We start from the raw sequence: 72,089 nt of genomic DNA, 5'->3' as shown, positions 1-72,089 counted from the left end.
GAGAGATGATCTAACTGCAGCCCACCTTCCCCTTGCCCTGACAGTCTCTGTCTTCCTTGAAATACGAAGACTTGAGCTGGAGATCTAACACATGCTGCGACTGCTGGGATGGTCTGATCTGTAAAAGCTAGACTAGAGCTACTAAAATGTTAGCACTAAATCTCCCTCTCCCTCTCCCTCTCCCTCTCCCCCTCCCTCTCCCTCCTCCTCCCTCCTTTCTCTCTGGGATCCTGAGAATAGGACATTATATTCATCTATTGCTGCATAATTACATTATCCAAAAAATGTAGCCGTGTAAACCAAGGGTAATTATTTACCATTTCCCATTGGCTCTGTCTTTTGAGTTGAGAATTCAGGTATACACAGAAAGGTCGGCCTGTCTGTGCTGTGCAGTGTACAAGTTCTCAGCTGGAAGGTACCAGAACCACAGCATGCGTGCGTGGTTGCCTGTATTCTTAACAGTTAATGCCGATGGGGGGCTTCGTTGGGCCTCGTGGCTAAAGGACGGCCGTCATACACATCATCCACACACAGCCTTGCCACATTGTTTGGCCTGTCCTCACACCATTTGGTGCTGTTTCAAAGGCAGGCATCTTAAAAGGAAACCTGAACCAAAGGAAAACTATACTGCAGGCATCCCCTGACCCCCAGTCTTAGAATGATTCCCCCATGCAACCTTGGTATGACTTTATTCTGTCGGGTATGTCGCCTATAAAAGTCTGCTATTTCTAGTGGCAGAAGGACTGGGAGGAGAGGAAAAGAAACTGTGGTCAGGATATAAAGTAAATAAATAAATTTAAACATAATGTCTGAAGAACACTCTCTGGGACTGGTTGTGTCTGATTGCAGGTTGTCCACAGCAGCAAAAGGAGCCGTGAGCAGCCTGCACCACCTCCGAATCGGCCGGGATGGAGGGGAGGAGGGGATGAAGGTTAAGGCACACTGGTCCGGGAGGCTTTATATAAATTCATAAATACAATTTAGGAACAGTTTTTTTAAGAAGAGCCAAAATGACTCACAAGATTGAAGAAATAGAATTTGAAAATTAAGTTTTCACTACATCTCTTTCATTTGAACACTTAAAATAATTTTATATAACCCAAATCCATATTGTTGCCAAAAATGTGATTTAAAAGCATGAAGTCGTAGGGCTGGAGTAATAGGCCAGCATCTAAAAGCACTTACTGATCTTCCATAGGACCAGAGTCCAGAATCCAGCATCCATATCAGGCAGTTCGCTACTGCCTGTAAGTCCAGCTCTCTCTCTCTCTCTCTCTCTCTCTCTCTCTCTCTCTCTCTCTCTCTCTCTCTCTCTCACACACACACACACACACACACATAAACACAAATAAAACACACATACAAACACACATAAACACACAAACACACACAAACACATACAGAGACACACACAAAACACACACACACAAACACACACAAAACACACACACAAACACACACACAAAACACACACACAAACACACACACAAAACACACACACAAAACACACACACAAAACACACACACAAACACACACAAACACACACAAACATACACACACAAACATACACACACATACACAGGCTCACAGATTCATATACGTACATATATAAAATAAAATCTTTGAAACATTCGATTTGTACAGTAGATAGGACAAAGAGCTTTGGGCTACTATTGCTCAATATAGCGAATATGCACAAATACATTGTGCATTTTAAAATGCCATTTCAGGAAGACTATGCATCCTATTCTCCCCTCTATTTATTTTGTAAGCATGTGTGTATATGTGTATGCATGTGTATAGCAAGCCTGTGGAAGTCAGGATAATTTGGAATCTGTTCTTTTCTTCCACCGTGTTGGTCCCAGGGATTGAATTCAGGTGACCAGTCTTAGCAGCAAATGCCTTTACCTGCTGAGTTACCGTGCTGCTTCATATTCTTTAATTTATTCTTTGACAATTTCAAACATGTAAACTATCTGGCAGCTTACATGTCAATAAAACTATTTAATATAAAAATTCAATAAACTGTTTTGATTATATTCCTACCCTATTACCTCTTCCCATCACCCTCCCACTCCTGGATCTTTTTGTCTTTTTACTTGTATGGGATTTTTTTTTTTGGTTCTTTTTTTTTTTTCGGAGCTGGGGACCGAACCCAGGGCCTTGTGCTTCCCAGGCAAGCGCTCTACCACTGAACTAAATCCCCAACCCCGATTTTTTTTGTTTTGTTTTTCTGGTTTTTGTTTTTTAAAGTGGACCACTGAGTTTAATTAGGATTACTTGCATACATGTGGATGTTATTTACTAGATCATGGACAACCTACCAGTTGCTACACCATCGAAGAATAATGGTTCTTCCTCCTCTAGCAGCCCTCAAATATCAATAACATGTCAGCTGGGTGTTGGGAGGGGGAACTCAGGAGAGCTCCCCTGTAATCAGTACTGGAATGTTGATGGGCTCCACCTTGAGCAGGGAACCACAACTGCTGTGAGTTCATAAGTTGGGCTAGAAGAAGGCATTTTGCAGTACTCCTCCCTTTAAACTGAGAGGAGAATGTGACAGCATTCTGTTGTAGAAAGCACTGGGGTAGCAGTTGGTGCTGCCTTCCTTGTTGTTATGGAGAAGAAACAATAAGGGATTTTAAAGTGTCTAAGTCACTGGTGACTTAGCACTTGAGAAGTATCTTATAAAAAAATTCTCCACGTATTTGCAGCTAACTGATTCTTCACAAAGGCATCAGAAACATGCACTGAAGCAAGGACAGTCTTGCAATACAAGTTTTGTGAGAACTAGATATTCACATGCAAATCTTAGACAGTACCCCTCTCCCAATTCAACTCAGAGCAAACGAAGATATTAGCGGAGATATTAGCGTAAGACCCGAAGAAGCATAGGCAATACTTTAAGATGCTGGAGAAGCTATTTTACTTAGGAAAATTCACCTCTAGCACAGGCAGAGCTGACGGTTTGTTGCTTGTTAGGAGGGCAGTTAGCATGTGCGAGTGCCACAGTCCAGTACCTAAACTCCAAAACAAGAAAACTCATAAAAGCGAAGTTTAATAAAGCTTGTTTTCTGTCATTTGCAGCAAAGTAGGTGGGACCCGAAACATCTGCAGAGCAAAGCAAACAAGCAGCAAGGGGAACAGGCTGCACAGAATGTAATTTCTTGGCAAATTGATCACTGACAAAAGAGTACCATCCAAAATAGATAAGGAGTTAAAATATGAATCATAAAAACCAAGAGGAAATAGAAGAGAAGACTGGAGATGTGGCTCAGCGGTTATGAGCATAGGTTGCCCTTGCAAAGGACCAGGGTTCAGTTCTCAGCACCCCTGTTGGACAGCTCATGGCTGCCTACCAACAGCTCCGGCTTCAGAGGATACGTCACCCTCTTTTGGACTCTACAGGCACAGAGCTTACACACAGACATAACCTTATGCTCATAATTAAAAGTTTAAAAAAATACTTTAAGAAAGGGTATATTGACAAATGTACAGGTAGATACTTCTCAAAAGGATGTGATCTCAAAACTCAAGTAATCAGATAGTCTAACAAAACATATTCAACATCACTGGGCAAGACCACGGTGAGGTCTTGTGTCACCTCAGCTGGCTGATATCAAGCACACAATGCTAGTGAGTGCTAACGAAATGCATGGGCGAGGAGCCATCATATACTGTTGGCGCAGTGTTCACTAGCATAGCCACAGTGTAGATACTCTTCCATATACTACTAGATTTATCACGTTATCCAGCTCTCTTACTTCTGCATAGACTTCTAAGGCAAATAGTATTAGCATAAAATGACACTTGCACTACCATGGATCTAGCTGTACTATTTACAGTAGCTAAGATCTAAAATCAACAGAGAGTCAATGGATGGACATACAAAGAAAGTACAGGATAAATATTCACAAATGGGATATTATTCAGACATCAAAAGAATGGTACCCGCCCAGAAGCTGAGGGTGTCACTCAGTGGAGAACTGCATGCTTACTTTGGGTTCAACCTGCATGCGAGACTCTGGGTTCAAGCACAGCAGTACATAAAATTTGAGAAGAAAAGAAATGCTGTTTTAACACTTGGAATAAGGTGGGTGAAACTGTAGAAAAGCAAGTGAAACAAGCCAGACATAGAAGACTAATTAATACTGCATTTTCTCTCCATGAGTAGATGCTAAAAATCGTTGATCCTACAATAGAACAATTTTACTTGTTACTAGAAGGGAAGGTTTTGAGGAGAGGGATAGAGAAGTGGCAAGTTCTCTAGCACAGTAGGTGACTGTGATAACACTTGTTTGATCAGTACACATTGTAAACATTTATTGAAACTTTGCAAAGGGCATTGTAAATATGTTGCTATTACTATTACTATTACTATTAGTATAATAGGTAAAAAGTATCCCAAGTCAAAGATAAAAACCTAACTAATCTGATCTGGTCATTGTTGGGAATTGTCTCTAATTCTGTTTCAGCTCCCAAAAGCCATATTTCCAGACCTGAGGGTCCCTGCCCCCAGCTGGCTTTCACTGATAATATAGAATTGTCATACAACCAATGGTTGGGCAAGGAGATGGGGTGGAAATTTTAGATTACACAGGCACCAAGAGAGAAGGGAAGAAGGGGAGAATGGCCATAATTTAGGGAAAGGGATGAGAATTAAGAGCTACAGAAGAAAAATCATCCAGAGTTCCTGTCTCCATCTGTGTCCTGGAGTTAACACTGTGGCACAGCTCTTGGGACCCAAATCCCACCTGGAGAGCTGGTCTCCCAAGAGTGCTGTCACTCCTAAGTCCACAAATGAGGCATGTTTTCTCCAATAACTGGCCAAAGAGGGACCTGCCAGGAGACCAGGGATGAGAATCCGTGGGGCAACTGGGGACAGAATCTTTCTGGTCTCCATCTGTGTGTGCCTCAGAGTTAACCAGGTTAACTCTCTAGACACAAATCCCACCAAGAGGGAGTTGGTCTCCCAGGAGTGCTGACACACCTAAGATCACAAGCTCGTAGGCTCACAGAAGGGACAGGTTCTAGTCAGAGACAGCAAGACCAACTAACACCAGAGAGAACCAGAGAGAACCAGATGGCAAAAGGCAAGCACAACAACCTAGGCAACAGAAACCAAGGCTACTTGGAATCATCAGAACCCAGTTCTCCCACTACAGCAAGTCCTGGATACACCAACACACTTGAAGGATTTGGATTTAAAATCACATCTCATGATGATGACAGAGGACTTTAAGTAGGACATAAATAACTCCCTTAAAAAAAATACAGGACAACACAGGTAAACAAGTAGAAGCCCTTAAAGAGGAAACACAAAAATCCCTTAAAGAATTACAGGAAAACACAACCAAACAGGTGAAGGGATTTAACAAAACCATCCAGGATACAAAAGTGGAAATAGAAACAATAAAGAAATCACAAAGGGAGACAACCCTGGAGATAGAAAACCCAGGGAACAGATTAGGAGTCATAGACGCAGGCATCACAAAGAGAATACAAGAGATAGAAGAAAGAATCTCAGGTCCAGAAGATATCATAGAAAACATGGACACAAGAGTCAAAGAAAATGAGAAAAGTTCCTAACCCAAAACATCTAAGAAATCTAGGATACAAAGAGAAGACTAAACCTAAGGTTAATAGGTATAGAAGAGAATGAAGACTCCCAACTTAAAGGGCCAGGAAATATCTTCAACAAAATTATAGGAGAAAACTTCCCTAACCTAAAGAAAGAGATGCCCATAAACATAAAAGAAGCCTACAGAATTCCAAATAGATCGGACCAAAAAAGAAATTCCTGCTGTCACATAATAATCAAAATACTAAATGCACAAAACAAAGAAAGACTATTAACATCAGTAAGGGAAGAAGGTCAAGTAACATAGCCTTCTCACCAGAGACTGTGAAAGCCAGAAGATCCTAGGCAGATGTCAAACAGACCCTAAAAGAACACAAATGCCAGCCCAGGCTACTATACCCAGAAAAACTCTCAATTAACGTAGATAGAGAAACCAAGATATTCCATGACAAAACCAAATTTACACAATATCTTTCCACAAATTCAGGTCTAGATGGAAAACTCCAACACAAGGAGGGAAACTACACCCTAGAAAAAGCAAGAAAGTAATCTTCTTTCAACTAACACACATTTAGAAAACCACACAAACATAATTATACCTCTAACAACAAAAATAACAGGAAGCAACAACCATTTAGTATCTCTTAACATCGATGGGTTCAATTCCCCAATAAAAAGACATAGACAAACAGATGGTATATGTAAACAGGACCCAGCATTTGCTGCACACAGGAAACACAGCTCAGTGACAAATACTACCAATAAAAGGATAGAAAAAAATTTCCAAGCAAATAGTCTGAAGGAACAAGCTGGAGTAGCCATTCTAATACTGATTAAAATTGACTTTCAACTAACAGTTATCAAAAAAGATAAGGAAGGACACTTCATACTCATCAAAGGAAAAATCTACCATGATGAACTCTCAATTCTGAACATCTATGCTCCAAATGCAAGGGCACCCACATTCTTTACTGAAGCTCAAAGTACACATTGCACCTCACACAATAATAGTGGAAGATTTCAACACCCCACTCTCATCAATGGACAGATCATTGAAACAAAAACTAAACAGACACAGAGAAACTAACAGAAGTTATGAACCAAATGGATTTAACAGATATTTATAGAACATTTCATCCTAAAACAAAAGAACATACCTTCTTCTCAGCACCTCATAGAACCTTCTCCAAAATTGACCATATAATCAGTCACAAAACAGGCATCAACAGGTATAAGAAGATTGAAATAATCCCATTTATTCTATCAGATCACCACAAACTAAGGCTGGTCTTCAACAACAACAACAATGACAGAAAACCCACATACACTTGGAAGCTGAACAACGCTCTACTCAATGATAACTTGGTCAAGGAAGAAATAAAGAAAGAAATTAGAGACTTTTTAGAATTTAATGAAAATGAAAACACAACATACCAAACTTATGGGACACAGTAAAAGCAGTGCTAAGAGGGAAACTCATAGCTCTGAGTGCCTTCAAATAGAAACAGGAGAGAGCACACGATAGCAGCTTGACAGCACACCTAAAATCTCTAGAACAAAAAGAAGCAAACAAGACTGAGAGGAGTAGAAGGCAGGAAATAATCAAACTCAGGGCTGAAATCAACCAATTAGAAACAAAAAGGACTATACGAAGAATCTAGAAAACCAGGAGCTGGTTCTTGGAGAAAATCAAAAAGATAGACAAACCCATAGCCAGACTAACCAGAGGGGACAGAGAGTGTGTCCAAATTAACAAAATCAGAAACGAAAAGGGAGACATAAGAACAGAAACTGGGGAAATCCAAAAAAATCATCAGATCCTACTACAAAAGCCTATATTCAACAAAACTGGAAAATCTGGATGAAATGGACAATTTTCTAGACAGATACCAGGTGCCAAAGTTAAATCAGGATCAGATACACCATCTAAACCAACCCATAACTCCTAAAGAAATAGAAGCAGTTATTAAAGGTCTCCCAACCAAAAAGAGCCCAGGACCAGATAGGTTTAGTGCAGAATTCTATCAGACCTTCATAGAAGACCTCATACCAATGTTATCTAAACTCTTCCACAAAATAGAAACAGACAGAGCACTACCAAATTCCTTCTATGAAGCCACAACTATGTTTTTACCAAAACTACACAAAGACCTAATAAGGAAAGAGAACTTCAGACCAATTTCCCTTCAATAAAATTCTTGCAAACAAAATCCAAGAACACATCAAAACGATCATCTGTCATGATCAAGTAGGCTTCATTTCAGGAATGCAGAGATGGTTCAATATATGGAAATCCATCAACATAATCCCCTATACAAATAAACTAAAGGGAAAAAACCACATGACCATCTCATTAGATGCTGAGAAAGCATTCGACAGAATTCAACACCCCTTCATGTTAAAAGACTTGGAAAGACCAGGAATTCAAGGCCCATACCTAAACATAGTAAAAGTCATATACAGCAAACCAGTAGCCAACATCAAACTAAATGGAGAGCAACGCTAAGCAATCCTATTAAAATCAAGGATGAGACAAGGCTGCCCACTCTCTCCCTACTTATTCAATATAGTTCTTGAAGTTCTAGCCAGAGCAATCAGACAACAAAAGGAGATCAAAGGGATATAAATTGGAAAGGAAGAAGTCAAAATATTATTATTTACAGATGATATCATAGTATACCTAAGTGGCCCCAAAAATTCCACCAGAGACTCCTACAGCTAATAAACAACTTCAACAAAGTGACTGGATATAAAATTAACTCAAACAAATCAGTAGCCTTCCTCTACTCAAAGGAAAAACAAGCTGAGAAAGAAATTAGGGAAATGACACACAGTTCACAATAGTCGCAAACAATTTAAAATACTTTGGTTTGACTCTAACCAAGCAAGTGAATGGTCTCTAGGAAAAGAACATCAATTCTCTGAAGAAAGAAATCAAAGAAGATCTCAGAAGATGAAAAGATCTCCCATGCTCATGGATTAGCAGGATTAATATAGTAAAAATGGCCATTTTGCCATAAGCAATCTACAGATTCAATGCAATCCTCATCAAAATTCCAACTCAATTCTTCATAGAGTTAGAGAGCAATTTGCAAATTCATTTGAAATAACAAAAACCCCAGGATAGCGAAAACTATCCTCACCAATAAAAGAACTTCTGGAGGAATCACCATTCCTGACCTCAAACTGTATTATAGAGCAGTAGTGATGAAAACTGCATGGTATTGGTACAGAGACAGGCAAGTCGATCAATGGAGTAGAATTGGAGACCCGGAAGTGAAACCACACACCTATGGACACTTGATCTTTGACAAAGGAGCTAAAATCATCCAGTGGAAAAAAGACAGCATTTTCAACAAATGGCACTGGTTCAGCTAGAGGTCAGCATGCAGAAAAATGCAAATTGATCAATTCTTATCTCCTGTACAAACTCAAGTCCAAGTGGATCAAGGACCTCCACATAAAACTAGATACACAGAAACTAATAGAAGAGAAAGTGGGGAAGAGCCTCAAATACATGGGCAGAGGAGAAAATTTACTGAACAGAACACCAATAGCTTATGCTCTAAGATCAACAATTGACAAATAGGACCTCATAAAATTGCAAAGCTTCTTCTATAAGGCAAAGGATGCTGTCAATAGGACAAAACAGCAACCAGAAGATTGGGAAAGGATCTTTTCACATCCCACATTCAATAGAGGGCTAATGTCCAATATATGCAAAGAATTCAAGAAGTTAGACTCCAGAGAACCAAATAACCCGATTAAAAATTGGGTACAGAGCTAAACAAAGAATTCTCACCTGAGGAATATCGAAAGGCTGAGAACCAACTAAAAAATGTTCAACATCCTTAGTCATCAGGGAAAACTCAAATCAAAACAACCCTGAGATTCCACTTCACACCAGTCAGAATGGCTAAGATCAAAAACTCAGGTAACAACAGATGCTGGTGAAGATGTGGAGAAAGAGGAACACTCCTCCATTATTGATGGGATTGCAAACTGGTACAACCACTCTGGAAATCAGTCTGAAGGTTACTCAGAAAATAGGACATAGTACTACCTGCAGATCCAGCATATACTCCTGGGCATATACCCAAAAGATGCTCCAACATATCACAAGGACACGTGCTCCACTATGTTCACAGCAGCCTTATTTACAATAGCCAGAAGCTGGAAAGAACACAGATGTCCTTCAACAGAGGAATGGATACAGAGAATGTGGTAATATACACAATGGAGTACTACTCAGCTATCAAAAACAATGACTTCATGAAACAAATGGATGGAACTAGAAAATATCATCCTGAGTGAGGTAACCCAGTCACAAAGAACCCACATAGCATGTACTCACTGATAAATAGATATTAGTCCCAAGGCTCAGATTACCCAAGAAACAATTCATAGGACTCATAAACCTCAAGAAGAAGGATGACCAAAGCATGGATGCTTCAGTCCTACTGAAAAGCGAGAACAAAATTCTCAAAGGAGGAAATATGGAGCCAAAGTGTGGAGCAGAGACTGAAGGAAAGGCCATCCAGAGACTGCCCCACCTGGGCATCTATCCCACAGACAGAAACTAAACCCAGATACTATTGTGGGTGACAAGAAGTGCATGCTGACAGGAGCCCATTGTAGCTGTTGCCTGAGAGGCTCTACCAGAGCCTGACAAATACAGAGGTGGATACTTGCAGCCAATCATTAGACTGAGCATGTGATCCCCAATGGAGGAATTAGAGAAAGGCCTGAAGGAGCTGAGGGGGTTTGCAACCCATAGGAAGAACAACAATCAGCCAACCAGACCCCCCAGAGCTCCCAGGGACTAAACCACCAACCAAAGAGTACACATGGAGGGACCCATGGCTTCAGCTGCATATAGAGCAGCGTATGGCCTTGTTGGGCATCAATGGGAGGAGAGGCCCTTGGTTCTATGAAGGCTTGATGCCCCAGTGTAGATGAATCCCAAGGTGGGTAAGCGGGAGTGGGTTGGTGGGTATGGGAGCACCCTCATAAAGCAGAGGGAGGAGGATGGGATAGGAGATTTCCAGAGGGGAAACCCGGAAAGGGTATATCATTTGAAATGTAAATACATAAAATAGCCAATTTAAAGAAAGAAAAAAATCATCCAACAGTGTAGTTGGAAGGGAAAGCAGCCCTCTGGGAAGGGAGTGTCCCAGAAGCACACCCAGGAGACAAATTGGTTTAACCAATTCACCTAATTCACTGCTACAGGTTATTACACATTGTCTACATGAAGTAAATTAACACATACACACACACACACACACACACACACACACACACTACACACACACACACACATGTGTGTGTAGTGTGTGTGTGTGTAGTGTGTGTGTGTGTGAGAGAGAGAGAGAGAGAGAGAGAGTTTGTGTTGCAGAGAGTACTGCTTATAGCAAAGATTGGATTTATATTATAGAAAATAAGACCCTTAAAACGCAAAGGTGGAAACCCCACTTGGAAATGTGCTATGAACACTTTTCTGTGTTCCAGACTTTTCCTCTTTCCTTGTTTCTTCCTATTAGTTTTCTTCCTAATTCCTGTGAAAGCAAACCAGTTAACTGTTGCCCCTGCATACGTGCACCCAGTAGAAAGATTCTTTCTGTGCATTCAAAAACCCATCCATCCATCCTGCTAAGCCACAGGCCACCTGAGCCTGAACCTTACCCTCACTTCCCTTCCATTTCATCTTATATGGAAAAGGGGGCTTTGATGAGATTTATTCCCCCCCATACACTAATCACTTCCCTTCCTACCTCTGTCTTCTCCATGGAAAGGGCAGACATTGCTGCATTCAGTTGTGGTTTTAAGTAACGCCCTCCCCCTGCTTACAACTAGCAGGCATTGGCTTGCAGCCAGTGCTGTCCACATAAAATTTCCATCTCTGATTTTCAAAACACTCAGGGAAAGCCTCAGCCTCAGACATGAGCATTGCTTAGGAGGAGAGATTCTGGGACAAACAAACAAACAAACAAACAAAAACAATAGAAACAGGGCTTTCACGTACACATTTTTCTCTTACCCCAGAGTTACAATTATATTCTCTCTCTCTCTCTCTCTCTCTCTCTCTCTCTCTCTCTCTCTCTCTCTCTCTCACACACACACACACACACACACACACACACACACACACACACACACACAGAGTCAGTCTGATTGGACTCCCTTTTCTGAGCCCATCCTTCAATTTGTGCTGTGAACATTTTCAAAATAGATAACCCAGGAGAGGCTTTTATGGACATAACTAAAAATAAAGGACCTACTGTGTGAATTAGTCCCTAAAGAGCCGGATTCTGGGAGGATAATGCTTCCCATGTGGTAACTATAATGGAAAGTACAGCTATTTCCCGCCAATTGTTGCCCTCTGTCCATCCTTTCCTGCCTTCTCAGTGGGTGTGCCCCCAACCCCTTCCAGTCCCCACAGACTGGCTGTGGGAAGTGCTGATAGACAACCCCCATTCCTCTCCTTCCATTGATGTGGACAAGGCCAGCATCTCCTTCGCCAGGGACTGGATCCATGGCTCCCTCCAAGTGTACTCTTTGGTTGGGCTTTGGTCCCTGGGAGCTCTGGGGGCCTGGCTGGTTGATATTGTTGTTCTTTCTATGGGGTGGCAAAACCCTTCAGCTCCCCAGTGTAGGGGAATGCCAGGATAGGGAGGGAGGTGGGAGGGAGTGGATGGGTGGGTGGGGGAGCACCCTCATGGAAGCAGGGGCAGTGGGGGAGGGATAGGGGGTTTCTGTAGGGGAAACTGGGACAGGGATAACATTTGAAATGTAAATAATGAAAATATCCAATAAAAGAAATGAAAAAGATAGCTCCCTTACCCGTCTCCCGGTGAATGTGTATTATACTGGATGCCTGACTCAAAATAATCCAACATATTATTTTCCTTAGGACAAAGTTATAAAATGAAAACAGTAGCTTAAAAAGAAAATTCCTGAGCGAAGCAGAACAAAGCCACTTAAGGCTGCAGAAGCTCAGAGTAGCAGGGGTGACCTGACAGGGCTGCAGAAAAAAAATTTATCTGCCAGCGCCACCTGATTCCTGCCACCCAGCCTTGTGAAGTCTGGTGCCTCTCTTGCCAAAGGTGATGTTCTCCAACACTCACTGCTTCGGGTAGTTTGCAAACCATCGAAGATGAGAAGGCTAATGAAAAAACCTTTTAATGTTGTTGTTAAATAATTAGTTTACTGTTTTCTGAGCATGTATACTGTAAACAGGGAAAACGTGTCATTGAGTTTCAACGACACGTGATTGTTATTCTTCTAGTTTTACTGTATGTTATTTCCTTTCCTATAACCAGGGTTTTTCCCACTTTTAAATGTTTGACAGTTTCATATTAGTATTTAATAGTTTTTTTGTTACTTTCCCCTCCCCCTCCTTTCCTTCTTTCCCCCCTTTCACCTGCTTAAAACCACCTTCTTCCCAAACTGTTTCTCTCTTGTTGACTTCTTATGTGTGACCCACTGAGTTTAATTAGAATAGTTGGCAAGGACCTTGGTGGGATATTGCTTATTGTAGCATAGCAACTTAACAGTGGTGACATCACTGAAACATATGACATCTCTTCCCTAGCAACCATTACTGCCAATAACCCCTCAGAAAGAGGATGGGCCCTAGGAGCCCCATCCATGACGCAACACTGATAGCCTGCATGTGATGACCACAGCTCTACTGGGCACATGAAGAAATCAAGTGCACTTCAGTACTGAGTGGGATGCCACTGTGAGCGCCTTTTCTGAGGTGACCAAAGAATGGTTTTGATTAGAGACCAGATCCCACTCTGTTGACTGGACTAGCCTCAAGTTCTTGGGTTCAGATGATCCTCCTGACTCAGTCTCCTGGAAACACGGTGGGTAAGCTGTACAGCTCAGGGAACTTTCTTAAGAAATCATATGCTGGGACTGGAGAGATGGCTCAGCGGTTAAGAGCACACTGACTGCTCTTCCAGAGGTCCTGAGTTCAATTCCCAGCAACCGCATGGTGGCTCACAACCATCTGTAATGGGATCTGATGCCCTCTTCTGGTGTGTCTGAGGAGAGTGACATTGTATTCACATACATAAAGTAAATAAATAAATCTTTTAAAAAAGGGAAAGAAATCATCTGCTCTGAAAGCTTCTCTGGAGATGTTTGCATGTTTCAGCCCCTGAAGAGTGTTGCTTTATCCCAGTCGCTGATTTGAAGAGATCTAGTGTCAGCTGGGAGATGGCCTCAGAGCATGACCATTTTCTGTTAAATCACAGTCTTGCTCATCACGGCTAATGTGCAGCTACACTGAAGTATTGATTTATTGTCTCTGGCTTCTTCTCTTGTTCTATATCTCACTACCACAGTTGAAGGGAAATTTATGTGTTTACACTCACATGGTGACATCATTCCAGTTGTGCCATAAGTCCTGTGAAAAGTGTGTTATCCAATTCCCTCTTGAGACAGCCACCGTTGGTTTGATGCGATTGTATCTGTAAAATCATTCCCATCTAAGTGTAATATAATGAGCATTCTCATCTAGGATTTCTTGAGAAAATTAAGCTTTCATAGCCTACAGCATTCACTGTATGTACTATATTTAATTCTTTTGCTGAACACCAGGAAAGGTTTGGATTCTTGGGAAAAATCATAAATAATTTTGTGTTCTGAGGCTCAAAGGCAAAACTCAGTTCTAACAATTGTAATAAAAGTTAAAATGGAGACTTCACACTAATAAAATCCTATTTGGCTCTTTCTTTGTCCCCTCTGTAGGCTAGGGTGATTTTCCATATTTTTTAATGGACTGATGTTTCCACTGGTTTACTGTTTTGTGGCTATTACTCCATTGTATAGATAGATTACTGTTGATATGTTTATTCTCCTGTTGAGGAGTATATGATGGAATATTTCCAGCTTAGAGATCATTTGAATAATGCTGCGGTGAGAAGATTTATAAAGTCATCTGGCAATAATAATAAATAATAAATAATAATAATAATAAATAATAATAAATGCATGCATTATTTTCTGGCCCCGAAATACAGTTCTCTGTGTCTGAATCTAAGCTTAACCTGTCTGATTGCTTTAAGTATCTTAAGATTGTTGCATAATATAGCCAGTGACAGAAGAGATCACACTCTGGGATGACACCAGACAAATTTGTTCCAACAGCATCTTTAGAAAAAAAGACACAGGAAGAAATATTGAAGGCATCATATTTTATTAACATGTATACACCATAATGGGTTTCATTATGGTATTTCATAAATGTATTATAATGTACTTTGACCATCTTCAATCCCTTATTATCACCACCTGCCTCTCCTTCCTCTGTCCCTCATTGCTTTTCTCCCAAGTCCTCCTTCTGTGATCATGTTTATCTCTATTTTTCCTTACATATTATTGTTACTTATGCATACATGTAAATATAAAAATACAACTTGCGGAGTCCATTTAGCGCTGCTCACTTGGTCTGACTATTTGTCACTAGGTAAACAATTGAGGAAACTCTCCCCTGGAAAGGACTATTTTCTTCCCCTCTTAGTCATTAGATGCCTATCATTCTTCATCTGCACTGACATGTTTCCTGGTGCGGCAATTATGTAGGTCTTGTTTAGACTACCATATTGTTGATATTTTCATAGATACAACTCCCATGTTCTATTTAGAGGACAGTCTCTTAGGAATCATCCTGGTATTCCAAGTCTCTCTTCCAAGATATTTCCTGAGCCTTCAACAGGGATCAGGTTGTAGATATCTCAGCTACAACACACACTACTCCTAGTACACACATAGGATTCAATATCCTATTCCACAGATGTTGGCTCAGCTGTGTCCATTGCTGCTGTACCAACACATAATAGAAACAGCCTCAATATCCTTCAACTGATGAGTGGATAGTGGACATGCGGTGTCTATTCAGCTATAAGGAAAAAGGAAATCATGAACTTTTCAGGCAAGTGGATAGAACTAGAGAATGCTACAGTGAAAGGTAACAGAGAGACCATCAGCGTGTGCTCTCTTTTAATCCTGGTTCCTACTCCAGATCTTCAGGTGTAAGTATACAGTTTTGAGTGAACACAGAAACCAGCAAAGTGAAAAGGGACCAGTGCTGGGATGGGGAGAGGGAAGGAGTTCTAGAGAAGGGAATGTCTGGGCACACAGGTTTGAAGGGGCAAAATCAGAAAAATGGGAAGGTATTAAATGGAAAAGGGAAGAGGGATATGAAGGGAGGAAGGAAGAAGGATGAATAACAATGTTTGAAAAAGTCATAGGAAAACATTTTATATTTATCTAAAATTACATTATATATGTATACATACATGTGTAGATACACATATATAGATATATATAATGTAATAAATATACATGTATGGGTATGAGTATGCTATACTATATTATATATATATATATCACAAAGTATATGTGTATAAATATGCATAAATGTACTTATACCATGCCTCTCTCTCCATATATATATATATATGTGTGTGTGTGTATATATATATCAATATATATATCATATGTATGGTATTTATTTCATACATAAATATCATGATTATATCTATATCTGTATCTGTACCTATATATCCATGAAGTTATACTATTTAGGAGAATAGTGCTTCCCACAAAGAACCATAGTCTTTCCAACAAAATCCACAGTTTCAGGCATGAGAAACTTCTTGTTGAGTTATTGATCAGGAGACCCCAAGAGCTTCCCAAACAATATAGGCTATTGCTGTTACCCTTGGCTGCTTCCCAGAATTGGAAGACACCATATTTCAGATACAGGACATTGGAAGAATTGAGTTGATGCTGACCTGGATGCTGCCTCCCTTAGGACTAGCATTCATTGTATTGGAAATTGCTATGCAATCTGCTGAGGAATAAAGTCTTAGCATCTGTAATACTTATAAAACACAATGACCTTCAGGAGGAAGATAACCCCAAAGGTATCTTAGTGGCACTTCTATCTTAGAGTAACCAAAACTGTCTAAGGACTTAAGGCCCACTCAGTAGGAGGGGATCCATGCCAGGCAATGTAGACCTAGTTAACTCCCCATAGCTAGTGAGACCACAGCACTAGAAGAGAATCTACTATTACCATTTCCTAGACCAGTGCAATTCCTAACTGCATTCTTCATACTCATTCTAATACCCACAGAGAGTGTAGCTCTCATCCATCAACAAAAGAGACAGTATACAGAGAGCCACACTGGTCAGAAGGAAAGAAAGGGAAAAAAGAAAACAGAGGGGAAAAAAAGATGCATCACTGTAGAGATGAAGACTCTCAGATGGCTTCAAAGTTCATCCCTGGCCCTAGGGTCTTCTCTGTAGAAAGTAAAACAAAATTTATGCATGGTGATTTTGAATCTAACCTAGATCTACTCATTTATTCAATTGTTTACTCAATAGGCTCTTAACTCTCCCAATAAATTAAGACAACTTTCAATTATTCTTAGTAAAAATATTACCTCCAGATTTCTTAATAATAATACTATTAATAACATTATTATTTTGATGTCTCAAGAAAGGGTTACTTTGTGTAGCATTCCTGGCTGTCTTGGAGCTCACTCTGTAGACCAGGCTGGCCTTGCCACCTGCCTCTGCTTCCTGAGTGATGGGATCAAAGGCATGTAGCACCACCACCAGTGCCCCAAGATGTCTGCTGGATATCTTAATTCTCAGTCAAAAAGCCTCTAACCCACTCTGCCCCATCCCAAATCACACTGCCAAAGGCCTCTCTCTGAGCCTGGTAGCAATCTCTCTACCTATCCAATTCCCAAGGCAGGTTTCCATGCCAGAAACACACATCCCAACTCTGTGGTGGCCCAGACCAGCCGCCCCACACTCCATTACACTTAAATCTACACATGAAAGAACACACAACACAATAACGTTTGACCCAATTGATGAGATATAATTGCCCACCTAACATACAAAGCCCAGTACCATCCATCCCTTAAGAACATTAATAACAACCTGTAAATACACAGAGCGGAATCTTAACGTCACCTGCCATGTTGTCCACGGGCTACTCTCGCTGTCCCTTCTATCAATTAACACCAATAAGCAACTTAAAAAATTAGGACTTTAGCCCAAAACATATCCATCTGTTAAGCTCTCTACCCAGAGCCACAGATTTTTATTTAACCTTAATAACTTCTATAATGTATGTCTGTATTCATTCTGCCTGGTGTTACAGACATTTATCACAACCCTCTATTTGGAGTCAGTGACTACTTTTCCTTAAGTTCTGAACCATGGGTGAAAATCCCCACCTGATTCGAGTAATCTCTGTACTCTCTCCTTAAAAACAAACTTAAATCGCCTACTAATAATATGTGTCATTAACCTGTCATTAACAAGTAGCTTGTCTAACTAGGACTTCAACCAAAAATTCCCGTGGAGCCCACGTTAGAAGGAATATGAGTATCCTGAAAGACTTTCTAAACAAGTTTCTTTAAAAAGAAGCTTTTAGTCTCTAACTCTATGATCTGCCATTACTTATCACACAGCAGGGGACCTACAGCCTGCAAGCACAGTTTGCTTTTGTGTTTGTTTAAAAGTTCCCGCACTTGAGACATCATGTGACTTAACATGGCGCTGGTCTCCTCTTAGAAAATAAAACTTTCTCTCAACTCTTAGGAGTACTAGTGGATTCTTGCCCATCACATTGTTTCGCCATCTGTTGTTGTAAAAATATAAAAAGTAAAAGGCTGTCTTTTATCCTCCACTAGGTCTGGTCTGCTAGACATCTTACGACTCCATCAGAAAAGCCTCTCACCTGCTTTGCTCCATCCCCTATCACACTGAGGCTGGCAGCAATCTCTCTACCTATCTAGTTCCCAAGGCAGGTTTCCATTCCAGAAACACACATCCCAATTCTGTGGCGGCCCAGACTCTCCAGCCGCTGCACACTTTCTTACACTTAAATCGCTACATGAAAGAACACACAACACAATAACCTTTGACCCAATTGATAAGATATAATTGCCCACCTAAACATACAAAGTCCAGTCCACATCCATCCCTTAAGAACATTAATAACAACCTGTAAATACAGAGTGGAATCTTAACATCACCTTCCTTGTTGTCTACTGGCTCCTCTCTCTCCCCTCTGTCTATCCCTCTTTCCATTCCAGTCTCCTCCTCTTCCTTCAAACTTTTCTCCCGCTTTCTCATCCAATGACAGGCCTCCTTCTATCCTGTACCTGCCCACACCTGTATTTTACAAATTAAATGGGGAGAAGGTTCTGGTGAAGTCATGTGAGTCCTGAGTAGTGACTAGGCAGCTGTCCTTGAGGCAGCAGAATTAGCATCAAAATACAGATAACTCCAGGGCAAACCACAACATGGTTTGAGTAAAAAAAAGCACCCAGTTACCACCACTTCGCTTGGGTGGTCAAGACCAAGAAGTAACATCTAAATAACAATTACTCCATTTGCTGTAGAATATGATGCTAACCTAATATTTTAATGACTGTGAGTAATTCTGTTCCACTAACAAGATGTTCATAGGGCTATTCCTCCCTTGACTAAGGAATTCATTTTTAACCCAAGAACACAGTATAGAGAGGGCACACAGCAACTTCTTTTGAAAAAAAAATAAAAACAAAATAGGTGAACAAGACACCTGGAGAGTATATGACTGTACTCACCAATTGAAAGAAAGTTGTATTTTAGGAGCTGCATAGTATTCCACTTTATATATGTACCATATTTTCATTGCCCATCCATCTGCTGTTAGACATCTAGATTGGTACAATTTTCCTACTGTAATGAATAAAGCAGCAATAAACATGATGGTGCAAATATCTCTATGGTAGGTAATAAAGTTCTTTGAGTGTGAAATGGGTGAGTCAAATGGAAGTTCTATTTTTTTATGGTTTGAAGAATCTCCAGACTGGTTTTCACAATGGCTTGCATTAATTTGCACTTCTACCAGCAGTGAATAGATGTTCTTCTCTCTCTATCATTTGTTGTCAGATTTCTTGATGATAGTCATCTGACTAGGGTTAGATGGTGTCTCAAAGGAGTTGCGGGAAAATGGATAGACTTAGAATGTATAGTATTAAGTGGGGTCACATAAAAACTGCACCTTCAGCTGAATGGGCTTGCAACCCCATAAGAACAACAATACCAACCAACCAGAGCTGCCAGGGACTGAATCACCATCCAAAGAGTACACATGGACAGACCTATATACATACAGCTGCATATGTAGCTGAGGATGGCCTTGTTGGGCACCAATGGGAGGAGAAGTCTTTGGTCCTGCCAAGGCTGGACCCTCCCCCCAATTTCGGGGAATGTCAGAGTGGGGAGGCAGGAAGGGGTGGGGGATTGGGTAGGGAAACACCCTCATAGAAGAAGGGGGAGGGGGATGGGATATGGGGGTTATGGATGGGAAACTGGGAAAGGGGATAACATTTTAAATGTAAATAAAAAATCCAATAAAAAATTTGAATCACAAAATCCTGTACCTTCTTCTTTATATGCAGAGCACAGATCTCTCTCTCTCTCTCTCTCTCTCTCTCTCTCTCTCTCTCTCTCTCTCTCTCTTTTCTTTCTCTCTGTGTGTAAAATATATGTATTGTTACAAAATAGCATGTGTGTATATATAAATATGTATATAAAAATGTTACAGAATAACATGTGGGTGTGCATAAAAGTATATGTATTGTTACAGACTAGCAAGCAGAAAAGAGAAGAAGGAAAGTAAATACTAGGCAATGCAGAAGGTAATAATGTAGGTCATGGACATGTGTCATGAAAGAAGATTTAGTTTGATCTCTGTCATTGGTTTTTCATGGCCTTTGGTGATAATATACTTATAGATAAGTGCATAAAGTATATGTGATGCGAAGCTATAGGCCTAGAGATAAAGCTCCCCAGCTTCACATGGCTATTGTAACTGTGTAGCAGTTCATTCACATGGCTACTCTGTATAGCAGTTCATACACATGGCTACTCTAACTGTGTAGCAGTTTATGGAAATGGACAGACTTTAGATCTGGTTAATTTCCCCACATGACTTTGTTTTTGCAAGTCCTTTATGATAAAGTTTTGATAAGTTTTGATTAAGGAAGAATTATCTAGAGGACTCTCAAATGGCTCAGGAACACTTAAAGAAATGTTTGACATTCTTAGCCATCAGAGAAATACAGATTAAAACTATGTTTAGAGTCTACCTTATAACTGTTAGAATGGCTAAGATCAAAAACACGAGTGACAGCTCATGTGAGGATGTAGAGCAAGGTGAACACTCTACTGCTGGTGGGAGAGCAAACTTGTACAGCCACTGTGGAAACCAATATTGCAGTTCCTCAGGGAGTTGGGAATTAATTACTTCAAGTCATAACTATGCCACTCTTGGATGTATACTCAAAGGATGCTACATCCTATCACAAGAACACTTGCTCAATAATGTTCATTGTGATTTTATTCATAATAGCCAGAAAGTGGAAACGTTCTGTAGATGTTCCTCAACAAAAGAATGAATAAAGAAAATGGTACATTTACACAATGGAGTATTACTCAGGTTTGAGAAAAACGACACCATGAAATTTGTAGGTAAAATAATGGAATTAGAAAGACGAAATCATCCCGAGTAAGGTAGCCCAGGGAAACAAATATGATATTTATTTACTTGTAAGTGGATATTAGCCATTAAGTAAATAATAACCAAGCTATAATCTGTAGACCTAGAGAGGTTGCAAAGAGTAGAGGGGTGTAGGAGGAATATATCTCCCTGGAAAAAGGAACTAGAATAGATTTTATGGGTGGAATGTAGGCAGGTGAGACAGGAGTAGGAGGGATCAGGTTGGGGGTTGGAATGGAGGAAGAAGATACACGGTAAGATGCCTGTAATTGAGGGGCACTTTAGGGGTGGTGTGGAATCCTAGTGTAGTGGAAACTTCCTGGACTATATGTAGATCATCCTAATGAGGTCTCCTCATAATGGGACTATGGAGTCTTCTTAATTGGCCATTTCTTGTCACCATGTAAGGCTTCCAATGGCAAGACTGGATTGCATTTGATTGGGATGTTGGCCAAGGGAGTTCCATGGAAATCTGCAAACAACCCTGACTGATGCTAATACAAAGGGTTCTTCTCCACAAACTGTTGGTGAGGTTCCATTGCCAAGGACAATAACCACAAAATGCACTGAACACGGAGAAGTCAAGCTGGTACCTAGATGTATCTTCCTTTCCACATTCTTGTCTCTTTGGTGCAAGAAACTACACTGCAAATGGCCAAGAGAGAAACATGGAAACCAACCCAGCCATAAAACATTCTGTCATAGCCATAAAACCTACAATCTGTCATGCTTGCAAAACATGCTAGGACAATGGTGACCCAGAACTTGTAGCCAATCAATGTTTGATTTGACCTACGGACTTCCCCATGAGAAGAAACCCATACCCTACATTGCTTGAGTAATCAAGAACCAGAAACCAGATTGTCCAGAGACCTAGGGTATACCCAAACACTCCTGGTTTTAAAAAAAATCAATAAAATTATTCTTAATGATCTTCTGCTGAATGCCTTATCCAGTTATTGTCAAAGAGATTTCCTCTGGCAGCATAAGAGATGCAGAGACCCGCTGGTGGACATTATGGAGAGAGAGAGAGAGAGAGAGAGAGAGAGAGAGAGAGAGAGAGAGAGAGTCTGAGACTAAATTGGAGAACTCCATCAAATCCCTTCCCTCAGAACTTAGGAAATTCTGCAGAAGAGGAAGCAGAAAGAGTATAAGAATCATAGGGGGCAGAGGACACCAGGAGAACCAGGCCCTGAGTCAACTAAGCAAGGCACATATGAGCTCACAGAGCCTAAAGCAGTAAGCACAGGCCCTACATGGGTCTACACCAGGTCCTCTGTGTATATATCATAGCTATTAATTAGTATTTCATGGGACTCCTGAGAGGAAGAACAAGTGGGTCTGTGACTCCTTTGCCTAGTCTTGGGACTCTTTTCCTCCTGTTGGGTTGCAATGTCCAATTTTGATATGACAATTTTTGCTTCATCTTACTATATTTTATTGCGTCAAGAATTGGAAAGCAGTGTCTAGAAGTTTCAAGACTGTGTTGTCTTTAGTTGAATACAAATAAAGAATTCCACGTAGATCATGTGGATAACTTCAGCTGTTTAAGAGATACAAAGCAGCAGTAACATCAATAACAAGACAATGTTGTTACTCAATCAAAAGTTGTCATTCTGTGAGATACAGACTAATCTGTATTTTAGTTATTAATACATAATAAAAATTATCTTTTCACTAAAATAACTTATCTATGATTCTGTGTCAAGGTGATTTCACTTGTGTTCTTCATGAGAACTGTACTGCTTCGCTGGAACAATAGATCCCTATCTGTATGTTAATGACTGCCTGAATGAGGCGATTACATTTCTGAGGCCATACACCCGTGCCTTGGTCAGGGATAGGTATGACCTCATCAAATGCATACAGACGTTGCCCCAAGTGCCATGAGTGTAATGCAATTTATATATTGCAATTGGACTTCTGAACTTTACAAAACTAGAATATTAGTTGAATAGAGTTTGTTTTGAAAATAGTTTTTCATTAAAGACAAAATATTCATATACATTTAGTGATAGAGGATAGATAAGATGTCAAGAAATAGTATTTCAAAACTATCTAAGAACTCTAAATTTAAAGTAAAAAACCTCTTCACTTCTGATGTTTTTTTTTCAGGACTATAAAATAAACTATTGACAGGATTTGAAGCAATAATTTAAAAACCACAACTTGAGAGTACCTGAAGAATTGCACTCAGGTGTAAGACATTGTAAGTTTTCACACAGTAATTCTATTGCAAATTCTAATTCTAGGAATTTTCATTTAGAGCGAAGGAGTTTGAAGAACTTTCCCATTTTAAATTTCAGCAAATTTGTAATATTGTCACTTCTTCTAAAATGTTCCCCTATTACTGTGTCTTATAATGTTATGTTTAACAATCTATAAGGTACTTTGTAAAGATGTATTTATTTAATGTAAATGCATAAAATCTTCAGACACACCAGAAGAGGGCATCAGATCCCACTATAGATGGTTGTGAGCCACAATGTGGCTGCTAGGAATTGAACTCAGGACCTCTGGAAGAGCAGTAGGGGCTCTTAACCACTGAGCCATCTCTCCAGCTCCATCTATAAGCTATTCTAGGGGGAAATTTAAAAATTATTCTGCCACCATGAATTTTTGCTCATTGTCTATAGCTGAAGCCATAGAGAGCATTCTTGTGGATTTTGACATCATTTATGTTTGAAATAGGAAAATGCTGACTTTTATTGGCATTTTAAAATATTTCGCTAGCACATATCTATGTAATACATACCTATATTCAAAATATAACATTATAAAGCCTCTGGTCAGAAAATATTCCTTTTAAATCCCATCTTTGTTCCTTGTTAACTGTGTGTTGCCTATGATTTCAGCCATATTGTGTACTTGGTAATCTAAGCTCAGACTAGATGAACTCGGCCCTGTTGGGGATGTTTTCACCACAGCTCCTGCTTCTGGGCTCAACATCCTCTGGCCACCTCCTGTCACTCAGGCTTCCCCATCCTCTGGTCACCTCATGCTACTCAAGTTTACCTGTTCCTTGGAAATTCCCACTGGTTTATGGCCGACTTTTCAATTACCGTTTTTACTCTAATAAGAACATTCATTCTTCAGTCCTTTTGATCATTGGGTCCATTTCCTGAGTCAGGTCTAAGTGCAATGTCAACTGAGAAAGATCTTTCTTGAGCCATGTCACCCATCAGCCTCCTTGCCAGTTGCCTGTTATTGTTAATTTTCTTTACAAATGCCATACGTACCAATTCTCTCTGTCTTCATGATTACTTGCAGCTTTACATTCCACCAGGATGGTGCAGCTGGGCGGATCTTGTCCATCGCTCTAGCTGAGATGCCTCACACCTTGTCTTTTCATAGTAAGCAAAAGCTCAATGCTTACTGACGGTGATAAGTGGTGTCAAGAATCATGGAAGAGTTGCTGTGAGGCTTAAGCCACCACTTGAAGGACCCTGCTTAATAGAAGAGTTCATGAAAATTCAAGATTAAGTGGAAGAAAAGTTCGAGGAGCTTTTCCACCTTGGTTGAGAGAATATGTGTAAATGTGAGCTCTGACATAAACAGAGAGCGGAAGATGCTCTCCACTTTCCAAGGGACATGACAACTTCAATTAGATAAAGCAAGCATATGATGCTATGAATACTGCAGATGGTGATGTCCTGGGGATACTGAGACAAAGGGAAATCTGTCTATCCAGATATCACTGCCTTAAAAAAAAAACCCAAGACATTGTAAAGCTACGTAGAAGAATTGCTGGTGAACTATACTTACCCTTAGCCTCTTTGGGAGTGAATTTAACAGTTAAGAGTATAAAATTATTGAAATGAAAATGTGCCTTAAATTTAGACTTTCAAAAGTCCAAACCCTGACTGTTGTACAAATTAATCTCATACAATATCCATTTAACATGTATGAAAATATCATTCTAGTTGAGCTCAGTTCATCCTAACTCAGGTTGAACTAGAACGCGAGCGACTACTTGAACTCTTGAGGATATGGGTCAATCTCACCACTCGTTCACCTGTTCTTAAATCCAGGAGTAGCCAATGAATTAAATTAACTCGCATGCTTGAAAAGAGTTGAGGGTCTTTAACAAATTCTATAATGATAGTTAGGGTTACCTATTGAGAGAGGGAAATTAGAAGAGGAGATAAAAGTTGGCTCAGCTTAGTAAAGTGATCGTAAGCTCTCTTCCAATATCCATGACGTCTCCAACCCTGGGTAGTTGGCTAGGTTCCCAGTACCAGACGTGATGTCACTCTTGTTGAGTGGAACTTGAGTTCAATTACAGAGCTGTTGGTTACTGCCAAGGTGTGCATGCTACCACTGCACCCCTAGGTGACTATGCCATGCTTTGCGCTGTTGTTGATGGGTATCAGGGATGGTTAGGACTGTTGTTTGTTTTCTCCCTTTGGAAGTGTTTTTGGTTCTGTGAAATTAGTCCTCAGGGAGTGGGCATTCAGGTCAGCTCCAGATTAGGGGACTTATGGCTGCTTGCCCACCATGGGTCTGACTTCCACACTGGCTTAAACAGCATGGCTGTTTTTTTCCCTTCTCTCCTCCATTTTCCTCTGGGAAGCTGCTGAGACCTACAGTTGTCTGCCCTGGGTGTTTTTCTTTAAACCACTAATAAAATTGTCCTTGAACTTAAAGAGGAAAAGAGAAAAAGAGCTGGGGGCATTTAAAACTGTAAAAAAAAGTATTGACAGAAGAAATTAACTCATTTATGAACTTAACAAGTGTATTGTCAGGATTCTCTGGAGCAATTGGACTTACAGAATGAATCTCTCTCTCTCTCTCTCTCTCTCTCTCTCTCTCTTACACATACACACACACACACACACACACACACACACACACACACACACACACACACACACACGCTATTTATTTAAAAGACTTGCAGGCCGCAGTCTAGCTACTCTAACAATGGCTGGCTGTGAAAGTTTGAGAATCCAGTACTTGCTTAGTTCAAGAAGCTGGATGTCTCAGCTGGCCTTTCCATATACACTAGAATCCTGAAGATGTAGGCTCTAATGCCAGTGAGGAAATTGGCAAGTAGTCAAAGAGCAAACGCCTCCTTCTTCCCTCTCCTTGTATAGGCTTCCAGCAGAAGGTGTGACCCAGAGTAGGGGTGTGTATTTAGAAGATCCTGATTAAAGGTGTGTGTCTTCCCGCTCAAAGATCTGGATTAGTGAATGTACCTACTTCAAATTAAGCAAAAAATCCCTTACAGGAGTGCCCTTCGTTTTTTGGATTTTAGTCAATTCCTACTGTAGTCCTGTTGCCAACCGAGAGCAGCCATCACAGAAGCAACACAGACTTGCCACTCATGATAACTGGTGAGAAAAGGACTGCTCACGCCAAGCTCTTCATGGGAAGTGTCCATGTCTATCTTGGGCCACTGAAAATGGGTAGAAACCAGCTCCACAGAGCAGACAACCAAAATAGAGATCGGGGGTTCAGAAAGCTAAGGCAGCATCTAGGAAGGCTGAACTCTTGATCAGTTAAGCCCAAGGTCATTCATTCTCCTAATGGAAGTTGCCTCTAGTTTTCAGAGTGTAGTTAGGAGAACCACCGGTTGTTTTAAGACCCTGACATTTTGGTGCAAAGTGAAGCAAAACTATGCAAGTGAAAACTTGGCTGTTATTCTTCAAACTGTCCTATTCTCAACTTCCAATCTTAGAATTCTAAGTGAAGTCTCATACATTGTCCCAACCCAAGCATCATTTTCTTAGAAAAAACCACTGTTTCACTTATTTCCATAAAAAAACAAAGAGTAAACAAAAGCAGAAATGTTTACAGTAAAATATTGATTAGGAAACTATTTTTTTTCTTTCTTTTTTTTTTTTATTAACTTGAGTATTTTTTATATACATTTCAAGTGTTATTCCCTTTCCCGGTTTCCGGGCAAACATCCCCCTCCCCCCTCCCCTTCCTGACGGGTGTTCCCCTCCCAACCCTCCCCCCATTGCCGCCCTCACCCCATAGGGCTGGGGATTTAGCTCAGTGGTAGAGCGCTTGCCTAGGAAGCGCAAGGCCCTGGGTTCGGTCCCCAGCTCTGAAAAAAAAAAAAAGAACCAAAAAAAAAATCTTTAAAATCGAAAGGAAACTATTTTTTAACTTCTGCAAAGTGATTAATGTGGAATAAGAAACCTGTGTGCAATACCAAACTCAAGATGAAATTAAAGTTAGGAAATCTGGGGTGTAAATGAAAAGGATTTGTCAGAGAACCAGCCAGAGGGCAAGGTCAAGGAACAAACACACAGTGGTGTGGTCATGTTCGGTGGATCATAGGCAAGCTTTTAGACAGAGCATTTGCAGTGTGGGAGCATGCTAGTTAATTGTATTCTGGATCCAAGTTTTCTGAGTTCGAGTCTCTTTCCCTTCATTTACACTGTGTGCACGGCAGATCCTTTATGTGTTGTGTTATATATTCACATGAATTTAACCGACCTTGGATGGAATCTATTTCAGTCATATAGGATGTTTATAGACTTTCTTGGTCATCATTCCCTAAGGGATGCAGTGTAGCAACTATTTTGCAGAGTATTTATATTACATTAGATGCTATATGTCATCTGGAGATGAGTTAAAGTATTAAGGATATGAGTGTGTACTTTGGTTTAGGCAAACATAACATCCACTTATTTACAGAAGTGGCTTTATGTTCAAGGGTTTGGGAAGCAAAGAGGGATCCTAGAATTACCCCCGACCCCAGGATACTAAAGGAACACTGGGGGTCTGATGACCTACTCTCTCCCTGCCCAGGTTTTATTAATCTGTGAAACATGGACCCTAATGTTAGTAGGTAGGTTAAGCAACACAATGAGGAGTCCATGGCCCTGCCCTCAAGTGTCTGTCCATGGAGAATGCTTTGAGAGCAGGTTTCTGTGGCAATTCACGCTCTCATGAAAGGTGACGCAGCGTACTCAGGATTTAGACTGACTCGCAGCTTTGCTGGAGAAAGCTGTGTTTCCTAATAGAGCTTTTCTTTTCTCTTTTTTTCTACCTCTGTTTCTCATCTTGAAATGGGAATGAAGAGATATGGTTTCATAGGTTCTAAGACACACAGTGAAAGATAAAAAGTTTAAAAGGAAGTGTAACGAACATGTTACATGCTACCATCCTCTCTCTCTCTCTCTCTCTCTCTCTCTCTCTCTCTCACACACACACACACACACGGACCTTTTACTATTCTTTACATGTGTGTTCCCACAATTCTCAGGGGATCACACTGTCTAATGTGTTAAGATCTTAGAAGGGTCTTTCCACAAGAGAAGAGAGTAGTAACCTTAAATATTTGGGGAAGGAGGAGGAAGAGGAGCAGTAACATGATGATGATGGTGGTGATGGTGAGGAAGAGGATAATCAGTTGCCTTCTCATCCTATCTGTCATCCAATCAGCTGTTTATCTCTTGGACAACTCTTTCTATCTCTGCCTCCAAAGTAAAACAATACTACATTCAGTGGGCAGATAAAGAAGCACTTAAAGGAAAGGGTCCTAAGCCCTAACCCTCCATACCTCAGCTGCAGTGAACCCTGGATTCTGTACCAATAGGAGGGGACCTGGCCTAACTGCCCGGTCCTTGTACTAATTTCAAATTTTGATTCCATAGAGACGTATTGTTATTCTAACTATAGAACCATGCCAGGGGCCATGCAAATATAGACAGGCTTTTCTGTTTTTGGTTAATCTACCTGATAGGTAGAGCAGGCAGTGCCCCACTATTACAGAATATGTTTCCCAGCATCTTTCAGTGTATTCTGGCATTTCCCCAGTGTTGTGGGAAATACTCATTCGCTATTTTAATCAACTTTAAGCAAGGTAGAAAATTCTTTGTCAAGGCACATTAGTATACACACACACACACACACACACACACACACACACACTCACTCATAGTCAAACACACACATACACCTCATCTACACACACTCACACGCAGAGACACACATACCAGATGCTGGGATTTTAAAGTAACTTCCCTTTACTTATTTTAGAATACCATTAAGCACTAGTATTATTTTTAAATTTTCACACCATAATTTAAATCAGTTTTAAGGCAAGAAGAGGATAAAATGTAATGTTTTCAATGCTTGATTCTGTGGGGTAGCTGGACAGCTTTCCTCTGAGACTGCTTTTCCTCACTTCCTCTCAGCCTTGCTTCTGTTGCAGCCCCTCCCCCTTCTCCCCTCCAGGACTAGCTTGACTTTTCCAGGGAATTTCAACCATTTCCAGATGTTGGGCAACATAAGAGACTATACTACTAGGATCTTCCAAAGTTCTTAACTCTTATGTTTATTCTTTTAAGTTCTTGGGTTTTTTTTTTTCCATTAATTTTGTGGAACAACAGTGCTATGAGCTATCCTTTCGCAAATTTTTACATCCATATTCACATTTCATCAAGTTCTTCCTTTCACCATCGTCCTCCGTGACTTGGTATTTTGTGTCATTTTTCAAGACAAACGGAATCCCCCTCTCTAGGAAGGGCGCTTTCTGAGTGAGTTTTCAGTGTGTCTCTTGGTGGTGGAGCTGAGATTCTCCTCTGAGCTGCTTTCAGCTGTGTAAACACAGTGGGGAAGCTCCAAGCAGACTGGGTGTGTGGAGTGGGGAGAGGAGGGGGCAGTTGTAAGTTATTTTCCTTTCCCTTCTGTGTTTTGGAATGCTGTCCTGAGAACCATGAACCATGAATTTCGTTGGAACCTCTACAACAGCACCTTTCACACACATGTTTAAGTGACTTTGAGGGTTGGGCAAAACTTTGCCCTTGATGTGTTAAAATGACAATGATTTCTACCGTACAAGAGCCCAGTTCTCATAACAACCGTGTGTTATAGGCCCTTTATTCCTATGTATATTTGATGCAAGGGAAGTAAATTAGTTTGTTAGAACTGGTAAGATTTAACAAACTACACCAGACTAGATAGTTAAGACAATACACACATATGTTCTTATAATTCTGCTATATAAAATCAACAAGATACTTACTTTGGCTTCTCTGGAAAGCTCTTTGTCTTGTAGATGGCTCTTTTCATCCTCTGCCTTCATGTGTTACTCTCTGCCTGTGTCCATATCTGTGTTTTAGTTGTTTCTTGTTGAAAGGGAAAGTCACTAAGCCCTAAGACCTCATTGGACCTTACTTATCACCGTAAAGACCTTCTCTCTGAGAAGTCGTAGTCTGAGTTACTAGGATCTGAAATTCAGCATATAAAGTTGTAGGAGACATCATTCACCCATCAGCAGAAAGGAAGCACGAGGATAAAGGAGACTCTGGTGAGAACCTTACTCTAGGCCAGAGGTTAGAACTTTGCCTTGTAGCTTATACACTTCACAGGTGCAGAATGAACTCCATTACTACCAATTCCTCTGCCCAAATTCACTTTCTTCCTGTGTTTTGAGGTTTAGGAAAGGCCACCACCATTCCAGTAGGAACAAAGCCTGAATCCCGGCGTTGTCACCTCAGTCTCTCTTCCAGCTGGGCTCTTGTGTTGCGGGAAGACCCTAAGCAAGCCTGCAAGCCCACCTGCATGATTAACGAGAATATTCCCTTCTTTCCCTGGCTCTCCAGCTTAATTTGAGCCATTCATAATTACTCACTGGGATAAGCCAAATAATATTTTAATTGAGTTCACACCTTCAAGTCTCGCCCTCTTTGGTATTCATATCCATACTAAAAAAATACTTTGAAAATACTGTTTCTTGGGGGGAAGAAATCAGTCCATGTCACTTTCTGGTTAAATTTCTGGTTGGTTTATATTGTGATAAGGATTGCATTTAAACTTTGTAACTTGAGTATGTAATATGATTCTTCGCCATCGGTTGGGTTGGTTGCATTCCCATAGTATTCTCACTCTCTCTAGTCTACTATAGAATCCGAAGATGTCGACTCCCGTTGACTAAATAATTAGGATTCACTTCTCAAAACTCTCTTACCTGGACCTGTGGGTTGTATGAGGAGTAAAAAACACCAGGGAAAAAGTCAGTGTGTCAATAACGATGAGGAAAGGAACTTGAGGTATCAGGGAGACAATCAACAATGGCGTCATCTGTTTCCTGTGGAGACAGAAAGTAAAGTCAATGTTACTATGTTACGTGATAAAGACAAGCATAGAGTTCTGCATGTAGGAGCACAGAAACTTTCTAAACTGGATCAGGAGCTCGATGGTAGATTCCTAAAAGATACCGTCTGGTGTGTGTGTGTGTGTGTGTGTGTGTGTGTGTGTGTGTGTGTGTGTGTGTAAGTTACAAGGATTGAATCTAGACATGAGTGCACGGTAAACACTTTGACTAAGCTATACCCCTCAGCCTTTAAGCTAAATCTCTGTTCTGTTTTGTATGTATTGTGCACATACATGTTTCTGTGTGTGTGGGCACATGTGTGTGCAAGAAGAGGTCTGAGGACAAAGTCAAATCTCTTCCTCAATTGCTCTGCACCTTACGTTTTGAAACAAGGTCTCTCCTTGAACATGGACTTCACCTGTTTGGCTATGCTTGCTGTCTGGGAAGCCTGGGCAGCTTCCTGTTTCTGCCTCCCTCTGCAGAGCACTTAGCTTTTTATACAGCTGCGGTGGATCCACAATCAGGTCCTTGTGCCCATCCAGCTGTGGAATCTCCCCAAACATTTTCGTCTTGTTTTTTGAGGTAGGGTTTTGCTATATTTGCAAGGTGGTCTCAAACTCAAGATCTACTTCAGTCTCCATAGTGCTAAGGTTGCAGGAGCGACTGTCCCCACCGGGCACCTAAGCTAATGGTTTGAAAAAGCAAGAGGCAGCACGCTGAGGAAGGGGCTCAGGGAAAGGTGCAAAGCATGTGCAGGGTGAGACTCTGGGGAGCAACACATCACTCCTTCTCAGCAGAAGGCAGGAGCCAAGGCCAGGGTAGGACGTGTGTGATATGTCCTCTAAGATTTATTCTGGAAACTTATCTACAAGGCTCATTGTTACCATGTGCGCAATGCTAACTATATGACAGACGCAGCCCACAATGTCACATATGTAACTCTGTGGGATAAACCTCAACGGAAAGCTGCTAAAATGCAGACAAAAAGATTATATAATTACCCCAAGTTCCATAGATCTGTTTTTAACCATTCTCTATATAGCCTTCTGCCTGGAATTTGTGATTCCAAGCAAAACACTCCCTGAAGCACGGTCCCAGGAATACACATGTGAGAAGCATGGTGCTGGATGAGGATGTACATGAGAATGAACTCTCCACGAGGGAAAGTCCTGCAGCCTTTCTGGTCTACTCTGTGATGGAATATTCCTCGGTGTACTTGCAGCCAGGGATGGAGTGCATGAGTCAAGCTCTAACCTAGGGCTCTCCTTTTCTCATGATGCTTGGGTGTCACCGGCTGCATAATTTCTAAGCTTATGATCCTCCCTGCCCTGCCACCATTGCTGGATATGCCTCCCCTCCTTCCTCAGTTTACTTGAGCCTTCTTTTTTCATGAATTCAGCTTCACCATTGGCCCCTCATGAAACTGTCAGTGAAGCCTAGTTTGATTCCAGGCTTGCTCTCCACAATGTGTCCGGAGGAGAACGTTAGAACTGTCCTTATTTTCGACTTTGATTCTTTTTCTGTCCTCTAAGCTCCCAGATGCACTGAAGATAAAGACATTGTCTACTTCATGGTGTTTCTCCCTTTAAAGGAAACCTTGATTCTATCCAGGGGCCTGCACCCACTGCGTACAGTACACAGGACTCAGGAACATCCCTTTCCATCTCAAGGAGAGGATCTGATTCTTCTGATAGTGTAAGTCAGTTTTTCTCAACTAGGAGTGAGCTTGCCTCACCAGAGGGCTTGGCAGCATCCAGGCACATAGTAACTTGTCACCATGTGTTTTCTACTGGCGTTTTATGGTGGACAAATGTTTCCTCAGTACCCCATTCATTCACTGTTCCAGTAAAGATTCAGTGGGTTCACATTTGAGGTTTGAGAGACTTTGTTTTCTGACTGGGAAAGGACCAGCAGGGACTTTGGTCTGATCAGTTACACTCCATGATGAGGAGAGAAACAAATGTTGAAGTTGGAAAGTTGGACTGTGGTCACTTTGAGGCTACAAATGGCCTTTAGTGTGTAAAAGAGTCATGTCATGATTCAAAAGGAAAGCAGGCCAACTGCACATTCTGCAGGGCGGACAGTAGTGAATAGGAGACAACAGTCAGGCCACCATGAAGTAGCTATTGCTAAAGCTCTTGGGTGAGGTGACCTGGTGTGAAGTCCTCCCTTACCCTTGAGTAGTTAATTCCATCCCTTCGAACCTAGAAGGGATTCAAGGATGATTCCTGAATGGTTATGTCATAACTGTTCTCTGAAACATAAAAGATGACTGGGCTATGGTTTTGAGCCAGGGTTCTTAAATACCTGTCACCTGATATCTCTGACTGCAATGATGAAAAATTAATATTTAATTAATCCAAAATTGCCCTGGTTTTCAAAAGACACCTTAGGGTAATTGTGTCCATGTAGAAGCAGTGTGTGTATGTGTGCATGTGCCTGTCCTGTGGTGTGTGTGTGTTTAGATAATTATTTATATTTTAGACACACACACACACACACACACACAGGTCCATGTGTGGGCCAGAAGTCATGAATAACTTTTCTTGGGAAGACACAAGATACACATGTTCCTTTACCCCGAAAGGCAACTCAGGACAGCGAAGTAATGATTGGACTGATCCAATCTGGTGGATTAATGAGTTCTTTTGGGGGTGACTAACAGGAGCAGGGATATTTCAAAGCAGCTATATTGCAGAAAACCCACACCAACATATCTCCCAAGTCAGGAAGGCTAATCCATGGAAGTCTTTGCACACACGGGAAGCAGCTTGCTGTCTCCAAGAACCTTCTTCCCCACGGCTTGGTAGGACAGAGTCTCTTCCCCCAGCCTTTGTTTAATGGTGCTATCAAACTGGGGAGGGAATGGGGGTCTCAAAACTTTCCCTTCCCTTAGAGGGAGGCGTACAAGTCATTTACCTCTTCAGTTTTATGAACCCCAACCTCCACCTCTAACATAAATGTTATAATTCAGAGGGAGTGGCTATGTGACAAGCCTTATATTCTATCTATCTATCTATCTATCTATCTATCTATCTATCATCTATTTATTTATTATCTATCAATCCATTTATTTATTTATTTATGTGGCTGAATAAATATTTTTATTTATTATTTGATATCTTGTACCTGATCATACTTACCTCCCATTCCTCCTGACACCCCTCCTCTGGGACCCACCCAACCCTTCCCCCCCCCCAAAAAAAGACAAAGTGGGGGAAGAAAAAAAAATCAGTACATTTTGTGTCGTTCGTATTCCCAGTGGAGCCTGGTCACATTCCTAGTGGCCAGCTTCACAAGGGAGGATGAGTCTTTCTACATCCACACCAGAAGCCATCAACTGAGGACAGCTCTGCCGTGGCCAGAGAGGAGCAGGGCCAGCCCTTTAGCACCCACACCATAGCCAGCTAGCATGGGGGAGGGTTGGGGCCAGTTCTTTATTGCCCATACCCACTGGGCCCCTTCCTCAACCATAGATGGTGGGCCAACTCTCCTATGCCCATGGATATCAACATGGCTTCAGGCAGCAGCCCAGACATCAGACATCCATATGCGCTTCAGTGGTGATACTGGCTTCCGATGTCAACATGGCCTCTGGACATATTAGCACCAACAACTCATGGCCCTCAGTGGCTGAATGGTCCTAAGGCCTCAACATAGCCTCAGGTGGCTACACAGGCCACTCACAACAACAGCATGATTACATGAGGCCAAAAGCCCAAGGACATCAACAGCACATATGTCCACACGGATCTCAGGCTTCATGTGGCCTGGAGCAGCAGCATGAACCACAGACCTCAACGTGGCCTCCGGTTGCATCACAGAACATGGTCCTACTTTGATAGGGTCCAATCCAGAAGGTGAACCTTTTCTTATCTCTGGCCTCTCACTGCCCAGAACCTGGGGGATCCCACAGTCACATGTTATGTTCTGGGGTTGAGTCTGCGTCTATGTAAGTTCCAGACTGTTGAACACCATCCCACAGATCCTACTTGGCAAAGATGGCGTGTCGACCTCAGCCTCTCTCACCATCTGTCACCATTGTGTCTCCAGTTTGGCCTCTCTCCATAGCCTGTGCACAGGGTTCTGTTCTTCTGTCTCACCTCTCCATCACATAGTTCATCAAAGTGTTACAAGCCACCCTGTTCCGTGAGACCCTTGAGGCAGGCGTGGGGGATCTTCCTTTCTGTTTATTTAATTTTGAGAGAAATCTCTCTCTCTCTCTCTGTCTCTCTCTGTCTCTCTGTCTCTCTCTCTCTCTCTCTCTCTCTCTCTCTCTCTCTCTCTCTCTCTCTCTCTCTCGAAGCCTGGCGCTCCCTTATTTAGCTAGAGTGCCTGACCAGGAGCTCTGGGAAAATTTGCTTGTCTCTGTTCCCCAGCATTGGGGCTGCATTCACAGGCTCTCCTGTCCTTTTCAGGGGTTCTAAGGATCTGAACTCAGGTCTTCATGTGTGTACAGCAAGGGCTGTGAAGACTGGAGCCACCACAGAGGTCCACGGAGAATTCGCTAGGGTTCATACTTTTTCTTTCCTTTTTATCCCCCCTTTTCACTTGTTTTAAGAATGAACTCAGGTCCTCAGGCTTGAACTCAAGACTGAACTTCTGACAAGTTGCTGGGATGAATTTTTGGTAATCTTTGGTTTGGTAGTGACTGGGGACCTGATGGTAAAGATCTTCTGTGAAATCCCTTTGACAAGCCTTTCAGGGGTTTGAACCAGACAACCCTGCTTTCCCCAGGGCCTCCTCTCCCACACCCAGACTATTGTGCTCCATACTTGCTTTCCAGAATTTTCTGACAGGAAAACATTGACCGTGAATACATCAGGGAAATTTGCTGAATTGCTTTTCTTATCTTTGTTCTTGGCCATCTACCCTTTCCACCACGTATTTCCCACTCTCTCCTCCCAAATGCTCCTGAGGGAAAAACAACAGTCGAAATTTTCAGTGGAGTCGGAGAACTTCTGGGCTTCCCAAGCATCCTACTCATGTCTTTATGAAAGGTACTTGTTGCTGGAGTTGCTTTTGTAGTTTGAAAAGCACTCCAGTCTTCCAATAAGCTCGTAGTTATTTTAGAATAGTGCTTGTAAACGATTACTTTTCAAGGTTTGCTATTTCTGTACCCAGTGCTTGACTCAAAAAATTAACATTCTATAAATACATGGCTTAAAATTGACTTTTGTAAATGTGTCGTCTCTTTGTTAAAATGGATAACATTGCTTTTAATGACTAGGGCTAAAATGTACATAGCAAATTTAGAAGACATTGGGGACCTTTATCTCTCCCCACCCCCATCTCCCCCATATTTCTCTCCCTGTCTCACACTTGGCAAGGCAATTTAATTAGGAACTAATCTTCACTATGAAACATCTGACAGTTACCATAGTATGATACCCTGCTGTCCTGGCAACACCACTAGTTGCAACATTTTTAGCTATTACATTGCTAGGAAAAGATCGATTTTTCTTACATGAATTTAAAAAAACAAAACAGATTTTTTTTCCTCCCGTATGAAACCCACAACTTAAGGAGAGTTGCTCTACAGGGGCTGATGATGAGAACTTTGAAATCCTTGGGGAGAAGAAAAGCTCTAAGGACGAGCATCTCCGGTTGCACCCACCAGGCAGCCCTCCTCTTGCAGTCTGTGCGCGCGCGTGACTGAAAGTGTCCGAGTGCGCGCGTGTGATTGTGCACGCGACCGTGCGCGTGTGCGTCCTCTTGCCCGCAGCCCCTGACCCCGCTGCGCCAACCTCCTGGATTCCAACCTCGGGCTTTCCCCGCGCTGGGGCGGTCGCCTCGGGGAGCCCGGACCAGTTAGGATGGGGGCCCCCGTGCGCGCTCCGATGCTGCCGTGGGCACCATTTTCTGCTGTGCTCAGGACAGGCACATAAAAGGGAAGGCGGCAAGGCCGTGGCTGTCCCGGTTCCCTCAGATGCCCCGGCCGCAGGTTTATTATTACAGTAGGGCTGCGCCGCCTCTCCTTGGCGGGCCGCCTCCGCGCCTGGCACGCCCCCAAACCACCGCCTCCGCCTCCTTATTTGTCTGCAAAGCCGCCGCGCGGCGAGGCGGAGATCCCGCCAGAGTGCGCGCAGAGCTCCCGGGGCTGCTCGGCGCGTTCCCATCCCCCACAACCCCCAGGGCCCGGTGCCCTACGGCGGCGACGGCGCGGGTGCGGGGGCCGGGGAGCGCGCGCGTGTTGGCCGCGCGCCCACGGGGCCGCGAGCCGCCGATTCCTGCCGAGTAAGCAGTCTGGCTCCGCGGTGGCAGCAAGGCTGGGGCGCTGGCCGCGCGCCAGCTCCATCAGAATTAGCTCATTGTTCACTAGTACACTAGCAGAAGAGAGGGGAGGAGGTGGGAGGAGATGGGGGGGAGGGGGGGAGAGAGAGAGAGAGAGAGAGAGAGAGAGAGAGAGAGAGAGAGAGAGAGAGAGAGAGAGGAGTTGAGATTGAGAGACTGATTTAAAGAGAGAAAGAGACACAAGACACACACACACTCTTGGAGAGAGCGCGCAAGGCAGGGAACCCTTCCCCTCCTTTTCGGAGGCAGCACTTCTTGGAAGTGAAGTGGGCTGGGGTTTTGTTTCCCTCCCCCCCCTCCGCCCTCCTCTCCCTCCACCCCTTTCCCCTCCCCCTCCCCCCTCAGCTGTCTTTCTAGCATGATGCCCTTTTTCATCCACATTTGTGTTTCAGGTGTAGAGAGCAGAGAGAGTGAACAGGGAGCGGGGCTTTTGTCTGTAAGTATATGCCATTCTCATCCCCAGCCGAGAGCGCTGCTTTCTCTTTTGTGTAGATTCCTTGCCTTTGCTCTTAGCTGGACCCTTCAACCTTGCAGAGTACATGCTTTCTCCCTCTAAATTTTAGAGCTAAAGCTGACACCTTGGAGAAATTATGTCATTTTGCTCCCGCTGCATTAATGCTGGGATTTAACAACCCCCTCTCCTTTGTTTAATGCACAAGTTGAAAGAAATGAATTCTTTTGTGAAGGGGTGGGGTTTTGCCTGCTGGTGTGGTTAATGTTCTTGCTCATTGTTGAGAGCTGTTTTGTTCCTTTGCATTAAATGCACTTTGGTGCATGCAAGCTTCCCCTCCCTTTATAAAATCCTTACACTTGATTACTCTTTCAGTGTTGCCGCTGCAGCAGCGGCCGTGGGTCTTTTCCTGTTTGAGCTCTTGTAACACTTTTTCCCCCCCTGCATTTTCTTATAAAGCAGTTGAACTTGGGGTGCGGGCGCATTAAAGATAAATGACTACTTTTTTTTTCTTGATACCGCTAATAACCTGATTTGCATTTGTGTTTCTATAACAACATTATAGGAAAACTCTTAAATGCCTCTGATACCGGTCTGGAGAACTTTTAGTTTTTCCATTCATCTTAATTTTTCCGTAACTTACATTAACAAAAGAGTTGTGTTCCAATGGAATAGAGGTGGAGCGGAAACCAGTGCTGCGTGTACATTAATGTTTATTTGCTTTGGGGAGAGGGCATAATGGTGTATATTCCTGACTTTCTCCCTTGTGTAGGTTTTTTTTTTTTTTTAAAACACGGAAGGTTATGTAATGCAGTGCCATTTCCAAAAATATCCACTCTGAGGCATTACACTACGGTGGAAGTCTGATTCTCGTTCTGTTGTCTTGATTGCAAATATACTGCCAGTAGTGTGTCTGAGAACAAAGAGCAGCCAGCAAACAATCTATTTTTATCACTTGGGTCTACTTTTAAGTTGCTAAGCCTTTTGAACTGCAATTTAAAGATGAACCAGACACTAAGAATAGCCCAGGAGTGCAGAGCCTGGTGTGCTAGGCATTCCTTTGTCCCCTATGTAAACCTGGAGACCACTTGGAAAGCCCCTTCAGGGAAATGTTTAGAATAATTTGCGCGGGACTTATCTTCTGCACACAGAGTGGGTATTTGTCTGTGACCTCTGAGGAGGCATTTTGCATTTGCTGACCTGTGGTGAAGCAATGTGTCTACTGTATTTAAACGTATTTTGCAGGTTGGTCTCCCTGGACTGAAGAAGGGGAGAATAGAAGCCCAAGACTATTAAGATTCTCAAAATGGTAAGGAACGGTCAACAGAGGGAAATTGTCAGCTAGCTTTTCAATTATTACATAGAGGTGTTAGCCTCTCACCTTCACAGGGACACTTTATTGTTTCCACCCCGTCTGACCTTTGGAAGGTTCTTTCTGTCTCCCACATGTAAGGGCTTTGCAGTAGAGCAGTCTGTGTGAGTTGCTTGTGGTGACTTAGAGCTATTGACTTGCAGTCATTTTGAATATAAAGCTAAAATTCTTGTCTCAGAGAAAGGCTGTATTTAACTCAAACAACAGGACCTATTCTGTTCTTTAGGAAGATTGACATGTTGTGACATGCATGGAGGGAGACCGGCAGGAGGGCTGGAACAAAGCAATGGCTTTTATATTGCAGGCTGCTAAAACTTAACCAAAAAACTGTGAGTCTGTGCCCAAGTCACAAGCTATAAGATGCTCTCCTTAGTATCAGTAGATGTCAAATTTTTAATGAAGACATTATGTATTGCTATTCAAATATATGTGCATTTTTTTGCTGACTAATAACTTTCTTTAAAAAGAGAAAATTCAGTTTCAGAGGGCAGGCCTAGTAACCTCTAAATTAAGAGGTAGCTATTTCTCCCAAGGAGTATACAGAGAGGGCAGTTAAATTTCTGATTAAATAGAGCAACATAGAAAATATACATTGAAAGCAGCGAAGTGCATGTGTTAAACTTCTGTGGGAAGGAAAGGACGAGTAGTTCTGAAGCCCCTCGCAGTGCAGCACACCTTCCTGAAGAGGCTGATGGCCCTCAGAGCACCCGAGTCTTACTTGACATGTCTGAATCCCTAATTCACTTCTTATTTTCTCTTTTTCATTTGTCTTCTAAATGAGGGTGGAATTTAATGAATTAAAATTGGATCTGATATACTTGATGTTTTCTGTGAGAACAACTGAGAATTAGCTTCCAAGGAGAAAGATGAATCAGAGGCAATTAAATGAGTTCAGATTGGCTTTCATTAAGAGTGAGCTTTGTAAATTTTTTTTTAACATATGCCTTGCCTGTCATTTCAACAAGTGGGTGTCAAGGCACCAAGCAAAGTAGGTTTTGCTTGGGCCGGCTTGCTAATGAATTAAAGAATCGGGGCAGAAAGACGAAAGAGGCGAGCATAAAATCAAACCAATCAACGGGCTCTTTGCAAACAGCTGCCTCCATATCACCTTTCCAGTTAAACGTTTGTGTAGAGCAATAAGGTAGTGGCGGAGTGTTCGGAGTGTACTTTATTTAGTTCTTTTCACTGGAGTGGGCACTCACTTTGCCTCTCTCTTAGAGCCCTGCTCACTTTGTATCACTCTAGCCACACCACAAAGGCTGTATATTGCAATGTATCAAGTGACAGTTTTAGTTAAACATAAATAGGACAGTTGAACCCTGCTAAACCTGGTCTTATACATCAAGGTCAAGGCAAAATACCAGGTTTCTGTAGTCGGGGGCGGAGCGTGCTTTGTGGATGAGAGGCGTGCCCGCCAAGCTGAGAGTGGAATCACTCAGAGGCTGAAAGGCAAAGACAAATTAATATTAAATGCTAATTTCCTTCTGTAGTCCATGGTATGTGGTGGCAGAATAGATGAACACAGTTTGTTTCTCTTGGGAGGATTTTTTTTTTACTCGGGAAACCAAAAATTCTCACAAGTTTTCGGGCTCCTTTCATCAAGACGAGAGGCCTCCCTGGCACCAGCCCATTGCCTGAAATAAAACCACCAGCAGTTATTGTCTGAGGGCGATTCCAAGTCACTTTCTAGCAATTCTCGTATCTGGAAAGTCCCCGTTCTTAAAAATCCTTGTGTAAAATAATGTAAAAGAGAAAAAGGTTCAAATAGATAGTTTTAAAGCCTGATACTAAAGATGTCTTAAACCTCTTTCTTTTAAGCAAAATGAAGTTAGTTTCTTTGATTAAAACTGGAACTACTTTGTAGAACTCTTTATCTAGTTTACTGAAAGATTTGACTCACATCCAGTAGCAATTACTTACGGGGAGCAGGGTGTTTAAATACTGACCATCTCTGGAATATACACGAGCCTGGCTTTCCCTTTAAACGCTCGTTTTCATCTACATAATGTAAAAATACTACGGAGATTCTAATTTCCATATTCTAAAAAGGTTCATTTCAAATACAAATTTACCATCGATTCAGTCCAATGTAAGATATTCACCAGTAAGCTCTAGAATTCTACAGGTTATGATTAAATCTCTTTTGACCATGTACATACCCTAAGTTTGTAGGGTGTCCTGTTAGCTTTTTTCAACTTAACCCATACTAGAGTAAGCTGGGAAGAAGGGACCCCGACTGAGGAATTGCCTCAATCTTATTGGCCTATGAACCTGTCTGTGGCTCAATGATTGATGTGGGAGGGCTCAGTCCACTGTGGGCGGAGCCAGCCCAGGCAGGTGGTCCAGCGAGCGAGCGGTGAGGAGCAATCTGTAAGCAGTGTTCTTCCATGGACTCTGCTTTAATTCCTGCCTTCAGGTTCCATTCTGAGCCTCTGCCCTGGCTCCCCTAGGGATGGACTCTATCATCTCGGTCAAGCTACTACCTTTTCATCCCCAGGATGCTTAGGATGTAGTGTTTATCACGGGGTCAGAAACCAAACTAGAACACAGGGTTTCACAGTAGTAATTTGAAGACATGGAAGGTTCATAGAGTGTCATTTGCATTATTAAAATAAATAGATAAATAAATGATATATATGACTATCTTCAGTTTTGTGGCCTATGGGCATAATCGCAGGGAGTACCAATAGCATGATTTTGCTGTTGGAGGCAAATACTGTTCAGAGTGCTAAGTTCTTAGTTCTAAGCATAGTTTTCTGCACCTTTATTAAGCACTGTTTTTATCAATGACTTGTTCTCCCGTTTTTCCAGTTTTCTAGCAAACATACCCTTCCCTTTACCGTTTGCAGTTTGTAGAGTTTGCATAGCTTTTTAATTACCACAAGTCTATAGGGGTCTTTGAATTTTTTTCTTTTCATTTAGCTCTTTGCTGGGTTTCGATCTCCAGATCCCTATTTTATGATGTGCTGCCAACTTGTCATTTTATTTTATAAGTATTTGACCTGTACATGACAACAAGGAGAAAGCGGTTCAGAACATATAGGTGATCCTATTGAAACTACTTTGAAAAACCAGATTTTTAATCCATTGCCAAAGTTAATGCCCTGTTTTTACCCTCCAGGTAGTAGGCCTGTCTCCCTGTGTGTGTATGTCATAACTCTCGGAGGTATAAGCAAAGACTTGGAATGTTTTAACGGGGGTCTGGGTACTGGGGCAATTTTAATTCTTTATGGTTGATACGTTAAAAAAGACCAGTTGACTCTATGGTACCTTTCAAAGCACTGTGCTTTCTGTGCATGCTATGGGGTTAGGAGCAAGCCCCCTTAATACTCCCCACATTAATTAACATAAACGTCCCTGGTTTAAGGAAATGGGAGGGCTGGGAAGGTTGGTTTTACTGGCAGCCCTTGTCAATGGGTTTGGATTGTAAATTGACTAGTTGTTGAGGTGACTTTCGGTGCTGCCTTGGAGGGTAATTTTATATGGTGCCATCTTGTGTTTCGCCAAGCCTTCCTGTGCCTTTGAAGGAGAGAATTGGGGATTGTTTGGGGAATTAGGACAGAAGAGATAATCAATCTATCTGGATTTAGCCCCAGTCCAGCTTCCTCTTGAGCTGTGTAGAGAGTCAGGTCGGAGATAGTACCCGAGGAAAAAAAAATCTTGGAATAAATAGCTATTCAAAGTGTGTTCCATTTTCCCACTGTGCACTTCTTAAAAAGTTAGGTATAGGTTAGATTATCATAAATATACAAAGGGGATTCACATCATTTGAAATCTTAAAATAAATTCCTCCAGAATTAGAAATACTTTGCAAAACTGAATGAGTAATTCCCAGATAAGAATTTTGAACATTTAAATATTTATTTACCTGGTCACTAAAAGCCCTGGTGTGCATGCCAGTGCCTTGGGCGGCCTGGAGGTGGCGCCAGTGATGCTGCAGGGCCGGCCAGGTCCTTGACCCTGTGCTGTCTCATTAGTGTTGTTGATGGCTGGGAAGCCATCTAAGACCTGATCCTCAGAGCTTCGGTGAAATGGAAGACCGACACAATTATCTGAATAATTATGCTTAAAGAAAAAACAAACCCTTGATTTCATCTGATTCATCTGGGTAATTCAAATGTTGCTGCCACAACGTAGGAGTGGATTTGTTTGCTTTATCTGTATCATTCTTGTGCTGTGCAAGAAAAGGCCAGGGATAAAGCAGTCTTATTAGCAATTCAGTCCAGATATACAAAGGGGAGAAGATTTCAAGCGCCTTTGGACTGTGTTATCTTGTCAGACGATAGGCGGCAAGATTCCAACTCCAAACTGCTCTTCTGGCTTGAACTACAAAACAGGTTAGCATTTGGGGTTACATTTATCCAAAATAGTTATTTTGCGACATTTTTATCTTTGGGAAAGTTTTAATAATATTTCATTTCATTAGTTAAAAAAAAAAAAAGAAAACTTCAGTGCTTCTGACGAGTACATGGTAAACATGGTCAGCCCTGTTAGTTTGGGACTTAAGCATTTAAATTTCTCTTCACTAAGTTCCCAGTACCAGTCAGCTCGTTACTGGCCGTGATATGATACAAACCAGCCCGATGACATAATTTGTTAGAAGTTCATAACCTTTTTCCTATTGCCCTGCTGATTATAGGCCTACAAAGGATTTATCTACTTCATAGATCATGCTTAGAAAATAGTATATAGTAAATATTTTGTGTGTACACACTAATGTCTATTAAGTTGGCTTTTTTTTTAATTTAGCACTAATCTGTTGCCACGATTAGTTTTGGTGACGTAGATGTAATCTGTATCATTAACCTCTCCTCAAGTGCCTTGACCCTGAAATGAGTGTAACGTTCACTTTCACACATGACACACAATGACACACAATGACACACAATGACATTACTTATAAAAGAGCAAGAAACAGGTTAAACCATAAAGTGTAGCATTCGCCCATTAGAGTAGCCTGGACTGCTGGGGTCCCCAGGGCTCAGAGCCATGTCCTGAGTAGGCAACGAGGAGCCTGCACTCTGGGTTTGATCCATCCATGGTACCCAAAGCTCACAGCAGCTGGTCCCACAGCCATTCAAAACCCCTCCTGAATCCAGGAGGTGCTTCCCTACCAGCCCCTCGACTTTAACACTCACTTCTTTTTAGTATAATCTGAGTCGTTGGTCCCAAGGACACAAAGACAGCATGCCTGAACACACAGGAATAAGAAGAGTTAGCAGCAGGAATATGCATCTTTCGCCTGTGAACGGATCATTTTCAACTCAGCATAGTTCTTTACAGTGCAGAAGACACACACCTGGCCCCTGACCTCAGCGCATGCGTATTTTAGTTGTAGAAGGAAGGAAACAAACACTGCTTTCCTCCATAATCCAGGGCTCTATGTAAGATCCAGAAAGGGGACACAAAGGAAGGGGGTTGGTAATGCTGGAAGCCTTTCTCGTTAATGAAATAAAAATTAATCTAGAGCTAGAAATAGCAGGTCTACAGCATGCATGCCTCCTCTAACTACCCATGCTGACTGCACCAGTCATCCTGAGTGTAGTGTAAGAACCCCAGCATAGCATTTCAGGAAGACTTGCACAATTGACTGGCATTAGCACAAAGCCCAAACCCTGCAAGTGAACTCTTTTCTCCTTGATAGGGAGTAATATGCCTTGTTACCTTCTCTATCCCCGAGTCTTGAAACTAATCTTTAATAAGCATTGGGTGCATGAAGAATTAAGAATACTTAGAGAAGGCAGAAGAGAATTCCAGATGGAAATAATATATCAGAAATTCATGCTTTCAATGGTGCTTGGTTCCTGTCATGGGGCTCTGTGCTAACAAGGGTGAGCTTCAAAAGTCAGACCTGGAAGTCAAGGGCTTGATTTGCTAAGCAATAAGAAGCCACAGAGCAGACGTCTTCCAGATGGCTGAGTGTTGTAGCTCAGGTTACCAAACTATCTCAGGTTCTTTGCCTTCTGATTGAGCAGAGCGGGTTTCCTACTCACTGTAGTCTCTGGTTAAAGGCACAGCTGTCTTGACTGCTCCCCTACTGTCCTTGGACCAAGGGTTACACAGTGGGGAAAGGGAGGCCCTGCCCAGGCACCCGGAAGGGAAAGGGAGGCTGCCTGCCACACTTCTCAAGGTAGTGTCAGCCCTTCTTTGTGGCAGTACTGTCCACTGAGACAGGAGCCTCCTGCTGGGCCTGATGCCTGAAATGGGACACCGTGTTCCGTCTCCGTAGGCAGACTGGGTGCAGGTTCGCGCTGACCACATGTGTTAGGGATTCAGCTACTCGTCTCTGTCAGGTCTTCCTGACTAACTGGACATACTTCAAACGGGAACTCCGAGTAGCATCTCAATAATGTTCACGTATTAATAGTTGTGAGTATCTGAGGGAAATCTTCTCATGTGATTCACAAAAGTTGAGGAAAGCCAAGTCTGCCTATGGGGGACTTTTTGGGTCTCACTCTGGGAGGTGTTAGCTTCAAGATCTCCTTGTGAAGAGTCAGGATCTGCACCCATAGCCTCCATAGGTGAGTTTGGCCCATCCCTGAGCTTTTCAGGGAGGGAGACATAGGTCAACACTGTAGTCCTGTCTTGTGACTTGAGCCCCTTTCTGAGCTTTTCAGCAAGGGCAACATAGGTAAGCATTGGCCTGGAACAGTTTATCTGCCCTCTGTCTTTTTTTTTTTTTCTGTTCAAATATGTTTCTTTTTTCAGCTCATGGTTTTAGATCTTCTTAAATTTAATTTCTGAGGTGAAACCAGTTTGCCTGGAACCACAATCCTTTATCTGTAGCAATGAAAGTGGTCAGCCTAGGTCACTGGTTATTCTCGATGTGTCCCAGGCTTCCTTCTGTGTCTTTGCTTGCATGGTCCGTGAGGAATGCACTCCTGACACAATAAAGGTGTTCTCACACTGAGAATGATCCCTGTGAAGGAATCCATAAAACCCCCAGCCTGGCAGGAATAACCTCAAGAACCTTGTAATGTATCTGCCTAGCACCAGCCATTACCATACATACCAGTGAACGTTTTCCTGACCCGCTAGGCTTGCAACCTTAAAATACTGACTGACCATAGAAACCTGCGTTTCTTGGTAGCAGTAAGGCTGTGATGTCTTGCCCCACTCCCTTTCCTCCGTGGGTAGGGTGGTGAACTCAGAGATGGGAAAGTTTCATCACTCAGAACTTTTGAATGGGTAGCAAACTAATTTGGCGTTCCCATTACACAGCATAGAAACAACCCCCAACCTTCGTTAACATGTTCTAATGGGACCTTGGAATAGAGCCTGCGTCCATATATAAGCCAGGATGCTGTCCCTGCTCATGTCTAACTAGGGTCTGGCACATCCCCAGTGATCAATAAGTGCTCCAATGTTTGTGGAATAAATAAGTGAGCGGTCATAGATACACGACAGCCTGTCATTTCTGGCCACAGCCAGGTGGCCTACTTCAGAATTTATAACCTTGAACAGCCTGTCCCTGTGCAGAGCTCCAGTATCTCAGATTATCAATCCTGTGGTCCAGGAAGTAGATGGGTCTAGACAGATGATGTGCTCATCGATGCAAGGCCTCTAGCACGAACATTTCGCAGTGTTAGGGAGGCGAAGGGAACAGTTCAGTCAGATCAAACCATCCTAGAAGCACAGCTCTTAAATTCTGTGCTCTCCTCTTTTACACCGCTTTAAGCAGAAGTGCTCACACATTAGCTCAGGATGCTCGGTTTGTATGATTTGCCATTTTCAGGGAGAGTCCCAGGCCTCATCTGGGGTTCTGGCTGTGGAGTACCATTATGCACGCAGTTAGTAGTGGTGTGTCTCCGGCAGCCAGCAGGGATCGCCTCTCAGTACTCTAATGGAGGTACTTATGGTGGAGCAGATGATGTGCTGGCTTCACAAGGTGATGGAATCTCCCAGAACAGAATCATGGCTGCCAGTTTGCCCTCGGGTGTTAGGAGCATACAGACAGAAGCATTCAGAAGCCCTGATTTCAGAGTGCTCAGTGGCTTGGTGGCCATCCCTCCTTTCACGGAGGACAAAGTAAGAATAACTTGAACTCAAGATAATGCAAACAATATAAGGGAGTATGGCTGAAGAAAGGAAGCTCTGTTTGATCCTTTTTGGCTGAAATTGAGAGTTCGGGACTCTGGAAAAAGGGGTGGGGAACAAGAGCCAAGTAGGTGGTGCCAGTGGACTTACGGAATCAGCCGCACCGATAGGGAGTTAAAACAGAGGAGTTTCAGAATGTGCACAGAGGGGCTGCTGTGCCTGACCAGCCCTTCAGCTCCCGCACTCAGATCTCCATCACACACAGCCATCCTTTGATTACTGGGGCAGGTAACAGCCTTCCTGGTGGAGCTAGGTTTGATTCAGTTCCAGCAGGGAAAAATACCACAGGCCAAGCAGGGAGAATTTTACAAAAGTTGTTTTGTTCAATACAGGCCCAGGCATTTTGAGGACAGTCTTATTGGATGAAGTTGGTGTCTAACACAGGAAACCATCTTTGGACAGGAAAGGGATTAGGAAGCAAAGACACTTCTTCTTGGACATTCTAGCCATGAAGGAAAAACCACCATCAGTAGTTAGATGGATAAGACATGCTAAGGTAGCTGCATACACGGCCCCATAAGGGTTTGGTACTAAGTACTATGTACTCCCTCCGCAGGAGAGTTTCATATCCTCTACTAGGTCATCCTCTTAAAAGTTACCCTAAGGCTCACTGGGACCATAGTCTGAAGATTTGCCAGGCACTTTGCGCAGTGTAGCATATCAGCAATTGGCAGCACAATGGTGGGACGTCACTCCAGTGCCTTGTAGGGACGTGGTTAAACCAGCTGAAAAAGTGAACACTGTACAAGGTATCCAGCCATGCCTCACGGTCCTGCGGCATCAGAGGGTCTCGGGTGTTCATGATTAAGATAGTGAGAACTTGAACAGATGAATGCTATTAACTAGATCACCGCTTTCCTGAGGAGACTTTCTTTGATTAGCTTGTGGAGAGAGGGGGGGGGGAGACAGAGAAAGAGAGAAAGAGACAGAGAGAGACAGAGGGAGAGACAGAGAGAGGGGGGGACAGAGAAAGAGAGACAGAGACAGAGGGAGAGACAGAGAGAGAGGGGGGACAGAGAAAGAGAGACAGAGACAGAGAGAGACAGAGACAGAGAGAGGGGGGGACAGAGAAAGAGAGACAGAGACAGAGAGAGACAGAGACAGAGAGAGGGGGGACAGAGAAAGAGAGAGGGGGGGACAGAGAAAGAGAGACAGAGAGAGACAGAGAGAGAGGGGGGGGACAGAGAAAGAGAGACAGAGACAGAGAGAGAGGGGGGGCAGAGAAAGAGAGAGAGGGGGGACAGAGACAGAGAGACAGAGAGAGAGAGAGAGCACTCACAGGCGCATGCACACGCACTCACTCGAGTGCATACTTAGAGGCTGCAGATTGATGTCCACCGTCTTCCTCCATTGCTCTCACATCTTCTTTTGCATATCAAGATCCCTTGTTAAAACTGGCACTTAGGATTTCCGAGAGCCTGAGCAGCCCTTGGATCCCCCTGTCCCAGTCCAGCACTGAGGTGACAGACGTGAGCTGCCACACCCAGCTCTTATGTGAGCACTGGGAATACAAACTGGTCGAAGCACTTTTCCCACGGAAACATTTCCTCAGCACCTGCACCCCTCAAAGCATTTTGGAAAATTGTGTTTGCTTCTTAGATGATCTCAGTCCAAATCAATGGGACATTACTTATTGATGAAAGTGTGCTTCCTCGTTCTACAAAGATTACCGAGTGCCTACTACCTCACAGAAAGGAAGGACATTGTGCATATTTTTTCACGAATTGATTAGACAATTGAACTTAACCAGTTAGTCAATACAGAATCAAACTGTCTCCTTGTACCTCCTCTAAGCCCTTCTAGTCTTACATTTTTAGTTCTTGATTGTCTGGATTTGATTTTTCCAAAGCCCAAATGGTCAGAACCAGACCGACTCTTGAACTCTGCTCTCTCGTAGAGTTGGATTTAACGTCACGTCGTCCAGGGCCTTGGCCTGACAGTTTGCTCAGTTCTTCACAGAAGAATCTTAAAGTATTCCAGTCTCGTTACTATGGCCTGGGAGCCAGGTCTCCACATCTTTCCATTCAACGTTACTAAGTCTCTTCCTAAACCCCTCTTTTCTGAGGACTATGTTTTTAAACTTTAATTGTGTTTTATGAGGTTTGGTTGTCTACCTGTCACAATCGATCCAATCAGAGGTTCAATTAAGTTCATTCTTTGGCCTCCTGGAAGCAACTTACTTGACAGTGCACATTTGTGCTAAAGTCACTGGCTGGTCCTCTCCTAGAACGTTGACGTTGGTTGAATAGCGTCTTCTGTGTGATCTGAAGATGAACTAGGTCACACTTCATTTCATGCTGGTTGGTGTCTTTCTGCCATGAAGACCTCGTAATTAGCCTGCTAACTTCTCCACCTTTCCATCAGCCTGTCTTTAGAACTGCATGGATTTCTACCACATTAATTCAAAGTTTCCAAATTAAGTCATGCTAAATCTATTTTCCTTCAGAATTTCCGATCTCTACTAGCTTGCTCACTGCCTTTCTGCTCTAATTGGTGTTATTTTCTTTCTTTTTAGTCACGGTCACATTGTATTTTATGCAATGCATGGTTCGTCTGCACACGTCATTGCTAAAGACAAGATTCTAATTCTCTTAACTTAGCAGTTTGTTGTAAAGTTGACTAGAAATTTGAAAAGCAAAGCTATGGTGAAGGAGATTCCAAATGCCTTCCATGAGAGAGACCAAAGTGCAGGAGTAGAACCACTTTCGCAGGCTCTCGGAGGAGGAGCTGTTAGAGAATTCATTTAGTTGTCATATTGAAACAATGTAGTTTCTCAGCAAATGATCTGGGAGTTTCCTGTAGCGATTGCTGATACATTTATGTTGTGTTGAATGTTTCCTTCCAGAGAAATTTTGAGACAAGTGGCATGGCGAGGAGGACAGACATTGAGAGTGAGAGTAAGAGTAAGAATGAGAGAGAGTGTGTGTGAGAGAGAGAGAGAGTGAGAGAGACAGGGACAGAGAGACACAGACAGAGATAGTCAGAGACAGAGAGACAGAGATAGTGAGAGAAGAAAACCGAGACTGCCAGTGTTTTTAGGTTAGGTCCAGAAGCATTTGAAGTTTTAAGTTAGCCATGTTGAAGATTCTGCTCATACAATAGATTTCCACAGCAACAGTAGTAACACTTGGGCACCGTGGAACAAATCCTATATCCTCAAAGACTGCTTCCCCCTCCCCCTTTAAGGTAAGTTCTATTTGAAGGAGTGGCTATTACTGGAAATAGGTTTTAGAATAACAGATAATTTGAGAAAATTACTTTGACAGTGGATATCAGAAACCTAAAATTCATATTCAGGGCACTCAGAGCGGGTGCCAGCACCCTTGGGGGTGAAAGTGGGCCTCAGCTCTCAAAAGGGCTTTGGGGGAGACTCTCCAGGCAGTTCCAGAGAGAAGCGCACTGTCAGCCCTGACGGGTGGGACTGTGAAGACGGAGCACTCTGCTTTCTCCATGTCTTGGCTGTGTGGCCCTGGAACAGATCCAGACTTTTCCTCAGTGTTTGCATCTACATGAGTTAAGTGGAAGGAGGGTGGTCCAGGGGCATCCCACCTTTGTGCTTGGCCCTGGTGCAAACACTTACTGTGTGTCAGTTTGTCACATCCTTACAATAAAATGATGAGGTGTGAATTATTGATTAGTGCCAGGGACTGGAGTGGAACTGGTGGAATGCTGGTCAGGCATGCATAGAGTGCTGGGTCCCCTCCCCAGCACCAGTAAACAGATAAATAAGTAAACTTGTCTTGAGCTTTTTGAAAAAACATGCATGCAGATTGGGCTGCGTGTAGCTCAATGGTAGAATGAATGTTTAGCACCCACAAGGCCCTGGGCTCATCTTCAGTAAGGAGAAAGGGAGGCAAATAAATATACCAGAGAGTTCTGATGCCTTTGATACTATGGTGCCTTTCTACATGTCACTGGGGCCCCTGGATTTATATATTCTGTCTGTGTGGGTTCCCACAACACCCACCTGTTCCTCGTGCCCTTCTCGTGGAAAAGTAGAGTTTTGATGTTTGGTTTACAGTGGGATAAAGACTCGGGGTGGGGAATCAAATAGAGGGCTGGTGAATAAAGTCCGGGTTTCGAATGATGGTGGTGTGATTTTAAAATGGGGTTTCCGTGGTGCTTACAAGGCAGGTGGGATCCCTGCTGGGTGCTTTACCTTCTAGCTTCTTTGAAGTTCCTTTCATGGCCATCTTCACAACTCTTGATACCTTGTTCTGGAACACTCTTTCCACTTGGAGTGGAGGTCTTCCTCTGGTCCTCTGCTTCCCAGGACTCTTCAACAGAACGATGTCTTCCCTTCAGACCTCGCTGAAATGCATGCAGTGTTCATTCAGAGCTGTAGCCCATCCATTTTGAGCCCGTTCCCTTTCCTGCACCCTTTTAGACTTGTGCTAGTTTGTCTGGAGGACAGGCTAGCAGAACCTGCTTAGTGGCCTCTCTCAGCCTGGGCACCCATAGGCGGTACCTACAGATCTGTAGATACTGTTCCTTTATGTACGAAGACCAGACTTTATATGCTGTGTCTTCTGATGGAGAAAGCGTTTTCCTTCCGAACCTGGAGGTCTGTCATGATGCTGTGAGGACACCTCAGTCTACACAGGACGGAGCTCCTCAGCACTGACCCACGGGATGGCTTTTGCAGAGTGCCGAGGTGTATGAGACTGCTCGCAGGAGCGCGTCCACTGAGCGGGAGAGCGAACTGTTCCTTTTGGAATGAACACTGGTGGAGATGCAGGTTTTCTGCAAAGCTTTCCTCTTAGGTCTTTCGTACAAGTCACCTAGATAAATGCTCCAGAATGCCTTCAGTCCTTCAGGGCAACGGTCAACAATCGATCTCTCTGTCCACCCAGACCAGGGAAAGTCCAAATTCCCCGTCTAAGTGTTTTATTCGCATTTGACTGAAGGCTGTGGCAAAAGAAATATAGTTATAAGCTATTATTTTTCCATTTGGTAGAGTTTTTTTTGTTATTAATGGGTAGCGCAGTAATGTTTTGGTACAAAGACGAGGGGAACTAGCATCCTTGGTGACGAGAAGCCAGACTTCTAACAGTGGAAGCCTGACACCTGATGATTGACACTCCCAGAGTGATCGACATGATGTCATCAAGTCGGGAGACTGGGGTTGGTTCACTTTGCTGCCTGGTGTTTTCCTTTGTTAGCATTTTTTTAAAAAAATAATTTATACAAATTAAAATATTAAGAAAAGTTAAGTCTGGAGGTTCCTGCTAGCCTTGGGACCAGCTGCTGGGTGTGCAGGTCGCGGAGAGGAGGAGCAGCGTTGCCTTTTCTGTGGTAGACAGTGCCGCCCTAAGGTTCAGTTGCAGTTTGGCACACTGGGTGTAATACAGAGCGAATACCACAGCGTTCTTTCCCGTTTTCCTTCTGACGGGCCTTCCAGGTTGGATCACAGGGTGTAATGCTTCTCCTTTCTTGCTTACAAATGAAAACAAATTCATCTAGAGGGACCAGGTAGTCCAGACTTAGAACTCAGAGGTGTCAAATAAATATTTATTCTGTGTCTACTCCAGGGAGGTAAAAGGTTTTATTAACACGTTTCTCGGAGTCATGGGGGTGAAGAGAAGCTTAGGCCTTGCTGTCAGGCCTCAAAGGCTTTCTGGCTGCAGCTTCACCAGGGCTCCATTTTCTTCTTTTTATGCTTTCTCATTCATTTCTTTCTTACTGCAATGGCAGTGTGCACTGTGGCCTCTGATTTAAAACAATTTTATTTTTGTTTAATTAATTAATCGATTAATTAATTTACGTGTGCACATGTGCGCACGTGCACGGATGCATACACACGTACCGTAGGGCCGTCGTGCAGGGCGGAGAACAGGCCCCATGGGCCTCCGAGGTGTCTCACCGCCCCCCTTACTTCTCATCGTTCAGTAGCAACTACATAATCTCAGAATTTAAAAAAGCCTTTGGCTCTTCATTTGGAAAGTCTCTCCTCAGACACCGTGAGCTGTTCCAAAGCTTCGGTCTTGTGCTTTTCCTCGTGGTTTGCTTTAAGCTGTTATCAGCTGTTTAGACTTTGTTTTGTCTTCATTACCGAAAAGTCACCCATTAAAGTCCAGACTTGCAGCACTGAGCTTACTTCTTTGAGATTAGACCGCACTTGGCTCTGATCCCTGTACCAGACTAACCTCGGTCCCGGGGAGGTGCCTTGGCAGAAATGTGGTGATCTCTCCACACCTGCCCTCTGTTTTGGGTTTCTGCAGTATTTAGGTATGTTGTCTTGTGTTAAGCTTCTTCCTATTGGGAAGGATGAGGCTGGGATGGGAAGGGGAGTTTGCAAACATAAGGAGTGTTTGCAAACATAAGGAGTGTTTGCAAGTGACATCAGGGTGTCAGGACCGCTGTGCTCTATTAAGCCGGGAGCTGCTGCACCTAGACTTGAACCATGCGCCACCAAAGCCTAGGAAATCCACGGAATGAGTGGGTTTTAACGGTGGTGAGAAAGAAAAAGCCGACACGGTTGTTAGCCTGTGGCTCCTTGCTACCTTTGAAAGTCTTTGCTGTTATTCTTAGAAAAAACGGAATCTAAAAGAGTCAGCAGCGAAACAGACAGACTATTACACCGAGGAACAGTGGCTGTGGAAGCTCTTCGTGCTGACGATTAATTTCACATGTAAACACTTTTCATTTCGTTGCCAGCAAGGAGATTTTCATTTCCTTTCTCTGCCTAGTTGAAGTCTAGAATTAAAATTCCACAGCTGTCAGGTTCCCACGCAGTCACCAGCGGGCTCTCATGGCGGCTTTAGAACGAGCAGAAAGAGTTCAGAGGATTCCACTATGAAAGTCCACACGGCTTGTTTCAGGCACTCCGACCGCTCCAGTAGAGAATTGCCAGTCTTTGTATTGTCCGACACACGTCAGAAGGTCACAGAATCAGCTACAGAAGATGAGTCAGATGTGAACATTATCTGTGTCCATCAGAGGGACACACACCTAAGGTCAAGCTGATACCATTGGGTCTGATCAAGTTGGAAGCTATCCCTGTCTTCTTTCTTGTGAGGCACAAGTACCTTCCCCCATCTCACTGTCTCTTCATGGTAGGGACTTACTTGTCAAGACTATGGAGACTCCGAGATCTAGAGGCCATCCATTCTTTCTTGGCAGGAAGACTCATAATGTATTCTCTCAAATTACTCATTGTTCTAATAGCCAGTGTGTGTGTGTGTGTGTGTGTGTGTGTGTGTGTGTGTGCGCGTGCGCAGCATAACATGTTTGCCAACTTAGGTAATAACACCTTTATTCTGCGTTCTGAAATTCGAAAGGACTATATCCATCGTTCCGGTGGCTCAGTGTTCTTCCTGGTTTCCTTCTTCTCTTCCAATACAATGCATTTCTCCCCCTGTGCTTTCCCTTGAAGAAGCTTTGTCTGGGTTCTGCAGGCCTCTGGCACGAGGGCTCTAGGGAGCCAGCACAGGACACCATCTTTTTGTACCATCTGGTCTTTGGTACAGTGCTGCTTAAAGAAAAATGGCCTTCGTTCCTCGTTTGTAGTTTCAGCTCACAATCTTCTCTCAGGCGACCAGCTACGGTTGGCGCTCAGTGATTTCTGAGGAAGATTCATAATTGTGATACTTCAGGGAATATTTACCAAAATTAAGTGTATGTACATGCGCATACATTCTCTTCGAGTTACAGGACTGGGTTTCACAACTTCCTGGCTAATTAGGCATAATAGAACATGTACATATGCGGTCACACACTATTTAATTGGCAGTGAAATTATGAAATATACTCCTTTGCTATAGAAAGAATTAATTACGGAGGTCGGACACCTGCTGCCTGTTACTGTGTTTTCTTAATGGCAAGGGGTGGGCATCTATCTTTTAGGTCACACACAGGACATGCATGTGCTTCCTTGAAACACAGGGAAAGGAATTTCTTACAGTTACACTCACAGCTAAGCCATGCTGCACTCTTCAGAGCTCCGTGGTGGTTTGCTAAGCAGCTAAGGAAGAGGCGTTTATCTATATGAATACATTTGCTCAGAGGGAAGGTATAATTGGAGCCTTTGTTGGCCATTATCTCCAAACAGTCTTCTCGACGAAACGTCGAGAAAAGCAGTGCACAAACGGGAACATTCAGAAGCTTCGAAATTTCCAGCTGGTGATACAGGGAAATCATATTCTGTCGTGGAGGAGAGGGGATGGGTAGGAAGTAGAGCAAAGGGCTTCTCCATCGCTCCTAATCGAGGACCACAGGACCCCAGGGAGACAAACGTAAACCAAAACAACGACGACAAGCACGGAGCACGCCTTCTCATGAGAAGCGTGGGACAATTCGGGCAAGCTTTAGGTTGCTTTCTTTTCTTTTGAAACATGGAGGACTGGTCTTTGATGCCACCTACTTCAACACACCACATGTGTGCGCGCGCACACACACACACACGCACACATGCACACACGCACACATGCACACACGCGCACACACACATACACATTCACTCTCTCACACACTCACACATACTCACACACGCACACATGCACACACTCTCACACACACACACTCACTCTCACACACACATAAACACACACACTCACACACACATACACACACTCTCACACACACTCACACACACATGCACACTCTCACATACACACTCACACATACACACATACACTCTCACACACACTCACACACACACGCACACATGCACACACGCACACACACACATACACTCTCACACACATACATACACACACACGCACACATGCACACACGCACACACACATACACATTCACTCTCACACACTCACACATACACACACACACGCACACACACACGCACACATGCACACATGCACACACGCACACATGCACACACGCACACATGCACACATACACACACACTCTCACACACACACTCACTCTCTCACACACACGCACACATGCACACACGCACACATGCACACACGCACACACACACGCACACATGCACACACGTACACACACACATACACATTCACTCTCTCACACACTCACACATACTCACACACACATACACACACACTCTCACACACACACTCACTCTCTCACACACACACACACGCACACATGCACACACGCACACATGCACACACGCACACACACACGCACACATGCACACACGTACACACACACATACACATTCACTCTCTCACACACTCACACATACTCACACACACATACACACACACTCTCACACACACACTCACTCACACACACACATAAACACACACACATACACACACTCTCACACACATGCACACATGCACACACGCGCACATGCACACACGCACACACACATACACATTCACTCTCTCACACACTCACACATACTCACACACACACATACACACACACTCTCTCACACACACACATAAACACACACACACATAAACACACACACATACACACACTCTCACACACACTCACACACACACATGCACACTCTCACATACACACTCACACATACACACATACACTCTCACACACATCCATACACACATACACACATGCACACTCTCACACACACACACGCACACATGCACACACGCACACACACACATACACATTCACTCTCTCACACACTCACACATACTCACACACACATAAACACACACTCTCACACACACACTCACTCTCACACACACACATACACACACTCTCACACACTCACACACACACATGCACACTCTCACATACACACATACACTCTCACACACATACATACACACATACACACATGCACACTCTCACACACACACACGCACACATGCACGCACGCACACACACATACACACTCACTCTCTCACACACTCACACATACACACTCTCTCACACACACACACACACTCTCACACACACATACACACACACTCTCACACACACATACACACACACACTCACACACACATGCACACTCTCACATACACACATACACTCACACACATACATACACACATACACACATGCACACTCTCACATACACACATACACTCTCACACACATACATACACACATACACACATGCACACTCTCACACACACTCACACATACACACATACACACATGCACACATGCACACACACTCACACACACATGCACACAAACACACACACTCTCACACACTCTCTCACACACACACTCACACATACACACATGCACACACACATACACACATGCACACACACTCTTACACACACATACACACATGCACACACACACACACCTTCTCTCTCTCACACACACACATACACACACTCTCTCTTTCTCTCACACACACTCTCTCACACACACTTTATTTTTCTAATTTGGAATACTGGCTTTTAGTTACAATTCATATCAAATTCCAAATTGCTTTCAGCTAATTACCGTATAGGCTTAAAAATTAAAGTATTTTTACTGTGGCCTTAACAAAGTAAAGTAAGTCTTCCAAGAGAAGAAAAGAAGGAGGAAGAAAAGGTAGGAAGGAAGAAAGGAAAGAGAGAGAGCCTTGATTCTCAAGGTGTATGTTGTGCTGGGATATTTAAACTAAAGTCCTGGCAGTTGGATACTTTTGGGAATAAGAAATAGTAAATTTTCCCCAAAGCCATATTTGAATGTATATTATAGATGCACATATATTGATTGAGTCCCTCATACAGTCCTGTTCCTAATGAATCATCAGAGAAGTCATTGTAGCTTTGTGGGAAAAGGTAGATTAATGAGAAATGAACACACTGTCAGGCAAAACCAAATCAAAAATGCTAAATCTTTCCTTTATAGTTTTGGAAAAGCACTCACAGTAGTCGAAATATAGCTTGTATCCTCATCCCCACATGACTATTTGGAGTCTACGAGAGTAGTATTCTAGGAGTATTTGACTGAGATTTTTGTTTATTTTTCTACACGAAAGACAGTTTTGAAAGAATAAAATGGTTTTAGAGTGTTTTCATGGACATTACCCAGAACGTTTGAGTTTGCGAGATAGGAACCACCACCGTCACCCAAAGTAAGAACTCAATAAAGTGTGAAAAAGAGTATTACTTTAGTTTTTGTGAAAAAATAGGAACTTTAATCCAGGATGATGAGTGTGGTGAGAGCCAAGTGTCGAATTGTGCAGCACAAACCAGTTGGTCCCAGGGGCAGAGAGAAACTGCAGTCAGCATGCATACGGGGACTCTGGGTGAATTCATAGCACATTCTCGTTGTCTGGTTCTCAGCAGCAGCGTCTGCAGGCCTTAATCACAGTCATGGGTCATTGCTGGTTAGTAAACCAAGAGTACAGCAGCCTGTGACAGTGCTGTTGGGGCCCTGGGAGCCACAGTGGGCACAGGGGCATCTGCCCCTTGGAGCACATCACCTTTGAACTTGCCTATCACTCTCTGTTCCTGGATTTGCATCTAACAGTAGCCTCCTTCCCTCCCTGAACTTACTGCCAACAGCCCGCACTTCTGAACATTGCACTAAATGCTGTCCTTGACACATGCTCTGGTAGCTTTGCTATGCTAAGTGCTGAAGTGGTGTAACTTTATTTAAACAGAACACCCCCAGAGAAGCACACAACTCACAAACGTCATTTCCTTACTTTGCCTTTGGTTCCTTGGGAAACCATTTTTCCCTATTTGCTTTTTGAAAAATTGTGGTGATAATGTTGAAATGTGATCAATCACTAAGGTCAATTTATATTAAGTGAACTTATTCCTGACCTCTATTTGGATCAAATTGAGGATGTGAGGCCAAACTGAGATTTTTATGTGCTATGGTTTTGTAATATGCCTTGAAACAAACAAACAAAGAAAAATCTTATTTATTTTAGATTGTACTTTCATCTCCCCTTTTCTGGATGAAAAGAATGACAGGATTGGCTGCCTGTCCCAAACAAGGCAGATGGGGTCATTTTTTAAGAAGGAGCTGGGCAGAGAAGGGGAAATCCGTTAAAGGAAGGAGGGGTGGACTTGACAAAAGCACAGGCTCGCCGCACTCCAAGGAGAGGAAATGGTCCCACTTCTTACAGGATGAACACTCAAGCATTTAAGAGCCCCAAGTGGGTGGTAGCTGGACCAGTCTTGTTTTGAGAGAGAGATGCGAGAGAATAGATACCTTGCTTTAGGGAATAATCTAAGGCCAGCGGCACACTAGGAAGAAGAGTTCAGATCGAGGAACCTAATTTGAGTTATAGTCCTGACCTGTGATGTGTCGCTTTGGGCAGAACATCCTGACCTTTCTGAGTTTTGTGTCTCTCATCTGTGTAACTAAAATATTCCTGTTCATAGTCCACCTGCTGAAATAGATTAAATAGAGCATGCAGTTATTCAGTGGGCTGCGATGTGCTCTAAGCTTAACTGACAGACCAGCCAAAACACTATGTTAGCCCAAGGAATGAACCCGTGAGCCATCCACACTCCCTGCTTCAGGTCCCCTAACCGACTAGATCAGTGGAGTCATACAACATAATTAGCCATTAATTCAACAGCGAGTGCTTCCGACGCTGAAAGAGACACGGGAGTCTCATTTGTTAATCTGTTCACGAGAGGCGTTTCTTAATTGTTGCCGTATAGGAGGCTTCTTTCGAAAACTCGGATCTGGAAGGAGTCTCCTCTTCCGTCCCTTCAGGCTGAGCTGGATCAAATGTGAATTATCTCTGACAGATGGCTGTCCCATTCTGTTTCTCAACTTTTAAAAAGAAGACTTCACAGTTTTTCCACTCTAAATTCTTTTAGTAATTTAACAATTCCCCTGCCAAGATCTTCCTTATAGCTGACCTAAATCTGTGATTTGTAATTTTAAGCCTCCCCTCCCCATCTTGCTTTCTGGAAATAGAGAAACAGCTGGTCAACAACCTTATGCTAATAACCCTTTGTATATTTAAAGAAGACTTACTCAGCTTGCTTCCCTCCTACCTCCTCCCACCCTCAGAATTCATCAACTCGTATTATATTATCTGAATCATTCATTGCCCAGCTGCCCAGCTCCCTGCCCCCCTCTCAGCCAGCTACTGGGCTGCTCTAGGGAGCTAAATGCAGCATGGTGAGAGGGGCTGCATGGCGCTGGGGAGGATACAGGCCGTTTCCACCCTCCTTCTTTGCTTTGTGTCTGTTCTTTAACCGGCTGATAATAGGAGGCTAATTCCTAACGGCGTTGATGACTACCTGAACCTCTATGTCATAAACATGGACGTGTGCAAGGGCGCTCATGGAAAGTAAGATGCTTTCAAAGCTCTCCACGGTGACTTAGTGCACCCTGCCAGACCTGCCATTAAGCTGCCAATTTGCCTGCTAAAGATAACATTGATTGATATCTCTGCTCTGTTGGACTCCATCTTGGAAGAGCGACCGACATTAGCTGAAGTTCTCCTGAGTGCAGAGTGTGTTTGGAAAGAGTCTAATGAGTTTCCTGGTGCTCTGGGCAGAAGGCGGGGCTTGCGGGGCGGGGTCAGAAGAGAGCTTAGAGAACTGAGAGTTAAGACCTCAGAGAGTTGAGAACCGAGCTTTGACAGGTGAGGCTGTGGCTTCAGGGTGGATCTGGTTTGTGATTTGAATGTGTGTGCTTTTGTGTCTCCACAGGTTTACTACCCGGAACTCTTGGTCTGGGTCAGCCAGGAGCCATTTCCATACAAGGAAATGGAGGGAGGTCTTACTAAGGTGAGAACCCGAGCTCTGTTTGTAAACTCTGTTTTCAGGTTTGAAGCATAAACACACATAAGGAAGTAAATTGGGCTTACTCTACTTTCATCTTAACGCTCATTGTCTATCCCATAATAATCCACTAATAGGAAACTGTGCTGATATTGGAAGTAATGTATCCTTAAAAACATAACCTGGGGCTGGGCTTGGTGGTACACATGTATAATCCCAGCACCCCAAAAAAGCTGAGGCAGGAGGGCTACTGAGAACTTGAGGCTAGCCTGGTCTACATAGTGACTGCCTATCCCAAAACACCAAGCAAATCCCTTGCAGAGCCATAAAATCGTTAACCTCCTGTTACCTTTTTGTGACGTGGACTCAGATGCAAATGTTTATCTAAGCATCATCGAATCAGTGTGTCAAATGTGTGTTTTACAGATTTTAAGTTTGTTTCAATCCTGGTTGGGTGGATTTAAATTTAATTATCACTGATAAATCCAAAAACTAACTCAGGAAGGTAGGTTAAGAGTGGCTGATGAGGTCTTCGGAGTCCGAAGTGATAGCTTGTTGGTGGTGCTGGCTCACCAGAGACGACCCACAAAACAAAGTGGGAAATCATTAAAAACGGTTAGATTGTGTTCCTTCTGGTTTTTATAGGCCTGGGAAACATTCTCTATCAAAATGGTTTTGGTGTGACATCTTGGTGGGCCAAAATTCTCTGTCTTGAGAAAAAAGATTTTTTTTTTAAATTAGTCCTGTTCTTGAAACACATGGAAAACAAGACAAATTGCCAGTGTTTCCTGTAGACACTTGACTTCATTAGATATCAACTCGACATAAGTAGTTTGGTTGTGCTTCTTAGCACTGACCTTCGGGGTTCACAATAAGGACAGAATCCACTGAAAATAAAATTTCCATTTAGCAGTTTCATGGGGCCAGAGAGGTGGCTGCGGTTTCGAATCCTGCTGCTCTTCCAGAGGGTCGGGGTGGATTCCCAGCACCCACATGATGGCTCACAAATGTTGGTTACTACAGTTCCAGGAGATCCAACATCCTCTTCTGGCCTCCCGCGCACTGCATGCTTGTGGTTCAAATACACACATTCGATCAAACCACCCATGCACATAAAATAATATTTTTTTTCAAAAAACCCAAAGTCTCGTGCCATTGAACAGTGATACCGCCCAGATATGATACGGCTGCCACTTTCCTGTGGGAGAAGACCTTATTTACACCAAACGACAGAATTCACTCTTGACAGAATCTTCAGAAGTTGCAGTCCTGTCCCCTCGCAGTTGGCATGGGAAGAGAAGAAGCCCAAGCCATTTTTTAGTGTTTCAGAGAATTTCTGAAGGTCAGGTTGAAACTTTCGGCAGAGATGCGGATGAACGAGATTTTGTGGGACTTGATGGTACTAAGCCTGTGCTAGTCGGACAGAGCTGGGGTGGAAGAACTGGGGTGGATAGAAACTCAACCATAGCCCACAGCTCCAGCAGCAGCACCCAGCCAAGAGCAGCGGAGCCCTTTACCACCAACCCACCCCTCCTCTTCTTTGTTATTGTCATTACTGTTATTATTATGATTACTACTTATTGTTGCATTAGTACTGGGATGGTTCTGGAGGTAGAATGCATGCTAGCCACATATTCTGCACTGGGCTACGTGCCTCACCCCTTACAATTATTTATACACATACATATGTATTTTTGTCCCTAGATAATCTTTTCTGGGCTAAACTAGGGCCTAATTCCCCAGTGGCAGCTGAGGGTGAAAAGAAAGCATAGTTAATTCACACCTCAGTCAGGCCTCCACGAAGCCCTCCTCCATACTGGCAGTATCAAGCAAGTAAGCAAGACCAAGTGAGGTTCCTCAGTGAGGTGTGAGGTCAGCGATCCTTCCTGGTATTTCTTGCCTACCCTACGGCTTGCTCCATGGCAGGCACGGTAAGTAGGAGGGGCAGGTGTTCAGCTGTCTTGCTATACCTTCTCTAAATGTGAACTCGTATTTTAAACATTAAATACATATCCTTTTTCCGGAAGGAAACTTCTGGAAAAGCGTAACTTTGCGTACCTGCATGAAAGATAAGCTCAGTTTACTTGGTCCATAGCACACTCTTTAGTAACTGGGGCTGGACTAGTAGTCATCAGAAGGACTGTTGTCCAAATGTGACTTCTGACAGAGCAGGCTTGTTGTGGCCATGCATACACCTGCTTGCCATCTAGCCTCAGGCTTCTAGATTACTCCAATCTCTGTCTCACAAGGATCGTCACCTGTGGGTGATGCAGAATGGTGACCATGTCACCTCAGCTATTGTAAAGCCTGACTTCTGAGGACAGAAAGTGTATTAGAGACAGACAGTTCTTTTAAACCAAACAGTAAGCACTGGAGGCGAGGACTGTGATGTAGTAAATCCAGACTCCAAAAAGGAGGCGCAGAGAGCCACACCTCTGGGAGCTTGTCCCCTTGAAGGTGGTTCCATTTGTTGGCCCTTGGGGTCTTTCAGACCATGCCTCTGCATGACCTACGGGCATGGTCTGTTGTCCAGTTACATCGGTACATAGTTAAGAGCAGATTGCATAGGGACTATTTTCCTTTGTTTACCTCTGTAGACTTAAACTCCAGCAATGTGTGCAAGCATTCACAACAAGACGGTATATGAGTGTTCGGTACTACAGAAGGAAGACAATGAATTAAATAGAAACAGAAGAGCTGGATTCAGATCTGAATGAAATACCCCACTTTGTTTTTCAGGAGATAACTCTTTCCTAGCTCTCAAATTTCATTTTGCAGTGTGTGTTTTTCTTCCTGGAGGTCAACGGTTAGTGGGACTGAGTCTCAAACACCAACACACAGCAGTGTGCTAGCTTTGGAACACTTTCAAGGCCACCCTAACTGGTCAGATTGGGGGGTGGCATTACTTGGAAAATACCAGTGGATTTTTTATCTTTATTTTGTGTACTGGATACTAAAATTTCAAGATCGAAATGGTTTTCACAACTGCATAGTACTTCCGTGTAGACAGTTCCTTTGACTGGAACACAAATACTTAAAAGACCAGAAAGGCTAATATCGTCCTTAAGAAAATGCCAAAAATTAACGGTTTGATTTAGAGAGAGTTTGTCTTCACTGAGTGTGTGTGGGTAAATGGGATATGCAATCATTTTTCCTTTTTAATGAATTAAGACTCTTATGTCAGTTGGTCAGTGGGCCCCGCTGAGGGAGGCTGCACCTCGAGGCTGCCCTCCTTCTGTGGATCAGCAGAAGCAGCACAGAGTGGTCATCACCTGTGGGGTTCATCAGCATAGCTATCAGCTGAGTAAGGAGGAACTTAGTTACCAAGTCTCAGGAGCCTCTGGGTGTGGTCTCGAGCTCTCCTCCTCTTTCCTGTAGCTAGCTGCTATCTGGGCTCCTTTTACATTGTATCTCTCACTCCACCATTGGGTACCATTTTAGTCCTGACCATTAGCATTTGTATGAAACATGCCAGCTGCTTATAGAGTAACGCTTACATAGAAATGATTTCTGTATTATGATCTATTTTAAATAGTATAATAGAAAGTAGGCTACTGTCAGCCCTCCATTACATCACCCATGTACTTAAATACACACACACACACACACACACACACACACACACATGCACACACAGAGAGAGACACACACACATACACGCAGAGACGAGACACATAGGTTTAGAGAGATGGCCCAGCGGATAAGGTTAAGAACACTTTCTGTTCTTGCAGAGGACCTGGGTTCAGCTCCTAGCCCCCACGTGGTGCTTCACAACCATTTGTAGATACAGTTTCAGGAATCCAATGTCCTCTTCTGCCCTCCATGAACACCAGGCCAAATGTACACACATATACATGCAGGCAGACACTCATACACATAAAATAAATCTTTGAAAATGTATTAGCACTTCTATGTATACCCCTAACCCAGCTTGATCCTGGGTCCTGCCTAATGCTAGCCACTGTCCCCAGAGACCTGACACTGAAGAATGACACCACCATGAGAGAAAGAGTTCACTCTACTTGAGCAAAGAAAAGCTTCTTCAATTGCTTCATCCCCCACTGGCCTGATACTGACTCCCAACAGAATACTGTTAATATATAAACGGTTTGCACAATAGCAAAAGTTCCTGGACAAGAAAAAGGCAGAGAAGCAAAAACTGTTAAAGATGGTTTTAAAAGTGTGACTAAGTCTGTCTTTGTGTATGTGTGTGTCTCTCTGTCTGTCTTCTCCCTGCAGGGAAGACTTCCTGTGCCTAAGGAAGTGAACCGCAAGAAGATGGATGAGCCCATCGCTGCCTCGCTGATTCCGCCGGGCAACCATGAACCCGGCTCCCCAGCTATCGGTTACCTCCACCCTTTTTAATCGTCACACCTCCATTTGTATTGCATACGGTGTATGGGGTTTTGATGAGGTCTTGGTATCATATATGGGATTTTTTTTTTCTGTGTAAATCATCAAATATAAGAAGAAACTATGGGACTCTAAGCCTGGCTTTAGAGAATTTACAGTGGACAAATAGGTTTCATCAAACCAGTTTTTAATCATTCTGACTCAAGTGAAAACACTCAGAATTTCACACTGTGAATCCACGTTTACAACCCCTACAGGTGGGCCTTCAGGCCTGGTTCGCTACAACAATGTCTTCCACAACTCAAAACTCCTACTGCGCTCACACGACCGGTCCACTCCTGCCTTTCGTCACAGCTCCCGACTGCTTCTTGCAGAGGCTGAGAGTCCCCCCCACTTTTTTTTTCATTTAGATGTAACAAGCCTAGTAGTTTAAGTTCATCGATTGTCTGTATACCTCTATATTTTACCCATGTACTCTTTTGCTGTATAGAAGTAGTTTGAAACTCATTGTTTCCTTGTGGTAAGTGACTGAGACGCTGCCACAGGGCCTGAGACACTGATGAATGGTGCTATTTTGGACTTTCAACATGCTCCTTGGCGAGGTAGCTCTGACGGAGTTGTTTTTAATTTCCATGTTCTAAGAAGGTGTTGGTACTCTGTTTCCCGGAATGTTCTTCTCTAGACTGGACTGACTTGTTTTCCTTGTGTCTTGAGTGTGGCTTTCTTCTTCAGTGTTGTAGGCTGAGCGGATGCTACCAAGAGTGTGAGAGGCTGTCCTCTCGTGACTGGCCCTGGGTGGATGTGCAGTCACGGTAGCGGGAGCAATAACAAAACTGTAATTGACCTACCAGAACTCTTCCTTTCTGCAGCCTCACCCGCCTGACTTAGAAAAAGAAAAGCAATAATTTTTTTCCAGGCGTTTCGAGGTTATTTCTTTGGAATCTTTTTGTTTGACTAGATATCCTGGGGGTGGGGGGTGGGGGGGAAAGGTCCTTTTTTTTTTTTTTCTTTAATAAGTGCCCCGTGGGAAAAATCCAAAGTACTGGCATTTGAGTAGGAATTTGAAAATTATCCCTTTCCCAAAGTTGAAATTGGAAAAGTGTCTTTATAAAATAGTGATAATGATGATGATGGTGGTGGTGGTGGTGGTGGTGATGGTGGTGATGAAGATGAAAAGCAAAACAACCTTTTTGATAAGCAAGGTATAGATTTTACATTTTTGTCCTTGCTCCCAATGAAATGGATAAACAAAAATAAAATCTGACAATGCCGTCTCTTCACGGAATGTTGTTGTGTTAGCCGGACTGAAAGCCCACCTTAATTTTTATATAACGTCTTTAGCTCTTCCTTTGACAGGGCAGGCCTTGTTCTGAACTGTTTGCGCTTCTGACTGTTAGACACCAATGACGCATGCACTGTCCCTCTCATTCTCTCTCGCTTCCCCTCTGGCCTGAGTTTCTTGTGCATCCTCCCTACCCCCACCTCTGTTAGGGTAGATATATCAGCTATGTAAATAGAGCAAGGAAACGGTATTGTGCATTTGTGGCATTTACGTAGAGTTGCAGTTGTACGCTGCTGAAAACGCAGGCTTTTGTAACATGTGGTCCTCCCATAAGTACCCAATGTATTTTAGCTATTTTAGTCGTATTTGTTCAATAAATATGCAAGCTATAAGGTAACTGTGCTTTTGGTTCATTATTGTAGGGCCGGCCAGTCATTTTCATGCCTGTGCGGATTCATGCTACGTTTTGTGTTCCCAGGACCCCTCAAGTCAGGCCAAGTGTCAAAAGGGAGAAAGATTTTCCTTTCCAAAATGTTCTCTCTTGAGGGCTTTATGAGATTAGAGGCGAGGTCGGGGCTCATTAGGATGGTATTAGGAGCATCGCCCTGGTCACAAAGTAGAATTAAATGCAATCTTTTCCCTTTCAGTCATGTCCTCTCGCATTAAAGCATCCCACACAACTCAAAATGCACATTCTCACACTCCCTTACCAGTAAAACCCACACTGTGAAGGCTTGGCACCTCCACACAGGCAAAAGACTTACATTTGTAAAGGATGCAATTCTGAAATAAGTGTTTAAGCCATTAATGTGAAGCATGCAGTCAGTCACCCGGACCCCTGTGATGAGACGCCATCCTCAGAGCCTTTGGAAGTCTCGAGTCACTCTGAAAACTGGAAATTGGGGATTCATGATTCATGTTCTGCTCTAGATAGAATCTAAGGTCAGTTCATACAAGGCAAGCCACTCTACCACTGAATTTTATTGTTAACCCTCTTTGATATAGTCTTTAGGAAGGGCAGAAGAATGGGGACATCTCAGGTCTGAAGAGAGGGACTGAGGTCCTCAGCCAACAGCTGAGGGCGTGGGCGTGGCTCTGCAGCCACAGCCTCAGTGGCACTGAGTATTTGACCTCTTGGCTGTCGATGCTTCCACTCATCCATCACGGAGCTGGGGCATCACCTTGACTTAGGCAAGAGTTTCAAAGTTGGCTGGTGGGGTGTAGACACCAGGACACCTCACCGGAGGGTAAAGAACATAATTCTGAAATAAAAGCCAGAGAAGAGAGGTGGGGGTGGGGAGAACAGAGAATCTTACTGTCCCCACTCTGGGAGTGTGTCCTCAGTATGGGGGACGGAAGATGCTTTCTGGAAGATCCTGGTTCCTGATTGTGTATGTCAAGAGGTATCTCTCATAAATTGGGAGGTATTGAGTTTAATTTTAAATTAATGCACCTTCCAGGTGAGATACTGGCACCTGTATACATTCCCAGAGGTTAAAGCCTCTGCATACAAGGGAAGGTCTCCCATTGTTTGGTTATCTTTTTACTCATAAACAATTCTAATTTTCCTTACTAAACAAGCTCTCTGTCTGGAGGGGTGTCGCAGCTTTGAGGGGATACACTCTGCCTGGAGGGGCATCACAGCTATGAGGGGATACACTGCCTGGAGGGGCGTCGCAGCTATGAGGGGATACACTCTGCCTGGAGGGGCATCACAGCTATGAGGGGATACACTCTGCCTGGAGGGGCGTCACAGCTTTGAGGGGATACACTCTGCCTGGAGGGGCGTCGCAGCTATGAGGGGATACACTGCCTGGAGGGGCGTCACAGCTATGAGGGGATACACTCTGCCTGGAGGGGCGTCGCAGCTATGAGGGGATACACTGCCTGGAGGGGCGTCACAGTTCTGGGGGATTCACTCTGCCTGGAGGGGCGTCGCAGCTTTGAGGGGATACACTGCCTGGAGGGGCATCGCAGCTTTGAGGGGATACACTCTGCCTGGAGGGGCGTCACAGCTATGAGGGGATACACTCTGCCTGGAGGGGCGTCGCAGCTATGAGGGGATACACTCTGCCTGGAGGGGCGTCACAGCTTTGAGGGGATACACTCTGCCTGGAGGGGCGTCACAGCTTTGAGGGGATACACTGCCTGGAGGGGCATCACAGCTTTGAGGGGATACACTGCCTGGAGGGGCGTCACAGCTATGAGGGGATACACTCTGCCTGGAGGGGCGTCGCAGCTATGAGGGGATACACTGCCTGGAGGGGCGTCGCAGCTTTGAGGGGATACACTCTGCCTGGAGGGCAGTCGCAGCTTTGAGGGGATACACTGTGCCTGGAGGGGCGTCGCAGCTTTGAGGGGATACACTCTGCCTGGAGGGGCATCACAGCTATGAGGGGATACACTGCCTGGAGGGGCGTCGCAGCTATGAGGGGATACACTCTGCCTGGAGGGGCGTCGCAGCTATGAGGGGATACACTGCCTGGAGGGGCGTCGCAGCTTTGAGGGGATACACTCTGCCTGGAGGGGCGTCGCAGCTTTGAGGGGATACACTGTGCCTGGAGGGGCGTCGCAGCTATGAGGGGATACACTGCCTGGAGGGGCGTCGCAGTTCTGGGGGATTCACTCTGCCTCATTGCCTTGCTTAGTCTATAAGAAGGTGATGCGATGGGGCAATTGGTGGCATTTCTCTGCTATTTCCATCCATCTTAATTACTGATTGTTCCTAAAGGGATTGAAACCACATTTTGCACACTGAAACCATATTCTTTCTTCTCCCACAGGTTCTATGGGTCAGGAATTCTGGAGTAGTGTGGTTGGGGGTTATTAGTGTGCTCTTGAGACCGAGATGTGAGACTGGCCTACAGCCATCTGATATTCTGGCTGTGACTGGAGAGCCGTGTCTACCTCCTTGACTGTTGGCTGGGCACCTCAGTCCCTCTATTCTTCTTAGAACTGACATGTCCCCAAAGCTTCTGCTTTCCTAAAGAATATATCAAGAGAAGTTTGGGAATATAATTCAGTTGATAGGACAGCTTGCCTCAAATCCACCAAACCTTGGGTTCCATTTACAGCAATATGCTCATTCGCATGTGTGTGTGTGTGTGTGTGTGTGTGTGTGTGTGTGTGTGTGTGTGTGTGTGTGTATTCCTGCATGTAAGCATACGTGTGAAAGCAAGCAAACAAAGAAAACTCCCCAAACCAATCCCTGTCATACTCTGTTCAGGTAAACTAGCTACTAAATATAGCATTATGACATACTCTACACGGCAGAAAACCAAGTTTTAGTTGAGATGTGGGGAAAACTAAAGAATTTGGGAACATGGTTTTGAAACAACATAATCACCTCTGTCTAGTAAAAGAACTCAGGGTTTATTGTAGGCTAAAGGGTGACTTATAAGAAAAACCGAAACCTGGAATAGCAGATGCTCTAAGGTGAAAGTCCCTGGAGCCCCGTATATCATGGTTCTGAGGAGGGTTCTAGAACAAACCCAAAACAGCAGGGCTGTAGGGAGTAGCCACACTAACCAGAGTGCTCTTAGCTCCTCAAGTTACTGGCAGTTGTAAAAAACAGAGGCTGGAATACAGGAGATTTACTGTTCTGAGAAAAATCGGTGCTGTCCCACAGGGGTCACTGAGGATGGCTCAGTCAGTTTCCACGAAGTTAAAAATGATGGGTGGCTGACCCTGCACGTCACTGTAAACTCACGGGAATCATGCCAGGAGTAGCCAGGGACCTGTTAATGGTTAATACCCGCTGTGACAAAGTTAAGCATTTTAAGGTCGGATGAATTGGAAGGCTAGTTGGAGTTAAACAGGAGACCCAGTTTGTTTTTATTAAAGACTTTGTTCTCTCACCAGAGGCCAAAAAGTATTACCACACTGCATTGGGATGCACATGGGCAACCAACAACTGAAGACCAGATAGACCCTATTGACCTACAATGCGTTTTTAAGAGTGTTGGTTACTTACCGGTGCTTACAAAGATGGAGATACTCCACATAAATGTCTAGGCCGAAAAATGGAAGCTGTAACAATAGAAGAGTGGAGTTGAATAGCAGCCTCTACCGTCAGATGACCTTCCGATGACCCTCACCACCTCTGCTCTTGTTCCCCGCTTTGTTCAGGAAAGATGTTTTGCACTGATAATCCTGTGGGCACAGGGAGTAGCCATGAACCTGTTTTACTAACAAAGGGCCAGGTGCTTTTGTGTTTGACAGGGGAACTACTCAACAGCAGCAGTCACTTCAGCCTAGAAACCAGCTCCTCCATGCTGACCCCACAGCCCGCCTGCTGGACCATCTACACCTCCTCCGGCTTTCATTGGAAATGTTCAGTCATCCCCTCCAAGCACTGAATGCTGTGGTTTAAAGAAGAAAAAGTATTGGGTTGATTTGGGTGAGGTTATAGGTGAGCAGAAGAGATTCCTGAAGTTCAGACTGGGGTAAGTGGCAGCTTCCCATGGGTACGTATGGCTGGCTTTCAGGAAGTTTGTTTTAAAGTCTTCTGTCTTCTTTCATTAAAATCAGTTATCAGAAGACGTCTCTGGGCTCATAAGGAGCTTTTTGTTTTTTTACACGCAATTTCTTTTAAAGAGAGGGGTTTCATCTATCTCAGATCTTAATACAACACATGGCCCCTAACCTGAAACTGAAACCCGGATGCAGCAAACAGAAGGCTCCTTCTCATTAGTCAAGAACAGAGGCCTAGACTCTTCCTTCTCCTGTTCGTGTTAAAGATGATTATAGTGTTAATGAGCGAGAAATTGGGTCTTTGGGCTCATTGGGATTTCCTGAGTTTAGAAGTATGGAAAGTAGGATGGAGGCAATAGAAACCATGTTTACTTCAGACTGCTTCCTCTTCCCCCTCGTGCTTCTGAGCAAGGATTGCCTTGCTTTCCGGGGAGACTGTGGGAAGGGTGCAGTAGCAGTTGGGACAACAACAATGGTAGGAGACATCAAGTAGGGGAGAAACGGTTTCTGCAAGGGATTGCATGTAATCATTTTCTACCGTTCCTGCATAGAGATTAACACACAGAATAAATTTTGAACACTTGGCTAGGGAAAAAGTAACAAGAAACAGGTAGAACCCCACAGACTGGCCACGCTGGTTTCTGCTTGTTTGTTTACTCATTCATTCATGCATGCATTCTGAGACCAGATCTCGCTCTGTTTCCTAGGCTGACCTTGAACTCCTGGCCTCAAGCAGTAATCCTGTCTCAGCCTCCCAAGTGGCTGGAATGGCAATAGGATGGCACCTTGTCTCTTTTGCTGGCTACTTTTAAGTGGGATTATAATGCTTTCTGGAGATATCAAGTAGATAAATCCAAAGTTAAGGACACTTTCATGAGGACTCTTTCAGACTTGATGCATATTGTTTGATAAAATTGTCAGAATCA

The 72,089-nt window shown here is 43.3% G+C and overlaps 1 protein-coding gene and 1 long non-coding RNA gene across 5 annotated transcripts; both read left to right on the top strand.

Annotated features, from left to right (window-relative positions):
- The first annotated feature begins 13,178 nt into the window (after positions 1-13,178).
- Positions 13,179-26,345, top strand: LOC102549443 (uncharacterized). The gene is made up of 3 exons (XR_015642848.1): positions 13,179-13,453; positions 23,287-23,380; positions 24,442-26,345. It is a non-coding gene; the product is annotated as an uncharacterized LOC102549443 (long non-coding RNA).
- Positions 26,346-37,287: 10,942 nt separating this feature from the next.
- Positions 37,288-67,087, top strand: Nrep (neuronal regeneration related protein). 4 transcript variants are annotated; one of them, NM_001419560.1, is given in 5 exon segments: positions 37,288-37,465; positions 37,915-37,958; positions 39,219-39,282; positions 60,984-61,061; positions 65,295-67,087. In NM_001419560.1, coding segments are annotated over 3 exon segments (207 nt in total). In that variant the 5' UTR covers positions 37,288-37,465; positions 37,915-37,958; positions 39,219-39,279; the 3' UTR covers positions 65,421-67,087.
- The last annotated feature ends 5,002 nt before the right edge of the window (positions 67,088-72,089 follow it).

This window comes from Rattus norvegicus, chromosome 18 (assembly GCF_021556685.1).
Source record: "Rattus norvegicus strain SHRSP/BbbUtx chromosome 18, alternate assembly SHRSP_T2T, whole genome shotgun sequence".
NCBI lineage: Eukaryota > Metazoa > Chordata > Mammalia > Rodentia > Muridae > Rattus > Rattus norvegicus.
This window is presented reverse-complemented; position numbering and strand designations above follow the sequence as displayed.

What these genes read in the sequence shown, in the direction of transcription:
- Nrep (XM_087593026.1), top strand. An exon ending in TGGAGGGAGGTCTTACTAAG is followed by an intron (nt 61,062 to 65,294) that starts GTGAGAACCCGA and finishes TTCTCCCTGCAG; the next exon opens with GGAAGACTTCCTGTGCCTAA.